General features: G+C 34.5%; 7 protein-coding genes across 8 annotated transcripts in view; 2 read left to right on the forward strand and 5 right to left on the reverse strand.

Moving 5' to 3' along the window:
• Positions 1-5,298: 5,298 nt before the first annotated feature.
• LOC111472901 (zinc finger protein ZAT4-like) lies at positions 5,299-6,926 on the reverse strand. Its single transcript, XM_023118493.1, has 2 exons — positions 5,477-6,926; positions 5,299-5,324 (listed from the first exon to the last, which is right to left on the reverse strand). Exons 1-2 carry the CDS (start codon positions 6,924-6,926, stop codon positions 5,299-5,301), a joined length of 1,476 nt encoding a protein of 491 aa, XP_022974261.1.
• A 17,877-nt stretch (positions 6,927-24,803) lies between these two features.
• Positions 24,804-27,130, reverse strand: LOC111472879 (putative expansin-B2). 2 transcript variants are annotated; one of them, XM_023118474.1, is made up of 3 exons: positions 26,919-27,130; positions 25,792-26,098; positions 24,804-25,163 (listed from the first exon to the last, which is right to left on the reverse strand). In XM_023118474.1, the coding sequence occupies exons 1-3, from the start codon at positions 27,097-27,099 to the stop codon at positions 24,830-24,832; spliced, it is 822 nt and encodes a 273-aa protein (XP_022974242.1). In that variant the 5' UTR covers positions 27,100-27,130; the 3' UTR covers positions 24,804-24,829. The 2 variants fall into 2 exon arrangements, with proteins under 2 accessions (XP_022974242.1, XP_022974239.1); XM_023118471.1 differs by lacking the exon at positions 26,919-27,130 and adding an exon at positions 26,173-26,384.
• Positions 27,131-35,146: 8,016 nt separating this feature from the next.
• Positions 35,147-36,428, reverse strand: LOC111472885. Its single transcript, XM_023118484.1, has 2 exons — positions 36,212-36,428; positions 35,147-35,644 (listed from the first exon to the last, which is right to left on the reverse strand). Exons 1-2 carry the CDS (start codon positions 36,325-36,327, stop codon positions 35,509-35,511), a joined length of 252 nt encoding a protein of 83 aa, XP_022974252.1. The 5' UTR covers positions 36,328-36,428; the 3' UTR covers positions 35,147-35,508.
• A 478-nt stretch (positions 36,429-36,906) lies between these two features.
• LOC111472888 (NADH dehydrogenase [ubiquinone] 1 beta subcomplex subunit 3-B-like) lies at positions 36,907-41,111 on the forward strand. Its single transcript, XM_023118487.1, has 2 exons — positions 36,907-37,250; positions 40,788-41,111. Exon 1 carries the CDS (start codon positions 37,017-37,019, stop codon positions 37,239-37,241), a length of 225 nt encoding a protein of 74 aa, XP_022974255.1. The 5' UTR covers positions 36,907-37,016; the 3' UTR covers positions 37,242-37,250; positions 40,788-41,111.
• Positions 41,112-41,896: 785 nt separating this feature from the next.
• Positions 41,897-54,872, reverse strand: LOC111472890 (structural maintenance of chromosomes protein 4). Its single transcript, XM_023118489.1, is given in 30 exon segments — positions 41,897-42,272; positions 42,364-42,436; positions 42,909-42,996; positions 43,163-43,297; positions 43,710-43,770; positions 44,017-44,051; positions 44,119-44,191; positions 44,274-44,426; positions 44,510-44,631; positions 44,718-44,807; positions 44,885-45,094; positions 45,171-45,254; positions 45,488-45,664; positions 45,760-46,068; positions 46,634-46,650; positions 46,653-46,725; positions 47,134-47,267; positions 47,940-48,129; positions 48,210-48,362; positions 48,736-48,866; positions 49,475-49,619; positions 49,683-49,811; positions 49,924-49,999; positions 51,323-51,480; positions 51,555-51,633; positions 52,535-52,665; positions 52,739-52,915; positions 53,032-53,133; positions 54,493-54,582; positions 54,683-54,872. Coding segments are annotated over 30 exon segments (3,666 nt in total). The 5' UTR covers positions 54,833-54,872; the 3' UTR covers positions 41,897-42,151.
• Positions 54,873-55,803: 931 nt separating this feature from the next.
• On the forward strand, positions 55,804-57,609 carry LOC111472887 (protein transport protein Sec61 subunit beta-like). Its single transcript, XM_023118486.1, has 2 exons — positions 55,804-55,929; positions 57,212-57,609. The coding sequence occupies exon 2, from the start codon at positions 57,213-57,215 to the stop codon at positions 57,459-57,461; it is 249 nt and encodes an 82-aa protein (XP_022974254.1). The 5' UTR covers positions 55,804-55,929; position 57,212; the 3' UTR covers positions 57,462-57,609.
• A 489-nt stretch (positions 57,610-58,098) lies between these two features.
• Positions 58,099-71,637, reverse strand: part of LOC111472871 (CCR4-NOT transcription complex subunit 1-like) — a 27,782-nt gene continuing 14,243 nt past the window's right edge. Inside the window, exons 28-50 of the mRNA XM_023118463.1 lie at positions 68,876-69,058; positions 68,579-68,793; positions 68,366-68,492; positions 68,150-68,275; positions 67,628-67,672; positions 67,457-67,534; positions 67,203-67,319; positions 66,621-66,747; positions 66,448-66,548; positions 66,234-66,371; positions 66,072-66,149; positions 64,023-64,169; positions 63,799-63,930; positions 63,612-63,641; positions 63,380-63,526; positions 63,239-63,300; positions 62,928-63,081; positions 62,652-62,843; positions 62,465-62,569; positions 61,987-62,121; positions 61,519-61,755; positions 58,534-58,635; positions 58,099-58,423 (exon numbers count right to left, since the gene is read on the reverse strand). Coding sequence (XP_022974231.1) covers positions 58,274-58,423; positions 58,534-58,635; positions 61,519-61,755; positions 61,987-62,121; positions 62,465-62,569; positions 62,652-62,843; positions 62,928-63,081; positions 63,239-63,300; positions 63,380-63,526; positions 63,612-63,641; positions 63,799-63,930; positions 64,023-64,169; positions 66,072-66,149; positions 66,234-66,371; positions 66,448-66,548; positions 66,621-66,747; positions 67,203-67,319; positions 67,457-67,534; positions 67,628-67,672; positions 68,150-68,275; positions 68,366-68,492; positions 68,579-68,793; positions 68,876-69,058 — 2,928 coding nt within the window. The 3' untranslated portion in view covers positions 58,099-58,273. The remainder of the gene's footprint in view (positions 58,424-58,533; positions 58,636-61,518; positions 61,756-61,986; positions 62,122-62,464; positions 62,570-62,651; positions 62,844-62,927; positions 63,082-63,238; positions 63,301-63,379; positions 63,527-63,611; positions 63,642-63,798; positions 63,931-64,022; positions 64,170-66,071; positions 66,150-66,233; positions 66,372-66,447; positions 66,549-66,620; positions 66,748-67,202; positions 67,320-67,456; positions 67,535-67,627; positions 67,673-68,149; positions 68,276-68,365; positions 68,493-68,578; positions 68,794-68,875; positions 69,059-71,637) is intronic.

The following is a 71,637-nucleotide window of genomic DNA, read 5'->3' on the forward strand; positions in this document are numbered from 1 at the left end:
TGAATCCACGTGTGAGAGGGTGAGTTGGGGAAGGGTAAGTTTAGCAAAAAACGAAAATGAAGAAGCCCTTCAAAAATGGATCTTTTGGGCTGGAAATTGAACTGGGACGTGTGGTGGGGAAGGGAGCAAGTATGCGTAATGTTAGGGGGTTGGTAGACGGAGTCACGGAGGTGGGTTAATGTTAATCGTTATCCGGGTTTAGGGTTAAGGTAATAGGCGTTTCCAAACAGGGGGTTTATGAATTGTACCAAATTGTTGAATTAGAAGTGGGCAATTAATTAAAAATTTAATAAAGAATCACGCGGTTTCCGGGACTTTCTTTACTAATTTCAGCTCCTAATTCAAAAGGGTTATCGTTAAACTGTAAAGGTACATGCACTAGCTAGCTAGCGTGTGGCATCATCGCCTTAAATTCTAATAGTTTCTTTTTCGAGATTTTGAATCATGAATCATCGTAAAAATAATTTGGATTTAATTGTCTTGTGTAACTATATGGCTCTTGCACATTCTTATCATCGACCATCTATTTATGATCTATCTCGAAAATAAAAAATAGTAAGAATGAGTATAAAAATATTCAGTAAACAACCTACTTGTACAGTCTAGTTGAATTTTATCTCTTATTAGATGTGCTTAAGACTATGTGTTCTAGTCGGCCCTAAAGTTAGCCAATTCCATGGCTCGGTCATCTAGCCTTATCAAGCTCATACTTTCATTCAACCTCATCACTTCTATTCTATGAGGTGTAAGACTTAAGACAATTAATCTCCAATCTCTTTGATCCATCTAAGTCAATACACGATTAGTGTATGAGTCAGAGGTGCCCTCATCAAGTTTTGGGGTTGAGTGTGGACCTAACAAGCATGAATCAAGTGTCCCTATTAGCTAACTCTCTGCACTCTCCTTAATAGGTTTCGTATATGTCTACTACTAAGCGCTAATCGAAATAGTGCAAGACAAACTCTCAATTAACCACAACCGGAACTCCCTCATTAGTAGTATATAATGTGTCACGGGCTTTAAATGGGTGATGTTGCATTCCTCTATAATAAGTAAACCTTCACCACTCTAAGGTAAATTCACGATCAGGAATTTTCCCTAATTAGGTAATCTAATCAATCTAATCGAGTAATTAGGGGCATAAAGGGGTATTCCAACTTCCCAACCTGCTTTATGGAGAAGCAAAATAGGAAAATTCTCCTAATAACATACACATCAACATCATAAAGTCATTCATACTTTGTCAGAGTCTCAATAGACCGAAATCATAGTAACAAATGTCCTTGAACCGAAATCATAGTCATTCATACTAGTCGAATATGCATTTTGTTGATTCAGAAAAATAAAGATTCGAAAATTCTTAGAGGTTCTTCATACTAGTCGAATATGCATTTTGTTGATTCAGAAAAATAAAGATTCGAAAATTCTTAGAGGTTCTTGGGAGAAGTATTAAAAAATTTAATTTTAATAAAACAATAATATCAAAATTTCTTTTATAATAAATTAAGTTTGCAATTTCACTTTAATTATCAAGTAATTGTAATATATATATGTGTGAAATTTCTAATCTAAAATATACTAATTTAAATTAATTTTTAATTCATCGACTCATTCGTATACTTTGGACAATGCATGAACTTAATTAAATATTAAGCATTCACTATTTAAAGTCATTAATAAAAAAGTTGGAGCTAATAAATGAATTATAATTAAATATTAAGCATTCACTATTTAAAGTCATTAATAAAAAAGTTGGAGCTAATAAATGAATTAAAATAAATATAACGCCAATTGGGCTTCTTCTTCTCTTTACTTTTGTACCCATTTACTCGATATTCATTTACGAGATTAGAGTTAGGGTCTCTTCTTCTTCTCTTTACTTTTGTACCCATTTACTCGATATTCATTTACGAGATTAGAGTTAGGGTCTGGTGGAGACACGAATGGTATGAGAAATTCTCGTTTAAATGGGACTAAGGTTAGAGACGAAGATTGTATTTTTGTCCCTGCGCAATTTTCCATTCTGTCCCCGCTTTTTTACACATAAAAATAAAAATACCTATATTTATGATAAATATTTTTTTAATATTTAATTTGTCATTATATTTTCATGATAATTCAATATTTATATTTCAATTTTTATATGTTTATTATTCCTTGTAATAACAATTATTTTTATGAGTACCTTTTAAAAAATTATATTCAATATTTTAAGGAAGGTAGTAATATTATGACAATAAATTATAATCTTTAAATTAATTTCTTTAGATTGTAATTCATTAAAAAAAATAATATTATTATTATAATTACTATTTGTATTCTAAAAATTGGATGATTTTCTAGATGAGATCTCACATGAATAAATAAAATAATAATAACACCAATAAATGTTGTTTAGAAAATAAAATTTATATAATTTGTTATCTTGTGGATGAAAAAAAAAAAGGAAAAAAAGAAAAAAAGAAGAGATTATTACCCTTTATTTAATTCAATCTAATGCCCGATTGAATTTAGAAAGCACTTTGTAATCAATCAAATATAAAATATAATTATAAGATCGTGAGATTCCACATCGTTTTAAAAATCTTGAGTGGAATTTCGAAAGGAAAATCCAAAAAAAATTATAAATTTTTAGTTTTTAGCTTATAATTTTTCAAAATATATAAATCTTAATTCAATATTTAAAAATAAGTAAATAAATAATATTATAATTTTATTAAAACAAGAAATTTAATTAAATAGCTCAAATAGATTGAAAAAAATTATAAATTAGGGTTTAGGGTTTTAAATTTTAAAATTTTTTACTCAATAAAAAAAATTATATATATATATATATATATATAAATAAAAGGGGAAGAGGTAATGAAATAATGAAGTGGGGATATGAACAATAATTAAGGTTGAATTAGAAGATGTGGTGTTTGAGAGAGTGGACTTCCAAGCAATTAAATTATTACACTATTAAAAAAGTGTATCTAAAAGTCAACAATATTGTATTGCCTATAATTTTGCTCATTAACTATACTCAATAATTATCATATTAATTTCTTTTTTCTTTTACGAGCTTCAAATTTCTATTTAATCGGTTCGCACATCTCCTGGGCTCTTTCTAATCGGGCGAGCATTTTCTGTAGCTATTGATGCCGGACACCTGTTAGAAATAGCGACTTTCACAGCAGCATTATAATAAACATAATGATCGTTCCCCTGTCTCATAGCGTACGTGTCTATACTATCGTGAAGGAGAATGGGGTATCCCCGAAGCATGAACACACAATAATGCATGAGATCTGAACATTTTTTCATTTTTATTATCATTTAATTCAACCCTACTAGCGTCTTCCTTCATATCGTATCATTTTTCATATCGTTTATCATATCTTTCATGCGTGTGTCGAGGTTGTATTTCATGTTAGCTCATCGTTTTGCATATCAATCATATTGCATATATATGTCATATCATAATATTTCCATGTTTCCAAACATAACAATTCTCATCATATACATATCATACTATATCATATGTCACAACTATTATATAACATAACCCGTGTATGCTTTCCACATATCACACCATAACTTATCGTATCATACGGAAAGAGTCGTCTGATGGAAAACAACTTTCACGTGCCGCTCACTAAATTCAGTGGTTAATGAGATTTGTAAATCGGTGGTTCTTGTTTGGAGAAGAATCAGCAGAATAGTTAATAGCATAAAAACGGATCCCAGTAAAGTATAAAGGAAAAACTGATATGCTGCAAACCCCATACCCTTATAATAATGGTAGAGTCAGGGGTATAGCATAAACATATTAATTTATCACATATATCGTAGCATATCATATTGATTTGGATTTTGGCTATGATTTTAAATCTTTTGAAATTTTAGCATATTTTTAATTGTTGGTTTTATTTTACTTTCCTTTTTTTTCTTTTCATGCCGTCCGCTGTCTCAAAGTCTCGAAAATCAAGTCGTGACGCTAGTAATTAAGAAGATTAATATTTCTGACGATGATCATATGCAACTTGATCTTAATTTAGAGTGAGTTATGAATTTTTGCCTAAAATAATTGTGTTCTTTAATTTTCATGGTGAGAATTGCTATAGAAGCCAATTCAATATTCCTACCTTTTTACAGAGAATTTGCAAATATAATTTCATGAGATAAAATTTACCATTTTACATAAGGTAAAGAGAGGAGTAATTTTATTAAGGGCTATAAATTCATACGATTGTCTTGCTAGCTCATAATAATACTAAAATGATTGATTTAATTGATTTTTTAAAAAAATATTTCAATTAATATTAAATATAAAAGAAGAAAACATATATTTAATTTAAAGTTTCAAATTAATATTATATATATAACATACAAAAGAAAAAAATATATATTAATATTTACATGTGTCATGATATTTAAATTTAACTTAAATAAAGTATTATTTCTTAAATAAGTGTGTATTGTTGGTGGTCTACCAACCATAAATTATTTAAGTTACTATTTGAACATGATCCATTCGTATATCAATTATATGCCATGCCCTTCAAGTTTACCATAAGTGGTTCCACCCAATATTAATAAGTTTGAAGTCCACTAAAAAATGCATAACATAGCCGAATTGGATTGAATTAGACTGGTTTGCTCGAGCAACATTGCCTCGCTCCACATGCGTGCACTTACCCAACATTCTTTCCCTTTTGTGTTTTTTTCCTCCAACGACAAACTTCATCCTCTAATGATCACGACTCTTTGATCAATACTCTGCAAACAATGAGTCGACCTCAAGGTAAAGAAAACGGTGACTAATCCACGACTGATTCGGAAGTCTTTGGCCGAAAAAGGTAACAAAATAAAACCCTAATAAAAACTTTCAATTTCTTTACCTTCTCCAGATGTAAAACCCCAACTTAATTAATCAAAACCCTCTCAATTACTCAAAAGTTCAAGAACCCTAACAACTTCGTTTCCATTCTCATAATAAGTTCTTCAACCCTTCCCCCCATTTCAATTTGGAACTAACCAGCTATTATTTCAAGTTTAATTGGTTAAAATATATATATACTCAGATAAAAGAAACACAAAAAAAATTAGAATTTCCACTACAAATATAGTGCATGCAGAATCAAACAAAACTGACCACAGCAATATGAAAGTGTTTTAATTTATGTCCTCTCGTTGTAATTAATTTCGTATGATTTTGTTACAAAAATGCACATAATGAAAGAATGTGAAGGAGAAAAAAAAAAAGAAAAAAAAAAAATTAATTACTGGGTTTGCTTCACAAAAACTGATCAAGGGTCAGGCGTTGTTGAACCAAGTCCCACCTGCAACCATGGCGATGAATTCCCTCCAATCATGCTCGTATCATTTAGCTCACTTAATTTCGCTAATTTCACCTTACTGTCCGCCTCATCCTCCACATTATTATTATTATTGTGGTTGTTCTTCTTCTTATTATTATTATTATGAATAATACTATTATTCTTGACGCAATTGTTTTCTTCTTCATTTTTTACGACGACTTTGTTTTCATTGTCGCTCTGGTGGTGGTGGTGTTGTTGTTGTCGCCGTCGTCCTTGTTCTCGTGGGTCATTTTCATCCACCTTATTGTTTTTACAAATCCACGATTGTAAGTAAATCTCCGTTGAAACCTCGAACGCTGGTCGGCGAACCTCGTCGGCCAGAGCTGGTAGGTTGAGATCAAGCTTAAGGTCGAGCGGGAGGACAACAGTTGAATTTGAATCAAAGGGAGGAGGAGGCACCCTGTGTTCATGAAATTGATGAATCTTTGCAATAGAAGGTGGAGGTGGGGCTTCCGCGGCTGCATTAGAGGTAATCCAATGGCATCGCTTGTGGCCACCCAATGCCTGACCGGAAGAAAAAATCCTATGACAAATTGAACATTCATGTACTTTGGTTTTCCTCTTAGAACTGGAAGCCATGGTGGAACTCCCCAATTCGTATGAATTATTGTTGGGTTTAGTAGGAAAAAATGAATCCTCGAATAAGTCATCGTTTTCACGTGGGTCGAGCTCCATATGGTCAAGGCGTGCGGCAAAGCAGCCCTTGACCTTCTTGTGGCTAGCCCGATGGCCTCCGAGGGCTTGGTGCGAGTTGAATACTTTCTTACACGCTTTGCATTCGAACATACCCTTAGGCGCAGCTGCTTTTGGCTTGTCTTGATCCGGAAGTCTATAGGAGAGTGGCGGTATGACATTTATGGGTTTTCTAATATTATTGTGGTGGAGAATAAGATGATGATCTTCCTTACTAGCGGAAGCGCAGGATTCCTCGGCCTCGGCCTCTACCTCTACCTCCGCCTCGTCCTCCTCAAACATGGGCTCCACCGCGCCATTCGACAACATAATAAGACAATTAGCCAGGTCCTCATCTTCATTAGAAGCCGGAGACCCAACTTTCACTCTCAACGATCGTTTCCTCTTCAACCAATTATTATTACTATGATTACCCGAACCTCTCCGCACGGCACCGCTACATTCATCATCATCATCATCATCGTCGTCATCATCGTCATCGGAGCAAGGCGGGGAAGAAAGAAGAGAGTCAAGGTCATCAGAGGTGGTGGTGCATTTGCCATGTTCAAGAAAGGATTTCCAAGAGAAGAATTCCTTGCCACAATTCTCGCACACGCGGCAAGTTTTAAGACGATTTGGGTTGGTTCGTAGGGCGTACATACGACGATTGGTGGGACCCAGATTGGATTTATTATGATGAGTGTCGTCCCAATCGGTAGAGACAGGATCATCGTCGTCAATAGTAGGGGGAGAGGTGGAATCATCGGCTATGCCGTGAGCCCTCATGTGACCGCCCAAGGCTCTCCCACACCCAAATCCTTTTTTGCAGATTTTACAGAAATGCTTCAAGTTGGGCTTTTGAAGGTCGTGGTCCACGATGAAAGCTGCCATGTACACTCTAAAAGAAAATGTGTGTGTGTGTGTGTGTATATATATATATATATATATATATATCTATATGTACGAAATTAAAAAAAAAAGAAAAAGAAAAAGAAAAAGAAAAGAAGAATATATATAGAGAGGGGGGGGGGGGAATGATGGAGTGGTAAATGAGGGGGGTAAAAAGGAAGGAAATAGGGAGAGGCTGGGAAGAGTTGGGTTAGGTTAGTTGTGCTGTTGCAGTGAAAAACTAAAAAGGGGTTTGGGGTATGGTTAAAACAAAACGAAGGGTGGGAGTGAAATTAGTAATCCTAGTTTTTAGTTGAGAGGGAAATTAGTTTTATTTATTTCTTTATTTATTTTAATTTTGGAGATAAAATTAATTTGTGGATTAGAGAGAGAGGGGAGGGGGTGAGCTTTGGATGAGTGAAAGCTGACAAGTGGGGGGTGGAGGAGAGAGAATAGACTTTTTCTTCCATACCAACGGTGGCGCCGCCGCCACTCGTACACAACCACCACCGGACGCCTCCCTCACTTTTTTTTTAAAAAAAAAAAAAAATAAAAATAAAAAAGGAAAATAGGAGAGTGAGGCAGTGAGTGAAAGCAGCTCAGACCAGTGGTTTTAACTGCCACACCTATTCATGTCGTATCCCTTCAATTACAAGCCAAGTAATACAATTACCCCTTCTCTCTTCTTGCACACGTTTTCCATGTTTTTCTCTAATCTTCACCCTTTTTATTTTTAACTTAATATAAGCTCTTTTAACTCGTCCTTCAACCTCATTAACTTAATTAAATGGATAAACATAAATTTAGAACTATGGATTAGAGTGATATAAATATCGAAGGTATGCGTCCGTACTAACATAATATATGGGGAAGCATCCAGATGCATATGATATACATACATGCTTGAGGTCTCACAAATTTTCGTTCATAGAAGAGCATTAACATCATTCTCTTTTTCCCTTCATCCATGACATAGTACATATATGCATCATTCACATAACTTTACATGGAAAGACATGACATGATACACATAGTATTTCATTTCATTCACAACATGTTGACGTAATAGATATCACATGTGTAACAACTCAAGCACACCGCTAGTAGATATTGTCCTTTTTGGACTTTCCCTTCTAACCTTCCCCTCAAGGTTTTAAAATGAGTCTGGAGAGGTTTCCACGCCCTTACAAATAATGTTTTATTCTCCTCCCCAACCGATGTGAGATCTCACAATCCACCTCTCTTCGGGGCCCAGCGTCCTCGTTGGCTCTCGTTCCCTCTCCAATCGATGTGGGAGCCCCCCAATTGTGATAATGGGCCCGTATCATAACTCTAGACGAGTGAATAAGATTTAAATTTTTGTTAAAGCATACTTAATAGAAAAAATTATCATACTTCTTACAAACCATTACAACTAATATTTAACCTAACATCAAGGTCACTCCGATCTATTCACTTGGAAATGAATTTCGGCCAAAATTTCTTAACAAAAATTAATCAAAAGCTTGAGGAGACTTAGGGTCGGTTGGGTTGAGAAATTTTTTTGGACCAACACAAAAGTTTGGGTTGTTGGATTGGTAACGAGACCCAATCCAAAAATTTTCATAACTCAATCCTCTATTTTCATGTTGATAGTATGGATAGTAACTTTCAATTTTTGTTAGGTCATTCTTAATCATCTTATTTTCAAAATCACTTTATTCGAACTAGTTTCAATTCATCCATGTACCATTCTTTTGATATACTTTAATAAATTATTACACAATAAACCGTTTATGGTCCTTCAAATTTCTTTTTAATTTCTTAAAAACCTCAATTTACTCCATTTTCGTGACTCAAAATTTCTACTTGGCTACCATTTTTCATAGAATCTAATTCATCGTCTATAATATAATATAAATGTTGAAAATATTTAAAATATATTCTATGTCTGAAAAATATAGTCATGGTTTTATGTATTGATCTTTGGGTTTAATACGAAATACTGAAAATTTAAAGAAAATAAATACAAATACAAAATGATTTAAATCAATGAAATGCAAGAAAACTATTCTGACCTAAGACTAGGAATTTAAATATGAGTAAATCTCATGCACGAGTCACAGTCTCTGCTTGCGATGTCGTCGTCATCAGCACATGCGCACCTTGCCTTTACCTGAAAAATAATGTGACACACGACTTGAATATTTCGAAAAATACTTAGTGACCTCACTATAGGGGTCATGCTAAATACAATCACATGCAAATATGCTCGCTCTAGGGACCTATCTCTTTTTCATCTCATACTAGGGATGACCTCTAGTCCAGACTACTGTGGATGTGTAGTACTTCCCTACACACGACCCACATGTGCGAGTGTGAATCCCCAGGTGGCTCGCACACCCCCTGGACAATCTCTGGTCAAGCTAGTTGTCTGTAGCGACATCCGGAGGTTAGCGGAACCTCTAGTGTCATGCTTCCCATGAATACCCTCATTATCATACTGTGCACGTCCACACTTATCATCTAAAAGGGAAGTATCCCTATGATAAGGCAACTCTAATCCTCAACCCAACGATCCAAGCTTTTGTTTTAGCAAGAACCCTTGAATCAAAGTAATTAACATCTTCTTATACGAAATTTGGATCAACCAAGAGATAAAGCTAGAATTAGATTATCTCTTACGATCAAAGATCTAGAAGCAAGATTTGGGACCTTGTTCTAAATTGAGTCACTCCACAATCTAACTTGATCAAGGCTTGATTGAATGACTCGGGTGCAATTCTACCACAAGAATTGCTTTAAACTTAGAAATGGCAAATATGATGCTCGGATTTCTAAGGGAAACGTCTCAATTTGAGATCTGAATTACATTCATCCACGAATCTGATTTTTACATAACATATTGTGGGTATTTATAGTCTTCTGACAAAAGACGCTTGTGGTCGGGATTCAATCCCAATCCCCTTTAATCTTCACAAATGACTAAGTCAATTTTGACCAATTGACCATTGCAAAATGAAAACAAAAAAACAATAAAATTTTTCAATAAATGTTGATATGTTTGAGTGACTAAAGAAATAAAAGCTTCACTCGTGCAAGTTCAAACCCTGTTGTTGACATTTTTAATGTTTTCCAACTTCAGCAGTAAAAATATTCAATTGTCCTTCGTCAATTGTATCAGCTTCTAATCTTCTTCGCCTTGGATCGTGTAATAGGTCCAGTTGAAACATTTGGAACACATTCTTATCATCTTCCCCCTCTTCATAAGGACTCGTCCTCGAATCATTAAGTCAACAACATTGAATCAGAAAAATCATCATTTCCCCCTCTTCATAAGGATTCTCCTCGAATCATTAAGTCAGCAACACTGAAAGTAGAATGTACTGAAAAGTCTCCGGGAAGATCAATTTTATATGCATTGTTATTAATTCTTATTAATTCTTTCAAGGACTTGATAAGGGACATCCCCTCATGGATGTAACTTTGTCTTCCGTTGAGATGAGAATCGCTCCTTGCAAAAATGTATCCAAACCCAGTCACCAGGTTTAAAAATGATTTTCTTCCATCCTTTGTTAATCCTTGAAGCAACTTTGAATTTTTTTGTCTCAATTCTCTCCTTCACCTCTTTGTGCAATGTTTTGATCAAGTCTGCCTTATTTGTGACTGCGTCACTCACAAACATATTAGAAGGAATAGGAAGCAAATCAAGAGGCGTAAGTGGATTAAATCCATAAACAACTTCAAAAGGAGAACAATGAGTTGTACTATGAATTGCTCTATTATATGCAAACTCTACAAATGGAAAACATTCATCCAAAGACTTAATATCCTTAGAAATAATAGCCCTAAGCAATGCTCCTAATGTTCTATTAACCACCTCAGTTTGTCCATCCGTCTAAGGATGACATGTAGTTGAAAACAACAATTTAGTACCTAATTTACCCCACAATACTTTCCAAAAGTGACTTAGAAATTTAGCATCCCTATCACTAACAATTATTCTAGGGATTCCATGTAATCTTACTACTTCCCTAAAAAAATAAGTCAGCAACATGTCTGGTTACATGCAATAAAATGAGTCATCTTACTAAATCTGTCTACCACAACAAAAATACTATCTTTACCCTTTTTAGTGTGCGGTAAACCAAGAACAAAATCCATAGATATATTAGTCCAAGGTTCATTAGGTACATTCAAAGGAGTGTACAATCCATTTGGTTGTGATCTAGATTTAGCTTCTTTGCATTTAAAGCATTGACTACAAAATTTATGAACATCATGCTTCATTTTCGGCCAAAAGAAGTGTTCATGCAACAAATTATAAGTTTTATTAATCCCAAAATGTCCCATTAAGCCACCACCATCTGCTTCTTTAACAAGCAAATCTCGGATAGAGCATTTAGGAATACAAAGCTTACTTTTCTTAAATAAAAATTCATGAAACACATAATAATCATCTACAGCTGTTTTTGTAAGACAAGATACATAAATAATTCCAAAGTCGTGGTCATCTCGATATAATTCTTTAATATGCTCAAATCCAAGAATTTTTGCACGGAGAGAAGTAAAAAGATTGTATCTTCTAGATAATGCATCAACTACCACATTATCCTTACCTTGCTTATATTTGATGACATACGGAAATGTTTCAATAAACTCCACCCACTTTGTTTGTCATCTTGCATCAAAACAGCACCTATGCCCAAACCACTTGCATCACACTCAATTTCAAAAGTGTTATCAAAGATAGGCAAAACAAGTAATGGTGCATTGGTTAATTTATTCTTAAGCTCATTAAATGCATTCTCTTGCATATCTCCCCATTTAAAAACAACATTCTTTTTCACCAAGTCATTCAATGGTGCAGTTATGGTGCTAAAATCTTTTATAAATCTCCTATAGAAGCTAGCTAACCCATAAAAACTATGAACGTCACTTGCATTTTGTGGTGTTGGCCAATCCCTGATTGCTTTAACTTTCTCTTCATCTACTTCTACTCCATTTTTACCAACTATGAAGCCAAGAAAGTTAACTTTTTCGATACAAAAACTACACTTATTAAAATTAGCATAAAGTTTCTCTTTTCTAAGTGTAATCAAAACTAACTTAACATGTTCCACATGCTCATGCAAGGTCTTTGAATAAATTAAAATATCATCAAAATACACAACAACATGCTTTCCTAAATATTCTCTCAAAACATGATTCATTAAGTGCATAAATGTACTAGGAGCATTAGTTAACCCAAAAGGCATAACAAGTCATTCATACAATCCAAACTTAGTTTTGAACGCAGTTTTCCATTCGTCTCCTACATGCATTCTAATTTGATGATATCCAGATTTCAAGTCAATATTTATAAATAAACATGAACCATGCAATTCATCAAGCATATCGTCTAGCCTAGGAATAGGATGTCGATACTTTACCGTGATTTTGTTGATGGCTCTACAATCCACGCACATGCGCCACGTTCCATCTTTCTTCGGCACTAATAAGATTGGTACAGAACATGAACTTAAACTCTCTCGTATATAGCCCTTCTCCATAAGTTCCTCTATTTGCCTTCGAATTTCTTTAGTCTCAATTGGGTTGGCTCTATAAGTTGGCTTATTAGAAATTATCGCCCATGGAATGAAGTCTATTTTATGTTCAATACCTCTAATTAGAGGTAGTCCTTTAGGGACTTCATCTTGGAATACGTCGTCAAATTCCTGTAAAAGAGATTGAAACATACTAGGCAAAGACAAATTATTATCGTTAGAGATCAAGCATCCTTCCTTGTACACAAGTACAAAGATGGTTTTTTATGAGAACATTGCCAAAACCTCTCCAACTCTAGCCAAACAACTCACATTCTTTCCTTTTTCTCCAATTTCATTCTTTTTTTCACTATGGTTTTCTCGTTGACTTTTCTCTATTTTTTCACTCAACTCTTTTTCCTCAAACTCTTTCTTTTTTTCTTCAAACTTTAATTGATCACCAAATACATTTGCAGAACTCAAAGGCACAAGAGTGGTTTTTCTACCATCTTTTACAACAGAATACTGATTCAAATAGCCATCATACATAACCCTCCTGTCAAATTGTCATGATCGGCCAAACAATATGTCTCCAGCATGCATTGGTAAAACGTCACAAAGAACTTCATCTTTATATTTTCCTAAAGTAAAAGATATTAAAGCTTGAGAAGTTACCTTCATTGTTCCACTGTCATTGAGCCATTGAAGCTTGTAAGGTTTAGAATGGTGTTGGGTTGGAATTAGCAACCTTTTGATCAGCATTGTACTTACGACATTGGTGCAGCTTCCACTATCAATTACAAGACTACAAGGAGTCCCCTTAACTAAACACCTTGTGTGAAATAAGTTGTCTCTTTGATCATCAACATCATTCTCTGTAACTTGAGTTTTAAGAAGTCTTCTGGTTACAAGTACCAAATGACTCCCATCTTCTAGTTCCTCCTCATGCTCCTGGATTTCCTCTTCAACTAGCTCATCATGGTCACTTTCCTCACTATCTGTGCAACTTGTCCATTCTTGATGATCATGACTCTCTTGTTAGGACAATCACGACTAAAATGACCAATTCCTTGACATTTCCAACATTTGATGTCTTTATTTCTTTCTCGAATCTCCTTATATTCCTCCGCTTTCTCTTTACCCTTGGAGGTCTCAGCTTTGTTCTTTTTGTCAAGATCATACTTGCCTTCAACTTTGAAATCTATCTTTTCAATATTTGAATTCTTTTTCCAAGTGTTGAAAGTAGTAGACTTTGAAATACCATACCTCTAGGAGTTCTTCTCCCAAGCTAGTTGCCCTTCGATTTTGACAGCAAGATGTAACAATTCTTGCATATCAAAGTACGCTTGCCTATCCACTTGATGAGCAAGTTGTCGGTTTAACCTACCAAGAAATCTAGTCATTTTATCTTCCTCATCTTCATCAATACATGCTCTATTCATAAAGGTCTCCATTTCTTTATAATATTCTTCAACACTTTTGGATCCCTGTCGTAAAGTATAGAGTTTTTGCTTGAGTACTCGAGAATAATGCTTAGAAATGTACGTTTTTCTCATTAATGTCTTCAATTGCTCCCACGTTTCAATTGGTTCTTCATAATTTCTCCTCCACTCTGATTTCAAAGATGTCCACCATATAATGGCGTAATCACAAAATTCAGCTACAGTAAGCTTTAATCTTCTTTCTTCACTGAAATTGTTGCAATGGAAGACATGTTCAATTTTGCTCTCATATTGCAAATACTCCTCTGGATCAGATTTCTCATAGAAAGTTGGAATTTTTAGCTTTACTCCCCCGACTTCTTTTTCTTTTTCTTTTTCTCTCTCATACTGGTACTCCCTCTCAATTCTTTTTGGTGCTAAAATTTTTCTACCCCTTCTTCTGCCTCTTCCTTTCCCTCGACCGACATCTCTCCCTCCCCTAGGACTATGTCCCGCTAAAAGGGTGATATTGTCATCTTCTTCATTTTCAACTCCTTCATTCAAGAGTACTTCTCTCCCTTGAAGATTACCTAAGGCTATTTCAATTCGCTCCATCCGGTCTGTCAATGTACTAATAACTTGATTCAAACGAGTAATTGTTCCGATCTGTGCTTCTCTCCACCTTGCTTCATTGATCTCCCCTCCATTTCCTCCATCTTGGTTCATGATTGTACAAACAGTAGTGGAATATGTTTAGGACCTCACACACTCAACTCACTGATTTTACACTCAGGGACACTCGTGTTCATATACACAAAGGTAGGCTGTTTGGGAAATTGACTAAATTATGATCAAGGTAGGCTAATATATCGGTAAAGCAATTCTGATAGTAGAAAGCTATTCAAGGCAATCAAGATAAGTTAATTATGAAATAGCAACAAAATAAAACAAGACGTGAACAAAAAATAAAAAAAAAATCAAGATAAGTTAATTATGAAATAGCAACAAAATAAAACAAGACGTGAACAAAAAATAAAAAAAAAAAGGATACGAAGATATTTTTGGATATAATTGCACACTGAAAAAAAAATTTCAAAAAGAAAGGACGTGAAGATTTTAAGAATGGTCTAACTCTTCTTTTTACAGAATTCGGGAAATTTAGAAAAGAAAGGACGTGAAGATTTTAAGAATGGTCTAACTCTTCTTTTTACAGAATTCGGGAAATTTAGAAGTTATCTTCAAGCGCAGATTATGAGGAAAAGAAAAAAAAAAAATATAATATATATATATATATATATATATATATATATATCAAACACAACGATTCTAGATTTTGATGGATGAAGAAAAAGATGTGACTCGAAGTTTATTTGATCTTCAAATAAACATGCAAATGATCTAAAAAAAAATGATAAATATCGTTTATAATCACAATCGTAAAAACAAATGTGATAAGATTTTTTTTTTTTTTTCGATCTCAATGTGATCTTTAGGAAGAAAATGAGAAAAAAGTGAAAAGTTAAAGAATAATGGCTGAAATATTGCGGGTATTTATAGTCTCTCGACAAAAGACGTTTGTGGTCGGGATTCAATCCCGATCCCCTTTAATCTCCACAAATGACGAAGTCAATTTTGACCAATTGACCATTGCAAAATGAAAACAAAAAAACAATAAAAAATTTTAACAAATGTTGATGGGTATGAGTGGCTAAAGAAATAAACTTGGAAATTTATTAGGCTTCACTGAGTTCAAACCCCATACTCTTAGGGTTGTGTTCTAGGTCGATTTATTGACTTGATGCAATATGACATTCATAACGCACATACCTTGTCATACATCATCATAGTGAAGGGAATGAACTTTTCATCCACATAGCGGAACCATTGGGAACCGTATTGATTTTATTAAGAATTAAAAGAAAAACAATAAATTTGAGAGAAAAAACTCTAGTTTGTAGAAACCCTAGCTTGCAACACTTCTTAATCCAAGCATGCAAATTCTTTCACATTCCACAAGATCTTTTTGCTATGATTCGAACACAAGATCAAATCTTGTGGGAGTCTCTTGAAAGAAAATCCCAAAAGGATTGAAGAATAAGAGTTTCTAGAATTATTGGTAGATTGTAATTTTATTCTCTAGAGGAGCTGGAGAGATTTGTATATATTTGGCTCAACTCGAGCGTCCTATTTATAGGGGTTTTTGGAAAATCTTTGCGAAATAATATATTTGCATATTTAATATATTAAGACATAATACCTTATATAAATCATATTTAAATATTATAAGATATCCTAATATATATTTAACTAATTTTACTCTCATTCAAATTTTATATATATTTTTATTTAAGGTATCAAAATACATTAATTCATTTAATAGTTAAATGGTATCAAATATAATAAATATTTTTTTTCTTTAATATATTAAATATTAACTTGAACCCTTTCAATTAATATATTTTTCCCTATTAACCTTAAACATATCTCATTTCAACCCTTTCAATTAAATATATTTTTCTATTTATTTAATATATTTAATATATTAAATATTTATTTGAGATTTCAAATTAAATTTATTATCTTTAATATATTTGATATTTTAAACATCAATTTGAGTACTTCAAATTTTCTTTCAAATAAATGGAACTTTTTAGTGTTATTATGAACTAGCAAGGGACCTTATGGACTTACCGATTATAAACTCAAATGATATAAAATTAATTAATTAAACTCTTTAATTAATCAATTTCCATTCATTAATTATAGATCACTTCACTATAAACCTGGATTTGCATTCTTATGCACGGTAGGACATGTTATGTCCATTGATTTAACCATTACAAGCAAGTCGACCATTCATGAGTTGTTCATAATTACAGCTAGGTCAAAAGTTCGTTTTACCCCTGTAATTACATCTTTCACCTTAAGTACTACTGATTCTCTAAAGAACAATTTGTTTATGATCCAATCATAAATCAAGTCCAACCAATGAGAGTGTGGGGCCCCATTGTTCAAGTCCCAAAATCAATACTTAAGACAACAACTCATCTACTTTCCTTCTATGGAAAGGAGTGAATTCATCCCATGATACTATGTTCCCAACTCTTGTTTGGTCAAGTCCCCAAAATAGTAGGTATATTGAATCAGCTAAGAGTTATTCTCACGTATGTAAATTAAAGGACAAGCCCTTACAGGCAGGAGTTCATAACTCACTCAGGATTAAGATCGAGTCGCATATGATCTTCATGTGAAATATTAATCTTCTTAATTAACGAATTTATGAAGATAGATAAAATATTTTTTGGTTCAGTCTTATACAAACTCATTGTATAGGATACCCCCACTTACATGTCTACATATGAATGATTTGGATCAAATCATTTGTAACGATTACAAAGTGGGCCGTATCAATAGTATTACTAGGATAAGACACCCAAACTTCATATACTATAGACTTTTTAGATTATTACTTGAACACGATCCTCTTGTATGTTAACCACATATTGTTCAAGATTGCATTAATAACCTTGGATTTTCATACAAGACTAGGTAGCATTTGGTAAAGATACTTATATATTGAATAATCATCCATCAATATTAGAAAATTACTTTTTATTTATCTTCATAAATTACTTTTTACTCGTCTTTTCATTATATTCAATTTGGCATTAATCAAATGAACGGCCAGAGACAAATATCATCTTTTTGGAAAAAACAATTTGTCTTTTTTTTTTTTTCTTGGTTCTCTAATCGTGTTCATTTTAACACATAGTAATTGTATTTGATTTAAGCGGAACATATTTTCAAGCAATTTCAAAAATATAAACTTTAATTGTTCACAGGAATTCAAGTTTGAGAAATTGAATTTCTCTTACGGTTACTAAAAACCTATCATTTAGTAACAATTTTTACTTAACATTTTAATGTCTCCCACTGCTTAAGTTGAAATTGATTTCCTAGTCTCAACTAGTAGAATCTATTCTAACTCATCAAGTATTTTCCAAGAATTACATGTAAATGTAATCAAGAAAAAATCTTGAGACGAGATCTTATATCAACTATCCATGTGGTGTCACTCAGTCTCCACCAAATATCTAGTAAATCAAATTTACTCTCATTTAGATTTTTATTTCCATAGAGTAATTTCGAAAATTTCTCTCAGTCACTGTCTAATTAGAAAATATTTCCTACCATAGCTTCAGTCGTAAGATTTTTCTTGGATTTGATACTACTTAATTTCGAGATCATTTAGATAATTATCTAAATTTAACTTCTATCGGTTTAAACATCTCATATGTTTTTGTCATTTTCTTATCTTTTTATCATGACATCAACATGTCAACTAGAAGATAGGAACAAAACTTTCTCATCACATTTGATTCACCAATCATGTGCTCTTCGAATAATTCGATTTACTTTGACAATACGTTTTGAAAACATTTCTCAATAAAGACAAAAAAAAAAAAAAAAAAAAAATTACATACTAATATCATAGTGTTAATATTATTTTTCCAAGTATTAAATTTTTTTATCAATAGTAAAAATTAAACAATGGAGAGATTTTACCATAATATATGAAATATATAAAATATTATTTAATTACAAACAATCAACTATCCATTCAATTTCAGCATACAGAACAAACAATTTTATAAAATGAACCCTATAAATCATTTCTAATGCTATGGTACTTCAGCGATTTAGACAAGTGTGGCGGTAGGGTAGGTAAGTGTTCCTTCCCTCATTTGAGACAATCTCAACCAAACATTATACCAGAATAACTCTTATTCTTATAATATTTAGTTACCATTAGTTCGATCAACAACATTATTAACAACCTTAATGATCTCTTGGTAAATCTAACCCATCATTTTAAATCTTGTAATTTTATACCAACAAGTGATGTCGTAGGGTAGGTAAGTATTGGAAATAAAATTACTATATCTTATCTTTCTCAAGAGTTCACCCTGATATTAACCCATGCAAACACTTTCCGTAGGGGGACGAGTCAAAAGCTGCCACGAAGCCTTACACACATCTCACGTTATGAACCAATGAGGGAGACCATAAGATATGTACACATTTCCTTCACCCATTTACTATAAATACTTTCTCAAGAGATTCATCTTGACTCATGCAAACACCTTCGGTAGGGAGACGATCCAAAAGTCGCCACGATGCCCCACATGAATCTCAATCAATAATAAAGAACGTAGGATATCCTGACATATATCCTTAATATCTTGATATCTTCACAGATGTCCTTCTCCCACTAAGTATTTTGAAATAGGGTTTTTTATTACTTAGACAACTTAGGCTAAATTTATCTAAGTTTCCAATCTACCTTTCATAACCCTTGTGTTGGTTGGATTATTTTTAAGGTGAATTACTAAGTTTTTAAACTATTAAACTAACCACATTATGAGCATGATTAATGAAATTAAATAAAATTTGACTAATTCAACTTTCAGTTCCTACGTACAGATGTTCCATTTCTGTTAGCTTAAATACCTTAGCCTAAATAGAGTTCCCTTACCGTCAGTTTTTATTTAAAATTCATTAATCTTTAATTAACTATTAATTACTAGATTAATAGGATGAGTCAATTTTAGATTATTTCAATAAAGACCTTAAAAGGTCAATTTCTGTTAGCTATTTATTGTTATTAGTGGAGCTAGTCGTGTCCTCTATTCCATTTTTCGGTAGTTGAACCTATGAATAAAAAAAGATCATTCTCGTGCATTTCCCAAGTCTCTGAAACTTACCGTTATGATTTGATATCAGAGCGAAAGCAAAACAAAAGGATCTTAAGAGAAAAAAGAAAGAATGAGCTACGGCAAAACACTCACCAAGATTCCACAGTTTGATGGTCATTATGACCATTGGAGTGAACTAATGGAAAACTTCTTGCGTGCCAAGGGTTTGTGGAGTCTAGTGGAAGAGGGTTACACCAACCGACAGAGGGAACGAAGTGACTGCAACACAAAAAAGGAATCTTGAGGAGCTCAAGATGAAGGACCATCAAGTGAAGCACTACCTGTTCCAGGCAATTGATCGGGTTGTGTTTGAACAGATCTTGAATCGCAAAACATCCAAGATCATTTGGAAATCGATGAAGAAAAATTTTGGAGGCAACGAAAGGGTGAAGCAGTCTAACCTTAAGAAGAGATTTTGAGGTTCTTGAAATGGAGAAAGAAGAAAACATCGATGATTATTTTGGAAGAGTACTGGCTGTCTTCAACAAGATGAGAAGCAATGGAGAAGACATGTCGAAGATTGTTGAGAAAATACTTCAAACTCTGACTGACAAATTCACATATGTGGTGGTGTCCATCGAGGCGTCAAAAGACACAGGAAAGATGACGATTGACGAACTGCAAAGCTCTCTGTCTGTACATGAAAAGAAATTTAAGAAGATCAGTCATGAAGAAGGTGATCAAGCTCTCAATGTCAGAGGCAGTCTCAATGTCAAAGGCAAAGGCAAAGGATCATACAGAGGTCGAGGCAGAGGCAGAGGACGCTCATTCAACAAAGCAACAATCGAGTGTTACAACTGCCACCAACTTGGACATTTCCAATAAGAATGTCCAAATGAGAACAATGAAGCACATTTTGTAGAGATCGAAGAAAAGGATAAAGTTCTTCTCATGACGTATGTGGAACTTCAAGGCACTAAAAGAGGAGATGTGTGGTCCATAGATTCTGGATGTTCAAACTATATGTGTGAAGAAAGAGGTATGTTCGCAAGCTTGGACACTAGCTTCACACATAATGTCAAGCTTGGGAACAATCACAAACTGATGGTTGGTGAGAAAGGAGTAGTGAAAATAATGCTCAAGGGAATAAGCTATGTGATCAACGATGTGTATTATATTTCGAAATTGAAGAACAACCTGCTTAGTGTTAGACAACTTCAAGAAAGGGGTTTAGACGTGCTATTCAAAGGAGGAGATCGAAACACATGCAGCATCTTTCATCACTCAAAAGGAAAGATAGCAGAATCTGTTATGAGTGCTAATAGGATGTTTATTCTACTGGGTGAATCAAATGAAAAAATAGAGGAGAGATGTTTGCAGGTTGATATCTTAGACAAGGCAGAGTTGTGGCACCATCGATATGGGCATCTTAGCTACAAGGAACTTCACACATTATGCAGTAAAGAGATGGTTGTGGGTTTACCTTAAATTGAAGATGTGAAAACCACTTGTGAGGCGTGTGTCAAAGGGAAACACCACCATGTTCCATTTCCAAAGCAGAGCAAGTGGAGAGCCATTAAAAGATTGCAGCTTATCCACTCTAATCTCTGTGGTCCGATCAATCCACCATCAAACAGTCAATAAGGTACTTTATAAGCTTTATTGATGATTTATCTAGAAAAACATGGATATATTTTGTGCTAGAAAAATCAGAAGCATTTCATCAGTTCAAGGCATTCAAAGTGTTTGTAAAGAAGCAAACTGGATTGTTCATCAAATGTCTAAGAACAGATAGAGGAGGAGAAACAACTCAATTGCGTCCAAGGAATTCTGTAAAGCGCATGGAATCAAAAGACAGTTGACCACCACCTTCACGCCTCAGCAAAATGGCGTTGTTGAACACAAAAATCCTACAATTATGAACATGGTGAGAGCAACGTTATTGAAGAAGGAGGTACCAAAAGCTTTCTGGCTAGATGCTGTGCAATGGGTAAATCACATTCTTAACTGATCTCCTACCCTCATTGTAAAAGATATGACTCTAAAAGAGGCATGAAGTGAAAGAAAGCCATCAGTCGAACACTTTAGGATTCTTTGATGTATCAGATATGCTCATATCCCTGATGTTAAAAGAAGCAAGCTCGATGATAAAAGCGTGAAGTGTGTTCTGTTAGGTTTCAACAGTGAATCCAAGGCCTTTAAGATGTTCGATCTAGTGGAGAAAAAGGTTCACATCAGCCGAGATGTGATATTTGAGGAAGATAAGAAGTGGAATTGGGAAGATGTTGGTTATTCTGGTGAAGAAAGCATTGAACTTGAGTGGGAAAATGATTATGAAAATGTTAAGAATGTAGAGGAAGCGGAAGAATACACTAATGACGTTCCTTCACCAAACGATCCACCAACGGGAGAAACAATAGCAATAATGGGCAGGGTGAGAAAACCACCAATCTAGTCTGCAGATTATATCACAGGAAAGGGGCTATTAGATACAAAGGAAGAAGCAAACATGGCTAGAGTCGAGATTGAAACTCTAGCTTTTATGGCCATATCAGATTCGACCAGTTTTCAAGAAGTCGCAGGACATCAGAAATGGAAACAAGCAATGGATACTAAGATACAGTCCATCAAACAGAATCACACATGGTCGTTGACTGCACTTCCCGTTGGAGTCAAGGCTATTGGGGTTAAGTGGATTTACAAAACCAAATTAAATGAACTTGGAGAGGTAGACAAGTTCAAAGTTCGGCTGGTTGTAAAAGGGTATGCTCGAGAGTACGGAGTAGATAACACAAAGGTATTCGCACCAGTGGCTCGAATGGATACAGTGAGAATGATCATTGTTGTAGCAGCACAAAAAGGATGGGGAATCTATCAGCTTGATGTCAAATCTACTTTTCTACATGGTGAGCTAAAGGAAGATGTATTTGTTGAACAACCACAAGGTTATGAAGTAGCAGGGAAGAAGGGACATGGTTTATATGTTGCATAAGGCTCTTTACGGACTAAAACAAGCGCCTAGAGCTTGGTTTAGTCGCATTGAAGCTTATATCGTCAAGGAAGGTTTTGTAAGCAGCTCTAGTGAACAAACATTATTCATCAAACAAAAGGGAGGTAAAATTCTAATTGTGAGCATTTATGTTGATGATCTATTGTTCACTAGTAATGATGAGAAGTTGTTGAATGAGTTTAAGCGCTCCATGATGGATGAATTCATGACCGATTTGGGGAAGATGAGATATTTTCTTGGCATTGAAGTGATACAGATGGTTGATGGCATCTTTATATGTCAAAGAAAATATGTTGCTGAGTTGATCGGAAGGTTTGGGTTGCAAAATTACAACTTCGTTTGCAATCCGATAGTCCTTGGATAGCAGGTTGGCCGAGATGAAGTTGGTGTGAAGGTCGATTTAACGCTATATAAGCAAATGGTGGGCAGTTTAATGTATCTCACAGCCACACGACCCGACTTGATGTTTATGGTAAGTCTTATTAGTCGTTTTATGGCAAATCCTATCGAGTTGCACTTTGCTACTGCAAAAAGAATCATGAGGTACTTGAAGGAAACTCTGGAATTTGGGACATGGTATCAACGTGAAGGGAAGAGTGAACTCTCAAGATACACCGACACTAACTATGTGGGAGATGTGGGTGACAGTAGGAGCACTTCAGGCTATGTTTTCTTAATGAGTGGAGGAGTTGTGGCATGGTCCTCAAGGAAGCAATCAATCGTCACTTTGTCAACTACTAAAGCAGAGTATATAGGAGCAACTACATGTGTCTGTCAAGCCATTTGGATGAAAATGATATTGAAAGAAATCGGAAATGAACAAGATGAAGAGATGGTTCTGTTTTGTGACAACACGTCCACTATCAATTTGTCAAAAAATGAAGTCATGCACGAAAAGTCAAAGCACATAAGGGTTCGATACCATTTTCTCAGAGAATTGACAAAGGAAGGTGTAGTTAAATTAGTCTATTTTCAGCACTGTGGAGCAACTGGCCGACATAATGGCAAAGCCTTTGAAGATGTCATGCATTCAATTTAAAAAATAAATATCTTAATTTAATTTTTCAATTTATTTACCAGCACAACAATTATGTATATAGAAAATACATGCTAATTAAGAAATATCTTAATTCTATTAGGAAATAACCTAGGGTGGGATTTTAAACTAAATAACATATCTTATACATTCGACCAATTAATTTAAATCACACATCATGTGCATAATTAAACTAAAAAAACAATACCGACATATCTGACATATCCTAAAAATTGTAAGTTTCAAAACATAGATATTTTCCCTTTTGAAAGTCCGTAGATCTTTTCCCTTTTGGAACCATTCCAAATAATACATATTTTACTTTTGGTTTTGGAACAATTCCAATAATACAAAATTAATTAATTAAACTCTTCAATTAATCAATTTTCATTCATTAACTATAGTCACTTCAGATCTATAGTTGCACTCTTATACAAGCAGGACAAGTTATATCCATTGATATAACCATTACAAGCAAGTCGATCATTTACGAGTTGTTCATAATTACAATTGGGTCAAAAGTCCGTCTTACACCTGTAATTAAATCTTCCACCATAAGTACCACTAATTCTCTAATGAACAATTTGTTTATGATCTAATCATAAACCAAGTTCCTTTCGGGCCAATGAGAGGGTGGGGACCCATTGTTCAAGTCTCGAAATCAGTACCTTAAGAAAACAAATCATCTACTTTCCTTATAAGGAAAAGAGTGAATTCTATCTCATGATATTATGTTCCCAACTTCCTCTTTGGTCAAGTCCCCAAAATTGTAGGCATATTGAATTGGCTACTATTCTCATCCATGTAAATTAAAGGACAAGCCCTCCGCAGGAGTTTATAACTCACTCAAGATTAAGATCGAGTCACATATGATCATCATGTGAAATATTAATCTTTTTAATTAACGGATTTATAAAGAGATATTAAATATTTTTTGGTCAAGTCTTATATAAACTCATTGTATAAGATACCCCACTTACATGTCTCCACATGAACGATTTGAATCAAATCATTTGTAACAATTACAAGGTGGGTCGTATCACTTACATGTCTCCACATGAACGATTTGAATCAAATCATTTGTAACAATTACAAGGTGGGTCGTATCAATAGTGTTACCAGGATAAGACACACAAATGGGAATAACCCAAAGGTGTATTATAAGGTCAATAACCCAAATGGGAATATATTATATAAATATAAAGTTTACTAATTATCATTACTTTTAAACTCCGTTGACTAACCCTTGAAGTTGACCACTGATCTATAAGTCTTCCCCGGCTGCCACCCTGCCGGAATCACGTTGTTAGCCACCACGGCTTTCCTGGATTCCAGGGCAGTGAGCCTGAAAGAGAAGGGAGCCTTAAGGGCGGAGCCATAGTCCAGCTTCCAAACTGCACCCCATGACTGCTTCATGGGAATCCATGAACCCGAGCCCTGCGCTTGTTTCAACTCCACTGAACCAAGAACTCCATCTCCATTTTGGTATTCGATCAAAGCTGCAAAATAGTTTGGGTTCGACCCTGCATCCACCACGAACTGGATCGACGTTCCACCATATTTGCATTCCACCCTGCATGTCGATGTCACAGTTGTACTTGTCTAAAGCATATTCACAGTGACTCAATGTGCTTGTCTAACAGTATTCTATAAAGTGTCTTGTAATCTTTTCTCGATTGGTTTAAATAAAAAAATGTGAGTATTTCTCATAGAGAGTTGTGTTCAGCAATCCCAAGAAATAATTTACAAGGAAGGAATATATCTCCATTGTTGTGTTGTGAGGCCTCTGGAGGAAGCCCACAACCAAACCATGATAGCTTATACTCAAATATGAGTATTTCCCATCAAGAGTTGTGGTCCACCAGAATAATTTAGAAGTAAGAAATATACCTCCATTGATACGAGACATTCTAGGAAACCCACCGTCAAGCCATGATAATTTATGCTCAAAGTGGAGAATATCATATAATTGTGGAGAGTCGTGATTTCTAACACGATTTGTTTCAAAATCTCGACAAATTATTGGTCGTGTTTTAATAAATCATAAATTTAAATGGTCGGAGGAATATTTTGGTTGAATATTAGAATGTATATGCTATTTATGTTTCTTTATTATTATTATTATTATTATTATTATTATTTTAAAATTAAACCCGTCGTTAACTCAAGTTAAATCATCATTAACTAGAGTTAATGCATACCTTTTATATTGAACCTGTAGTACGCCAAGATTGCGGAGCTCATCGCCACGACGAGAAGCAGCCATAGCACCAAAAGCAGTGCCGCTGAGGTCGAAATGGACAGCGTCGGAAGCACAGGAACCGCCAGGACAACTGTCAGTTATAACCACCGTCACCGGATTCCGGGAGCACGCGCCCTTTACCGAGCACTTCACTTGATAACAAGCTCCACAGCCCTTGCCGGATTTGAACAAGGAAGGGCCTCCCGCCGCAATCAACGACGAGAATGGCGGTTCCCCCACCGCGTTTCCGTACCCACACGCACCTCCTAAAACACAGTCATATTATAAATAAATCTAAAAACAATATTCAATGGAATTGGAGTGGAGGGTGGAGAAGTACCGTCGCTCCCGGCGCCGACAGGGCTGCCGTACCAGGTGGCGACGCCCGGGGACCAGCCGGAATTAGAATCGTAGGAGTCATAGTTGGAGAGATTAAGGGATTTGGGATTGAAGCAAAAACAAGGGGTAAGTGAAAGAGAAAGAAGGGCAGCAAAGAAAAGGGAATGCTTGAAATTCATCATATTGAATGAAGAATTAAGCACAAAAATGGGATTGAATCGCTGCTTTGTGCTGTGAAAATGGTGGAGTTTGGCCTATTTATAGATGGGGAGTGAAGAAAAGGAGGCGTGGCTCAAACAATTAGTTCACATTTTCTTAGTATACTCTTTAGATGGGGAGTGAAGAAAAGGAGGCGTGGCTCAAACAATTAGTTCACATTTTCTTAGTATACTCTTTGTTAAGGATATTTAGTAATAAATTATAGTTTACGATATATATTATATTTGATATTTTATTATAAGATAAATATTAGATATTTGCCTTATTATCGTATCTTTTTATTTATTGTTATTTCCATTTATTACTATTTCCATATCCTTGTAATTCATTTGATTATAAATAAGATAACTTTCACACCATTTAGGTGTGGTGGATTAATCAAACATTCACATGGTATCAGAGCCCTCTCGGTTTAACAACCCCGATCCTTTCTTTTCAATGGCTTTTGAATCCTCTAATCTTCTTCTCCACCACCCCTGCTGGTTTTGACGCCGCAGGGGCAGTCTTCATGGCTGCCGNGAGAAGTACCGTCGCTCCCGGCGCCGACAGGGCTGCCGTACCAGGTGGCGACGCCCGGGGACCAGCCGGAATTAGAATCGTAGGAGTCATAGTTGGAGAGATTAAGGGATTTGGGATTGAAGCAAAAACAAGGGGTAAGTGAAAGAGAAAGAAGGGCAGCAAAGAAAAGGGAATGCTTGAAATTCATCATATTGAATGAAGAATTAAGCACAAAAATGGGATTGAATCGCTGCTTTGTGCTGTGAAAATGGTGGAGTTTGGCCTATTTATAGATGGGGAGTGAAGAAAAGGAGGCGTGGCTCAAACAATTAGTTCACATTTTCTTAGTATACTCTTTTTGGGATTTTCTTAGTATATTCTTTTTGATATTCACTTCAAGATAACATGAGTTAATGGGTATGAAATGATTTATATCGATTGTCTCGGATGCGTCGTGTGGACAATTATTACAATCTATATCTACAAGTTGCATGTTTCTATTTGTGGTTAAATTGCAAGAACTACAGGAAAAATGTCGGTTTGTGATAGTTTGGGAGGATAATTTTCACACTCGTAAGGAGTTCAAGACTGGTACAGTGACAAAGTAGGGTTACAGAAAAATGTCAATAGCTCGATATAACAAAAAAAAACAAGACTGGTACAGTGACAAAGTAGGGTTACAGAAAAATGTCAATAGCTCGATATAACAAAAAAAAATGTCGGTCTTCATATTGGAACCGCCTTGTAATCACAAATTTTGTCACAAAAGGGCACCATAAAAACTTTGAAGGTTAGCCATGCCGGCCATGAATTCTCAAAAGGGTTTGTTTTTTGTTTTGTGTATTTAGGGTTTCATGCAACCGAAAGCATTTTTGGAATTCTCAAAAGGGTTTGTTTTTTGTTTTGTGTATTTAGGGTTTCATGCAACCGAAAGCATTTTTGGTTTTATTGATTGGGTTGCATGAGGTTATTCCAAAATTCAAAGCATATATCGAGTTGGGTTAGAGAAATCTTTTGGACCAACTCGAAATTTCAAGTTAGTTGAGTTGGTTACTCAAGCAATTAGAATAGAGTTCTCAACTCAATCCTCTGTTTACGTGTTACGTTAAATTGAGTTGTCACGTTATTTTAAAAAAAAAATAATTCTTATCCACCTCTGTTTACGTGTTACGTTAAATTGAGTTGTCACGTTATTTTAAAAAAAAAATAATTCTTATCCACAATATATATTATATTAATAATTAAAATCTCAAACATTTACAAGCCACTCTATATCATTAACATCGATTACAAATGTCAAATATTATTACTTTTTATAATATCTTAAAAGTAAGGTAGGGTAGGTTTTCATCGATTACAAATGTCAAATATTATTACTTTTTATAATATCTTAAAAGTAAGGTAGGGTAGGTTTTAGTTGTAACTCTATTTTCAGGTTGGTTCAGAATCTTTGCTTTTTCAAAAATTCAACCCAATCAAAACTATATCTAAACCATCCCAAACTTTTAACACAAGGCTAAAATTTTACATTCTTATAATTTTTTTTTAAAAAAACATTAGAAATAAAATATTTTTAAAATCCAATTTTTTTTAAAAATAATTATAAAAAAAATACACGATAAAAATAATAATAATAATAATCAATAAATAAATAATTAAAAGATCATTTAAAAAATAAAAAATAAAACTTACCCATCTCTCTCAAGTAACCTCTCATCCCAACCATATCCTCTCTCCTCAATTCACTGCAGAATATAACAGTTCGTCCAAAAATAAACAGAAGAAATGTAATTTGAGAAAAAGTAAAATCCCTTTCAACGCAGATTTAATTTGGTATGTTATTACAGTAAATTTTATTTAGATTTTCGAAATTAAGTTAGTTAAATCATGTTCCTTTATCAAATATTTTACAAGATCGTAGGAAATTCTATAAATGTAAGATAGTAACCAAAAAACAATGGATTAAAAATAATATAAAATAAAAGAAGAAATACTGTTGGGAAGTAAGGAAATGCAGATTGAATAAGAAAACTGAAATTTTGGAGGTAAGAATTGATTAACAAAATTGGCCAATAATATAGGTTTACAAAAATAAATGAGGAGGAAGAGTAATATCTGTTTAGAAAATGAAAATCTAATTTGTTCGAAGAATAAAAGTAATTACAGAGATGAGGAGGGAAGATTGAGGAAAGATTTGGTGAACATAATTTAAAAATAAACCTGAAAATATCGGAGGACAAGAAACACAATAATTACGGTACGATGCGTTCAATATATATTGATATGTGTGAATTGTTTGTGAATCGATATGTTTATGATATGTTATGTATATGTTATGATATGTGAATTGTATGATAATAATTACGGTACGCTGTGTTGAATGATATGTTTGAGATAGGATACGAGAAGGATGCACAAAACGAAATGTAACGATATGAGTAAGATACGTTCATGAATCGTTAAAGTTATGTTACATACTAAAGTGTTATGGATATGAGAGATTGATAAAAAAAAAAATACAGTTAGGTTATGGGTAGAAATGGATAGGTTTGGAATAAATTGATAGAACGATAGCGTTAGAATACGTTCCTGTGATGATATGACTAAGGTACATTCATGTAACGATATGACTGTGATAGGTATAAGAACGATAAGGCTATGATAAGTTAGAGAACGATATGACTATGAAGTGTTTATGACATGATATGATTATGATACGACATGTGAATGACAAAAATATATATATATATTGTCATGTGATATGAAATATGTTATGGTACGAGATATGTGATAAATTAACATGTTTATGATATGTGATACATTGTGATGTAATATGTTATGGTTTGATATGTATATCATGAAATGTTATGTTAAAAGCATGAAGCGTTATGATATGTCTCTTAAATTGTGTGTATACAACATGATATTAATGACATAAAATCATGATAAATGGGATGAAATATAACTCCGTTCGAATTATGTATGATATGAGAACTGAAGAATGAGAAACAATATAATATGAATGATGATTGATATCTAAAACAATATGATATGTACAAAATGCTAGCGAGGTTGTATTAAATGATAATGAAAATGAAAAAATATTGGGACCTCATGCATTATGTGTGCTCATGCATTAGGGGTACCCCTATTCCATCACGAGGGTACAGATTCGTACATCCGTTAGGCAAACGAAATATCATTATGCTTTATATAATGTTGCCGTGATGGTTACTAATTCTAATGAGTGTTTGGCAAAAGTTGAACTACCAGAGAAGGCTCGCCCGACAAGAAAAGGAGTCAGCGGTGTGCGAACTGGGTGAGCCCATACTTGCATGCATGGGCTGTGTGTAGATTATATGGTACACATCCAAATATCCACTTAGAATAGTGTAGTAGGAAAAAAAAATAGAATCTCGTTATTGCATTCGCATGTTATTGCATTATACCCAATAGTGAGGACACTTATGGAGTATTTCTTAAAATACTCAAGTCACATGTTACGTTTATTTCAGGTTAAAGCAAGACATTTCTGTACGGCTGACGACGACATCGCAACTCGAAACCATGTCACATGCATAGGTTAGGTATATTATTTTTTTAGACTTAGGCTACAATATGATGTTTTTTATTTAAACGTTTATTTATTTTATTGTCTTTTGTTTTGTCAGTGTTCTAAGTTGAAGATTATGTTTTATGAAAATTTAAATAAAGTATTTCTGCATAAAGGGTAGAAAATTTTGAGTCGTTACAATATCTACCTGATGTATTTGAGAGAAGAGCCAAACTAAAAATTAATATTAATAGCAAAAATCCAAATAAGTTTTAATAAATTAAAAAAATAAAATAAGAAAATGAGGCGTTCGTTAATGAAGCCGTTAATGGAGGTTATTTAGGCGTTGAATAACTGATTCCCGATGTCCCATCGTACGCCCCAAAACAGTCCACCATTTTCGCACGTGCCACTCCTTTATTATATTTTTTTTTAATTTTCTTCACGTAATATTTGCCGTAATTTTGGTTTTCTCTTCCCGACATTTATATTAAATTCCTTTACGCTGTTTCTCTCTCTCCCCCATCCTTTTCTTACTCTTCAAACAACATATATTTTCCATTTTAATTTCAATTAAAATATTTACCCTTTCAATCAATCAACCATATCTTAAAATTGACTTAATTACATAATATTATCAAATATAATGTATCCCTTTCAATCAATCAACCATATCTTAAAATTGACTTAATTACATAATATTATCAAATATAATGTATTTATCTTAAAAGATTGCTTAATTATTTTAAAATTATACAAAAAATTATCAAATTCTTCCACGTCATTGTCACGTTTTTTTGTTCAACATTTTACCATACGTACCTACTAAAATTCTACGTGGTAATGACTTGATGGGTACGAGACACATTGACTTTTCGTTCAATATTCTAATGATTTTTTTACTTTAACCAGGTAAGTTTCAAATCAATATAATTACCTTTTAATTTTAAATAAGAGGTAATAAATATTTTTTATAATTTACCAAAAAAAAATAATATAAATGGAGGTTCAAATCTCTGACTTCTAAATAGGGTCGGTTAAATATATATAAATATATATATATATATGAATGAATGAAATAAGGGATTGATAATGGAGTTTTGTATCTTTGTTGGCGGCATACCCATCCCCATGGCCTTCTTAATATAAATATATAGAAATTGAAATTTCTACAACCCACATGGTTATTAGCGTCATGTTAAGGGACACATAGTAATCAAATTTGTTGATAAGGTTAAATAAAAATTATACAAACAACCAAATTCACGTGCCAATCACTTTCACTTTCATTCATCAAATCGAAAAACTATCATATTTTATTTTCATACGATATTTTTGTCGATTCAAGCATAATTAAATAAAATATATTTTAAATATGAATAACTCAATCTCCACTTTCGTAATTGAACTAAGAAAGGATAGAAATTATGATTTGTTTCACAAACGCTCTCTCTCTAATCAAGTGTTTTAATTAACTAGATGGATTCGCCTGATCTCAAATCATATTTTTTGCCTGATCTCATCACATATATTTTTTTTTCATTTAAATTTGAAAGCATAGTTTATAATATTTTTATTTTGTTGAAAAATTAATTATGTTAAATTTAAGTGAATAAGGAAAGTGAAATCTCAACCATAAACTATATTATTTTTTTCAAAAAGGTTACCAACTAAATAATTTTTGTTTTTTTTTTCATAAGGGAGACAAAAAATGTATTTGGGTGATAGCTCCATTAGTGATTAAGTTGTGTACCAACGTGGGGGCGTTTATTAAAAAGTCGTACTTTTAAATATATGCCAAGAAAGATAATGCCCAAATTTTTGGACCTTTTGAGATTAGGTAAAATGTAATTCATATTCTTTCGATAATTATATTTTAGGTTTTTGATCGTCTTAATCTTTAACTTATATGTATAAAAGCAATTTTATTATAGGTGTATACGAGTTGGTGAAAAGTAAACAATTTTAAATACTAAGTTGTATTAAAAGTTACCCAAAATATTTTGACCATTCTAGTATCTACATGGTTTTTGAATTAACATTTAGTACGAGAAGGATGATTATCTACCATATCTTCTTAAGGTGGACGATTCTTAATTATTTTAGAATTGGGTTTCATAGAACATTTTTTGTTCTAATTAATTCCAAGTTCTAATTTATTTATTATCTTTGGTCTAACTCCTATCTTTATTTATTTAGATAATTTAGAACCCCCTAGCTTCAGAGGTGATGTATAATAGTTTTTATTTTTTTACTCATAATTTCTTTTACAAATTATATTTACCGTCTTTTAATTTTACTATTTATTTTTGTATTTCCTTACTTTATGAAGTAATAAACATTGCTTTTAATTATATAATGTTGAACTATATTAAAATATTTTGATGAAAAATTTATTTATTTGAATAGTTATAAATTGATTTGTGTTTGTTTATGAACTTTTTAATACATTTTCATCTAAGATTATATTGAATAATTACGGACCGTAGATAAAAAAAAGTTATAAAAAAAAACAACCCAATAATAAAAAATAAAAAAAACTACATAATTCAGCCCAAATAAAAAAATATCAAAAAGGAAAATAACCTTCACTTGCAAATTTAAGTGAAGAGAGATCTCGTCAATTTGTTAAAGTAGTATATATTAAATCAATTAAATTAAAAACCAAGAATATAATTAACAGAATTAAAAGAAAGATAAAAGGAAATATAGATACAAGGCTAACAGAATCGAATGAAAGAAAACATAATCCAAAGAAAGAAAGATGAAATACAGATAGAAACCAAGAATATGACTAATATAATAGAGAAAAAAAATGAAAGAAACAGTAAGAAAAAAGAAAATATCTGAACAAAACAGTAAAAGAAAATTCTAGAATGTCAGAAAATGTTGAGGTATTAAATGATTTGTATGAAAATAATACAATATCAAACATAAATAAATATTTATAAGACTTAACTCAGGCAAAAACTATAAAGTTGGCATGAAGTATAACACTTGGTTCACATGGGCTCAAACGTAAAATTTATGTCATGACCTCACATAGGTTGAATGGACAAAATCGAACTTTTGTTAAGGATAACTTCGTATCACCAACCTAAGTTAATCAAGTAAGTGGTCTTACTATCGACATGATTCTACACGTGTCATATATATTAATATGTGTGAATTGTTTATGAATCGATATCCTTATGACATGATATATATATATATATATATATATATATATATATGTTATAATATATGAATTGTATTATAATACTTACGGTACAATGTGTTCAATGATATGTTTGAGATAAGATACGAAAATGATGCACTAGACGTAATGTAATTACATGAGTAAGATATGTTTATGAAACATTGAAGTTAGGTAACATATCAAAGTGCTATGGATATAAGAGATTGATAGAAATGATATGGTAACGATCAATTGACAAAAGAATATGTTTAAGTTACGAGTAAAAAGGGATAAGATTATGATAGATTGATAAGACGATAGCATTATGATTCATTTCTATAACGATATGACTAAAGTACATTCATGTAACAATATAACTATGATAGGTAAAAGAATGTTAAGGCTATGATAAGTTGGGGAACAATATGACCGCAAAATGTTTATGATATGATTATGATACAACATGTGAATGTGATATGATATTAAAATGGTATGAGATATGTTATGGTACAAGATATGTGATAAATTGACATGTTTATGATATGATATATTGGAATGCGATATGTTATGATATGGTTTGTATATGATGAAAATTGTTATGACTGGAAGCATGGAATGTTATGATATGATATATTTATGGAATTTGAATGATATGATATGTTTGACATGCAAAACAACAAACTAGCATGAAATACAACTCCGATATGCATGAAAGATATGATAAACAAAATGTGAAATGACATGTTGAAACCTCATGCATTATTGTGTACTCATGCATTGAGGGATACCCCTTACCCTTCACAATAGTACGGACACGTACGTTACAAGGTAAGAAAACGATCATTATGGTTATCATAATGCTGCGATGACCAAGCAAGAGAACAATCATTATGTTTATCATAATTCTGCGACAGTCAAGCACAAAAACGATCATTATGTTAACCTAATATTGTCGTGACGATTACTAGTTCTAACAGGTGTCTGGTCTAAGAAGCTCCCATAGTATGCTTGCCCGACAAAGAAAGTGGCCCAGCAGTGTGCGAACTAACTGATGAGTCCATACTCGCACATATAGGTTGTGTGTAGAGTATATGGTACACATCCAAATTACCCGTTTCGACAGTGTCATAGGAAAATAGATTGAAATAAGAGGTCCAGCCATTGCATTCTCATGTTCGCTTTTAACCCCAGTAGAGTCACTTAGTATTTCTTTAAATATTCAACCCACCGACAGTAATATAGATCATTTATCAACAAACAACATTGACCATTATAAAAGTGGTTTATCCACACCACCATAGCTGAGAAAAAATCTTAAAAGGGAAAAGGTTTCAAAAAAGCATCAAATCTTGAAACTGATAAAGCCAATCCTCACATGAACAGCCCTTGGAAACGGACAGGTTTGTTCAACCTTCTCTCTACTCTGCCCTAAAACGTATGAAACAATTTAAAATTTCAAGTCCAAATCAAAAACTTAAAATCGAGTAAGTCCCATGATCGAATAGCAATTTGATGAAATAATTGAGCTGCAAATCAAGTCCAGAAATGTTTTTATCAAAGAAATTCTCGCCACAAATCAGAAATACTGGAATGGAAAGAAGATGAGAGTTTATCCCTACTCATCGTCCTGCTCCTATAGAATCTATCCCCTATAGAATCTATCACTAAAATACCTCTACAAGGGATCGGGCGAAGGGAAGCAAAAATGATTTTTCATTAGATGGAAAATTCAAATTATTAACTCCATGCTTGTGAACAAGTGATTGCCCGATAATGAGCAGGTAACGAGCTGTTCATCTGTCTGCTCTAAATTGGTCAACAAATCAGTAATTCAATTCTATAAATTATAATCAATGAAAGTGGCATACCAGAACAAAGGGATGGGCTTATCAATCATCTTTTAATCTCCTCAATAGCTTGGAAACCCATCGATTCACGCATCGCTTTAACGAGTAACCAACCAACACCCCGGCGACAAAGCAAATACCACATAGCTTTGAACAAGTCAATATCGATACTACTTGCCTGCCCCCATACACACACACACACACCAGTCAAATTTATCATATTACAACAAATGAGGAAGACTGAACTTTTGTAGTTTCTGTTCAGTATAGATCAAAAGAAACAATCATATAAGTCCCCAAAACTTAAAAAATAAATGAAATTCGATCTACCATATAAATTACTCCAATCCAAAAGAGTTAAGAAAAAGTGAACCATCAAAATGAAGATGGAATCGAACCATTAAAAAGGAAAAGGGAAAAAGATTCCCAATGATTAAGGAAAAGGGAAAGTAATCCAACGGAATTGGCAGAGAAGACACAATGTTGTTAGAAATTTGAAGAGTGCCTTCAATATTCCAATTGTGGAAAAGAACAAAAATCAAACAAAAACAAGCAACAAATTGAGAAACGGGTGATTCCACCAATGGCAACAAAAAAATATTAATAATAAACCCACTGGCGGAGGAAAACCCCGTAATCAACCGCACGAGTAAGGACCGATTAGAGCCCCAAGAAAGTGGACGGAAATCAAGGCGAATTGAAAGACAACGAAGACAGATCGAAAGAGAGAGGGATGGAGAAGTACCTGGGAGGTCTAGTGGCAAGCAATAGACGAGACTGATCAGAAGAAGATAGGGCGGAGGCGATTCCTTCTCCACTTCTCAAAGCTTCCACTGAAGAAGGTAACGCCGCCGATTTCATTTCTGCCGTCAACAATCGCCGTCGGATTTGAAAAAGAGAGAGAGAAACAAAGTAGGGTTTAGGAGCCGTTTGAATTGTGGAAGAAGGGGGTGGGAATGGCATTAATTGTAATATTCTAATTTGTTTTTAGGCTTTTTTTTTTTTTTTTAATTTTTTATCAGTTATTATTTACTCCCTGTGCATTATATTTAATTTTTGTGTTATAAAACTTTTTGAATCATTTTATTAAAATTATTTTTTTTAATAATTATTAATATTCATGATTCAACCCAACTCAAAAATTTAAAATTTATCGAGTACAAAATAAACAATAAAAGTATATTATTGTTTTATTAATAAATTATTACAACCGTATAAGATTTATAAATATATCTGATTAATGTAACATTTTGATTTTTTTAGATATAAGTTCGACTAAATATTTACCATTAAAGGTTTATATAATTTTATTAAAATTATTTAATTAAGCGTTATTTAAAGGATATTTTAAATGTTTGCTAGAGCATAATATTAGAAATTATAAAATAACAGATTAATTATAAATCCAGAAACAAAATTGAAGGGTAATATAGTAATTTGGATTAGTGGCTGGGAAGGCTGAAAAGCGAGGACAGGAGGAAGTGGCGATCTGCACCCATCCAGGACGAGGTGAAGGAGCGCAAGGAAGCGGAAATCAGAGCTGTTTTGCAATGGCGAATAAGCCTTTGGGATCGACTGGAGAGTTCTTCAGGAGGACAGACGAGTGGAGGAAGCATCCGATGCTCACCAATCAGTTCCGACATGCCACTCCTGGCCTCGGCATCGCCCTCGTTGCTTTCGGCATCTACCTTGTCGGCGAGCAAGTATATAACAGGATCCATTCTCCTTCTTCCTCTCACCATCACCATGCTGATGCTTCCTCCGCCACCCATTAACTGTTACCGGTGATTTCCCTAACTCTTCACTCCGGTTTTCATTCTAATACTTTCTTCCCTCCGCCGTCGGGGTGAATTCTGTCGTGTTTGAATCTTATGTATTCATTTTCCCCTAGTTTTCTGTTTTAAATGAATTTTTATCCCGCTTTCATCTGAAGAGAACGAATGTGTTTCTTTTTTTTTTAAATCATTCTAGGTCAAGGTTGCCCGTAATTTCAATGGGGTTTCTTTTTTATGTTCTAGAATTTCGCAGTGCTTCCTATTTTTCGATGTGCTATTTCTTTTTAAATGTATTCTGCGGCAATCTGTGGCGTGTTATTGTCTATAATCGTTCGATGCTATAGATCTGTCTTTTATGTATACTTCGAAATAAATTAAGGGAAGAACGCAAAATTTTTCCTGCTGCTGGTTATGATAATTTTGAATTTCTTGGAAGTTTAGCCTGATTAACTTTGGTAATTATGTTAGTGATTGCTGGAGTGGTAATCGTTTTTATTTTTAGTAGTCTGTATTTGATATATTAATTAAGTCATGGGATATTTACTTCGAGTTTTCGATTTCATTATTCATGTATTGCTTGCATCTTCATTCTTACCCAAGAATAGAGCTTGGTTCTTGTGTTTAACTGTTTTGGAGCTTTGTATGAAGGAATTGTGTCTTGGTGTTGTTTCTGCACCTACACGGGTATAGTCTCTGTTCTGTTCATTTGTCAAACCACTTTAAAATTATGGAACTTAGGAATAGCTATCTAGAGTACCAATTTGAATTTCCTGTTGCTTAGCTATGTGACAAAGCCTCGCTATGTCAATTCCCCCTAATGATGAGGAGAAAGGTCTTTTAATACTTTATTTCTTCTGAAGAATGCTTCTAATAGAATGTAGATAATATCTCAAGCTGTAGGCATTTATATTTTCTCTGCAGCATTTTTCATTAGAAATAAACCGCTCTCCATTAAATAACGAAGTTTCATGGCTTGACAATGCATCTGGATGCGCAAGGGCATCACTGGCATATGTGTGTCTTATCCCCAAGTCTTTTTCTGAATTTAATGCAAGGGGAATTACCGATCTAGTGTCCTATCTCTTAAAAAAGATACGGTATACAAGGTGAAATACTTTAGGCTCAATCTTGTTACAAGATTATATAAGATTATAGTTATAAACTTGGTTGATAGATTGACGAAAGTCCTTCCTTGCACTATTTCCTACTCCCAAGGGGCCTGTTCTCTGTTAATTAGAGATGCAAGTATGAATGAGCCCAATGTCTGTCTTATCTCTTTAAAAGAGATAAGATATACAAGGTGAAATACTTTAGACTCAATCTTGTTACTAGATTACATAAGATTATAGTTATGTCTTGGTTGATAGATTGAGGAAAGTCCATCTTAGCACTATTTCCAACTGCCAAGATACAAATCTAATACCAAGTGTTGATTGCTAACCAAGTCATTGAAGACTAGGAAAACTGATGACCATGTGGATTTCATACATGAAGTCATGAGGAGGAAGGGATTTGAGTTTAAGTGGAGACCTGAGTGTGGAGTTGTATAAGTTCAGTAATTTTTTCCCATATTTGTCAATGGGAAACCTAGGGGCAAGATATTTGCTTCTATAGGTCTTAGACGAGGGATCCTTTATCACCCTTTCTCTTTATCTTAGGGGTGAATGTTCTAAGTATGTTAATTTCGTTTGGAGTGCATAAAAGGGGTGGGAGAGGGGTTTAAGGTGGGAAAGTAGTTAAGGAGTTGATTCATCTATTGCATTTTCAGCTTGTTGATGACACCCTCTTTTTCTATTCGGGATTAGGAGGATCATTTGTTAATCTTAATGGTTTTTTTATCTTTCTTTGAAGTTTGTTTTTTCCCTTAACATTAATAGGGGCAAAAACTCCACTGTAGGTTTAAACTTCTACCCCTCTAAGTTGAGTTCTTTGGCTTCTTTGGTTGGGTGTGAGGTGATTCAGTTCCCTTCATCTTATCTAGAATTTCTTTTGGGTGGTATTCTGAAGAGTGAGAGTTTATAGAATCTTGTTATAGAAAAAATTCATAACCGGTTGTCTACATGGGTAAGCATCTTCTTCTTGGGAGACGTACTCTTGTTCCCTTGGTGTTGAGTGGATAAAAGGGGTGGGAGAGGAGTTTAAGGTGGGAAAGGAGTTAAAGAGTTGATTCATCTAGTGCATTTTCAGCTTGTTGATGACACCTTTTTCAATTTGGGATTGGGAGGATCATTTGTTAATATTCTTAGAAATTTGTTTTTTCCTTGAGATTAATAGGGCAAAAGCTCCATTGTAGGTTTAAACTTCTGCCCCTCTGAGTTGAGTTCTTAGGCTTCTTTGGTTGGGTGTGAGGTGATTCAGTTCTCTTCCTCTTATCTAGAATTTCTTTTGGGTGCATGTACATATTTGGGTTGGCCCAATGATATTCCATTGGGGAGGCCCTACGAGCCGATCCAAATGTGGCATAAATAGGTCGGCCCATGGGTCAGTTCGATCAGGCTGGTCAAACTTTTCTTTTGGACCAATCATGGATCAATGGGCTGAACTTGGGCCAACCTTTGGGCATGGCCCTGTTGATGAGGTTGAACCCAAGGAAAAGGGAATTCAAGATTTGAACCCTCGATCTTCAATGGGTTTCTCTCACAATTATCTTTCTCACATCTTGCTTGCCACTTTCAGGCTTCCCTTCAAGGCTTTAAAACGCGTATGCTAGGGGAAGGTTTCCACACCCTTATGAAGGGTGTCTTGTTCCTCCTCCCCAACCAATGTGGGACATCACAACTTTTTTACCCTAAAGATGTCTTGTCTTTCTCTGCTCTCTGAAATAACTTTTCAAAGGTCAAAAATTTCTTGTGACAAGTTTTACATAGGAAGTCTATACCATGGATCGTGTTCAAAAACACTCTTTGTGTTGTACTTGCTTTGGTGCATTCTTTATAGGTAGCAAGAGGGGGACCTTGATCATATGTCATGAGGTAGCCAGTTTGCACAATTGCTTTGGATTCAGAGGGATGGGCTGATTTAGATGTTTGTCATGTAGTAAGGATGGTTACTTATGGTTGAGAGCAGGAAATGTTTTATGGCATGCTAGCTTCTTTGTTGTTTTGTGGGACATTTAGCTTGAGAGGAATAGGATGAACTTTATAGAGTTCGGGAGTTCGTGTGTGGAGATTTGGGAGACCCGTGGATATATGGCCTTTGTAAATAGGAGCTATGTTGTATTATGTTGGATTGAATTAGGTTTTGAACTCTTTTTTGTTATTGTTTTTGTTTTCAGTACTATGTCCTTGTATATTATTTCATTTCTCTCCATGGAAGCTTGGTTTCTTACCAAATAACTAAATAAAACTGGTATTTCTAACGTATAATATTTTTCTCTTTGTTTTTTATGAAGTGTTGTTAATTGAATAGATTTCTATGACAATGTAAAACTTTTTCTTCCCGATGTGTTATAACCAAAACATCCTCACTGAACTATCTCCTCACTCTTAATGTGTTCGTAAATGTTGTAATCTGTGCAACTTATGTGACTTCTTGCTAATTTTGCAGATGCTTCCTGCTACTGAATCTCAGCTTGGAGTACTACAACACTCTTTCCCTTTTACCCTATTTATGTGCAATAAAAGTTCCTTACTGGACAAAGCACTTGATGAAGATTGTAAATGTATTCGATGAGTTTGGGATTGAAATTTGCATCAAGACTGAAATTTTTTAAGTTTATAATCTAGTGGTTCTAGCAATTAATTTTGCACATAGATAGTAATAAGATTTTTTGGTAATGATTTTGTTTATCATGGCTCCTTGAATGATCTCTTAACCCATATTGTTCTCCTAGCAAATGTGTAGCAAAATGATGAACATAATTGAAAATTAGACTTCCTGTAAGTAGTCTTGAATGCTTAATCTCCAGGAAACTTATTGGTAACTGCTTATTAGTTGGACCATCATTTTTTAAATGCTGAAATATTTCGTTAGCTTTGGAAATAGAAATGCTATTGATCATTCATAACCTACTTTTCTTATTAATTAGCACAAACGACTTCAAGTTTTACCCCTGTTAGATTCAATGTAGCAAGTAAAATGTTGAAACTTAGATCCTTTCGACTTCAAATACATTAAGAGTGAAGATTCTTTAACATTTTGCTTTAGTTGAGAAATGTATAAAAACGACTAGTCATATTGCTAAATGTGAATTAATTTGATGTGGTAAACACATATTTTAGAAAGTCGATTGGTTCACCATACGTCTTCCTAAACGTCTTGAACTCCGTAATATAAATCAATAATTTTCCCACATTGTCTAATTTACAAATTGTAACACAAAAACTTGTCAAATTCTTAAAATTCCTTCTATTTGATATGATTTATAAGATAAACACATCATTTCTCAATAATAGACTTAAATTATAGAGCTAAATAATCCTTTAAATGAGTTTTTAGTTACTAGTGGTAGGTTGAAGCCTAAAAATAAGCTTCTATTTTAATTCATTTGGTTTCTATTGTAATTTTTCACCAACATGAATGAGCTTTTATTTCCAATTTTGAATAACCTTTAGCAAACATGAATGAATAGCATTATCATTTCAATCATTCATTTTGATCTAACTCATTTCAATTTCAAATGTGCCAAGGGGGCCTAAAACGGAATACAAATTAAGTGGTGATAGAATACAAATTTCATATCGATGAACATACAACTGAATGTTGGGATACAACGTTTTTTACTCACTATTTGCATGTCTAACTAAGACCACTAACAAAATCAATGTTCATTACTGTTTAACATCTAAGACATACATTAAACTTCCATCATAAATACATGATGTAAAGAAGGTATACAACGAAATTGCATAAAAAGACGAATTGTCTTTTCTCTATATATAATACATATTATCAAAACCAAAAGGAAAATGTCAAGCAACTTTGTCACAAACTGAAAAGCTTCCTGGGTCGATGGTAATGCTCTTTGTGCAATTATTAGTTTTATAGATCCCCACTAATCTATCTGCTAACTCGAACATATTGTTTCTCAAGCTGTAGACATTATAAAAGACAATCAATCATAAATAGTATTGCCTGATTAAATATTAAGTCGGTAAGGATCCAGTTTGTGAGTTCATCAAACCTTATAATGATGAATTGGGCATCCTTGGTTCTGTCCTTCACATAATGGCCAACAATTGAAACGTTCTTGAAATCTACAGCCACAAGAACCATAAGTTAATGAAGTGGAAAAAATATGGTCTAAATCTCATTCTAGTTTCTGGCTATGATACTAATTTTGTTTGAGTTCCTAAATTTTTGTGTGTACTATCTTAATCTCTCAACTTTTAAATATCCTATTTTAGCTCCTAAATTTTACATAAAAGTTCATTTTGGTCATTGAAGTTAATATTTCACCTAACTGTTTCACAAAAATACCAAACTATTTTGAATCCTAACACTTGATTAACGGCTTGTGAGTTCAAACATTTGTCACTTAAAGATGTCAAAATAAAAACATAAGATAAAAGGAGGCGGTCGGGCGGCCTATAAAGTTCTTTAAAATGAAAAGTTATCGAGAATTATGGGACCACAATGGATCTTAAACCAAAAGATCTTTTTAATATTTTTATAGAATTATAAGCAGTCAGGGAGATGAAAAAAGAATTAAGTACACAGTAAAGTTACCTAAAGCAGCATCAATTTCATCCATGACATAAAGCGGCGTTGGCTTGTAGTGGTGAAGTGCAAAAACGAGAGCTAAAGAGCTCAGAGTCTGAAAGAAACAACGAGTCCATTAAAATTCGACATATGCCACATGATGAATATAAGGATCGATGAAATAAGCAGTCTGCTACTATGGTTGTTTAAAGGTACAAAAATGCATTTCAAGCGTTTGCAGAAGAAAGATAGGATTTCAAGATATTTAGAGCGCAGCCAACCTTTTCACCACCAGATAAATTAGCAATATTCTTCCAGCTCTTTTTCGGTGGTCTGACACTAAAAACAACACCTTCAGAGAAAGGATCCAAAGAATCCACCAGCTCGAGTTCTGCATCGCCTCCAAGTGTGATCATCTGTCAAAGAGCATCAAGGAAGTATATCAAAGCTTACTACTCAGAAATACAACTAGCAACAAAGGACAATGGGTGAGGGATATGGATAAGAGTGGCCATTAGAAGATAAATGCAAATCCATATGATTGAATATATAAACGACGAACATAAAATAAGTGTAGACTTGAGCAACAGTCTAAGCAAGAAAGCTGATAAACCATCAACCTTAACTAGTGGGATTGTGATGCCCAATTTAAGAAAATCAAAGAATTGATCGATCATTCAGTTTCATACAACATTATAAAAGAGTGAAAAATGAATGTAAAAGAGAATGAAACAATTGACGATCATTCAGTTTCATACAACATTATAAAAGAGTGAAAAATGAATGTAAAAGAGAATGAAACAAGACAGAATGAGTTGAGATGCAAACCTGATACATTTCTTTTAACTTCAAAGATATAGCATTAAATCCTGACATGAACTCGTCCAACCTAAAAGTATTACGAGAAAATAACTAAGAAGCAGGAACCTAGAAATCCTGACATGAACTCGTCCAACCTAAAAGTATTACGAGAAAATAACTAAGAAGCAGGAACCTAGAAAGGAATAGTGCAAAGAATTACAGCGCTCTAAAAGAGCAAAAAAAAAAAAAGAAGCAGGAACCTAGAAAGGAATAGTGCAAAGAATTACAGCGCTCTAAAAGAGCAAAAAAAAAAAATCAAGAAAATTTTATTTGCCTTTTTTTCCTTAATTCATCATATTTCTTTTTCATGTCATCGCGCTGCTGAGTGACTGTATTAAGATCCTCGACTCTTTCAGTATACACGTCCACTTTTCATGTCATCGCGCTGCTGAGTGACTGTATTAAGATCCTCGACTCTTTCAGTATACACGTCCACTTTTCTTCGATATCTGTCGAGGAATGGCATTTCAGAAAGAAAGAAAAGAAAAAAGAAAAAGAAAAAACAAGAAAACTCAAAATGAGTAGTCTTACTCGGTGATTGAATCAAGGTTCGGATTCATTTCTTTTAGTTGTGTATCCAGCAGCGTTACCATTTCAAGAGCCCTTTTCAGGTCGCAACACTCAACATTGTCTTCTTCAAGAGTTGCTTGAAGTTTCTCGGGGTCAACAAGATCTTTATGAATTCTGCCACAAGATATGCAATACTAATGCTTCATCCCAAAAAAAACGTACTGTAAAATGTTCTTTATCTTTCAAAATTTACTTACTGTTCCATATGCTTTGCTAAAGCAGCATGCAAATCATCAAGCTTTGTCCTGTAACCCTTCTCTTTCAGCTCTAATTCTTTGTATAACTTCTTCAAATCTTGTAGTTTGTAGTCAGCGTCAACCTATGTAACAAACAACCTTTCAATTTTGATTCTCATTCTACGATGATGCAAATAAAGAATACAGTCGGAGGCTTGTAAGGGCGAACCTCTGATGCCCTAAGTTCATCCATAGTCTTCTTCACTTTATTATAATTAGATTTGGATGTGTCGCAGACTTCTTCGTGCAGATGAATAAGCTGCACATAAAGGGTACAAAATTATTTAGGAAATAAGCGTACAGAATTGCATAGAATGGGATGTGTAAACAACTAACCTTTTCTATCTCTTTGAACTTCTCATGAACTGCAAATGCTTTCACTTCTATTTCTTTGAATTTACCCTGCAAATTAATTTTCTCCTCGTCAAGTCGTTCCTTCTCCTTTTTTGATTCTTCAATAGCCTTTGTCAATTTCTTAATTGTTTTTTGGCCTGTTTCTATCTGAACTTTATAGCGATTGATATCTGTTCCGGTCTTGTCAATATCCTACAAAGGGACAAAACATGAATCTCTGACAAGTAGTTTGGTTATTTGGATATTCCATAGTAATAAATGTACTTACAGATTGAATCTTATTCACTTTGGACTTTTGAGCTTTCAATCTTTCACCACCAACATTTTCTATCTGACTCTGAAGTTCTAAAGCCTAAGAATCGAGACAAAGCATGAGCAAACTGAAAACCATTACCATGAAGCCATTTTGAACAAACTGAAACAAATAGTTCATGTTACAAGCTTCACAGCACTAAAATATACATATCAACCATGAGAGTGACAGATATGCTAGATAAATCTATTGACATTAGACTTGACCCAATGGGCATCATAGTAAGATAAAAACAATCTGTAGAAGAAAATATAGGGATGCTCCTAGAATACCTTCTCTTTAAGCGTTTTGGAGCCTAGCATAAGTCTATCAATTTCTTTCTCCTCTTCCAAGATAATATTCCTTAGCTCCCGTAATCGCTTGAGCTCATCATCTTTTGGTTTCGATGCAGCCTCAAGGGAACCTAATTGTTTTTTAAGATAGCTATGTTGTGAAGTCAAACTGTCAATCTGCATTAAAAAAAAAAAAGCAGAAATAAAACATGTTAAATAACTTCTATATTTATCAAAAGACAACAAAGTGAGGAGTCTATCAGTAAAACTACCTCCTGTTGGCTTTTTGCTAATGACATCTCTAACTGTCCCACTGTTTTATCTGACACTTGGTGACGTTGCACGGCATCAGCAATTCTTTGGCGAATTTTGCTCAGTGCATCAACCATTTCTGAAAGGTCTTTCTCAGCTTTTCCAAATGTTTCTCCTGAAACACTGGCAGATCGAATTGATGTACCCATCTTACCACCCCTAGGCATACCTCCCCCACCACTCATGGTTCCAGATTTCTCCAACAAGGCACCATCAAGAGTAACAACACGTCGAAAATCTCTACTACCACCATATGCGATTCGTGTTGCCTAGGTAGAATGAAGCAACATAAAACCTCACTAAAAGGTTAGAACTCAAATAAACTTCAATGAGCAATTATTGTTAGCAAAGACTTCTATCCCAATTTTAATTCTTTGTTCCCTAGAACGGTTATATCCTTCATTTTTTTAATAAAAATAATAATAAGAATATGATGGCAAGGATACACACGTGTCACAAAGATCATTGTTTGCAGAACCATGTCTCAAGAATAACTAAATAAACAAAAATGAAGCACTTGCTATTTTCATGTAACAAATGTTGTTCCTTTATCGCTCAGTTCTAGAAAATACTTCTTGCTGGTGTCATAATATGCAAAGTTGAAGCAGAGACATTGTTGAAATTTTGAATGATTAATTGGTCATTCAAAGTCCAAACAAGTTACGAAGTTACCAGATAGAAGAGGCAGATACTTGCTCAAACTCAATTTACAGTATCAATTGTACACCTATCAACTCAAATAAGTTTTTTTCTGAACATGTGCATTATCTCTGGCAGTTTAAGCTTAAAAACGTTAAAAATTCCATAATGTAGAATAAAGTACTGAGAACAAACCTGCTCAAGATCCTTGGCTCAAAAAGGCGAGGAACCCCTTCGGGAGTGCTAACCTTGGCCTTCATCTTTAACAAATGATCGACCTGTTTTTCCTGCACAATGAAATAAAAGAAGAGCCATTATTCCCAATTTCAAATTGTATGCTTTAACTTGTTAGGATGAGTACAGTAGTATCACAGACTTAACAAACTTTTAGCATGAAAATCATCAAACAATATACTTTAAAATATATATACGTTTAAGTTTAACAAATATGCTTATGTCAGTTCATGATCTAAAATTTTAGATATTAACATGTCATCATAGATGCGTCATGTTGTATGCCATATATCGTGTCTATGTTGTGCTTAAATCTGAAAGTAGAGTTTTCTTGTATTCATCAAATTACCAAGCGCATAATTCTTAACTAAGTTCATTCCTCAAGGTGCTAAAAAGAACGAGACCAATTATTTCTTAGAAGAATAAAGTTCTACATATCACTGTGATAAGCAATGTATTACCAATATCATGAAAGTTGCAACACCAAGATTTTCCCTTCGCAACAACTCAATGCATGCTTGTGCAGCACTAGATGTTTCCACAACAATATAATCAAGTCCATGGCAAGCGGTTGATATCGCAACATCATACTTTGCTGCAAATACAACATAATTACACCAAAACTACAAATATTTTGAATGAAAAGATAAGATATAAAGTAAAGTGCTAGATGATTGTAGAAGGAGGCGCGTGAGAAAGACAGTAGGGAAAAGGAAGTTGTTACAAATTAGTTAGTACGGGCCTGTTGGCTGTTTTAGGTGAATGGGTGTTGTGTTGTGCATATGGAATGGGGGAAAGAGATGGAGGGGTATCTTTTTTAGTAGGCTATTTTGTGATAGGTTTTAGTGGGAGAGAAGGGAAGCTCTAGAGTTCTTCCCTAGAACAATGTACCGTTATTGATAAATAAAACCTAATTTTATCATAAAGTAACCATATTTTCTTCCCTAGAACAATGTACCGTTATTGATAAATAAAACCTAATTTTATCATAAAGTAACCATATTGCGATGACTTCATATACCAATACTACTAGAAAGCATAGTGATCTATGTTACACAAATTTTCAAAAGCACATACAAGAGGCTTGACAATACACCATTATATGCCAATAATTGTAATATGATATTTATAGAAAAGCACATACAAGAGGCTTGACAATACACCATTATATGCCAATAATTGTAATATGATATTTATAGCCAAGGAAAGTTTAAGATATGAAAAAAGTTGCATCAAAAGAATAATATCCCAAATATAGAAAACTCACCGTCAATAGCACCTAAATCACCCATTCGCCCATATATACCCTCAATTTGATTAGATTCCTTCGCCTTCAAAATTGCTTTAAGGACCGATCCCTGGCTTTTCTCTGAATCCATAACAAACTTAAGTTCTGCAACCTTCTGCCTAGCAGCCTGTTCTAAAGGAATAAGTGTTTCTTGTTCCTTGATGCACTCCTGAAAAGATAATGAAGCATCTTTCATCATTTACCATAGTATAAAAGAAAACAATAGAAAATTGCTCTTGAAACAAGTACTTGTTCTTCTTCTTGAGCTTTCAAGGATTCCAACTTTCTCTCTTTAAGCTCATTTTTAATTTGTTCAATGCTAGAAGACTTTTCTTCTTTGCTTTTCAGTATGTTATCCATCTGCTTGCGAGCATCATCAAAAGCTACACGATCACCTTCATGCTGAAACAATCGCCACAATTCAGACAATAAGATAGAATTCTAACTCCACATTTCTTAAAAGATATGCCCACAGTCATATTCTTTTAAAAAGAATTAATCTATCAAATAATATCTCTTTTTTATTTATAACTATTTTTGTATTTTTCTTGTTCGGCAAGTAAAAGAGATATCATCAATGATATAAGAAAAATGACTTGCAAGTTGCAGCCTTAATAATTATACAAGTGAAAACGGACATAGTCAACTTTAGTTTGAGAAGATTTCTGCAAATGTGAGGCCTCACTTTGAAGTAGAAAAAAGCTATTAAGGATAGGAGTAATGGACATTAAATCATTACTGTGTAGTCCAAGAAATGCATAAGCGATAATTTTACCTTCTCAGTCAATAGTCTACTCTCAGTACGTGCGACTTCAAGTTTTCCCTTGTGCTCAATCAGTTGCTTTTCCCAAGGTTCTAATTCAACACGAACTTTTGCCAACTCTGAGCGGTACATCTCAATTTGAACTAGAAGCAAATGAAATAAAGAATGGAACAAAATTAAAAAATGTTAATTGCAACATTAGCACGGACAAATACTCAACCTCTGCAAATTTTGTCTAGCACAGAAAAATTAGACTTTAAGGTTAAGGTTGGAAGATAAAATTTAAAAAAAAAAAAAAAAAATTTATAGACTTTCAATCTGTTGAAAAGAAATAAGGTTTGCATGGCTAACAAAACAAACACAAGATACCCCTCAAACACTATCTATCAGTTTCATGAGTTAACATGCCATGCAAAATGCCTTGCTCATTTCCTCGAACAAAACTCTATTTTTACAAAGAATGGGTAGAATAATTTAAGTTAGTTAAGTTACATTTATGAAAAGAAATAAAATGATAAAACTTCAATGTTAACGAATCAATGATGACAATGCTCTTCACAACACCCTTTTCTCCTTTAATGGGAGGAGGTTCCATTGTAGTCAAATATTCACGATTAACAAAAAGAATTATAATAGGGATAGAATCTTAGTACACAAAAACAATTCAACAATATTCGCTAGCTCTTGGTAACGCTACGGAATCAATTTAAATTTCATAGGATCTAAAATATTTACTGAAAAATATAACTACCTTTTGAATTTTCTTGAATCTCCTCCAATATATTCTCCTCCTTTGAAAGAAGTTTTTGCAATTGTGGAATACTTTCTTCAAGCTTCGGAATCAAGCTTGTTGATTCTTCACACTCCTTTCTTAAGTCGTCAATTTTTGTAGAATCCTGTAATAAATGGCAAGATCAGATATATGAACATACACAATACAAATTGGACATTTCCCACACCTTTTCAAACTTATCATTAAGTTTCTTAATCTTCTGCTTTATGTGCTTCAAATCCTCATGGTATTTAACATCCTGACGTTCAAAGTCCTTAAACATTTCCTTGGTTCTTCGCAAGTCATCATCCAATTCCTAGATGCACAATTACAAGGTATAAATTGGTCATATAACAAAATCCCATCTTAAAATCAGGTCAAACAAAAAGAACTTGAGTCTGAAAAAATTGGAAGAAATTAAAACAAACCTCTTTTCTCTTCATATTTTTTTCATGCACAGCTTCAAGTTCCTTCAGTTCCTTGCTAGTTTCACGAATCTTTTCCCTGCAACAAGACAATTAGCATACACTATGGACATTTCCAATCTAAACTAGTTTCACGAATCTTTTCCCTGCAACAAGACAATTAGCATACACTATGGACATTTCCAATCTAAAATAATATGGTTTCATTTGTTGGGCCAGAAAAATCAGTTATTACAAAATATTGAGCTTAATGAATCAATTTTATGCTAAAATTTTCAATTTCATTCCACTCAACTCTAACTAGAGTAAGTGGTAAAATTAATACCTCATAAAAATCAAATTTCAATTTCATTCCACTCAACTCTAACTAGAGTAAGTGGTAAAATTAATACCTCATAAAAATCAAATTAGAAAATTGCTCAGAACCCAACCAATAAACACGTAGATTCAAATAAGAAATTCACCTTAAATCAAGCTAAGAAATGCCCAAGCCCAACCATACAAACATTTGAACCTAATTACAAAGTCAACAAGTAAACGGGTAGCTAAAATCAACATCAAAATGCCCGACCCACACTAAAAAAAAAACAAAGTCAACAAGTAAACGGGTAGCTAAAATCAACATCAAAATGCCCGACCCACACTAAAAAAAAACGAAAGCAGTAGGTATTTTGAAAAGTGCACCTAGGCGCACTCCTAGGCGCAGTTCCCACAAAATTCCCCAAGGGCACTTCAATTCTTCAAACAAATAAGAAAGTTCAAATTTCGTAGAGTTCCCACAAAATTCCCCAAGGGCACTTCAATTCTTCAAACAAATAAGAAAGTTCAAATTTCGTAGATTAATATTATTTACATATTTTACAAAGGTGTATCTCACAAAATAAAGCCTTTTGCAATTCCACTTTTACTTCTCTTTAAAGTCTTACCAAAAATTAAGAAATATTCTCAATTCACTCTCTGTTTCTTAAAAATGAAAAAAGATTATTACAATGCTCTTGTTTCATTAATTTTTCATTATCTATATAAACAAATTTATATACCTTTTTCTACTATTTGCCTCACCAAGACAAAACAAACGCATTTAAGCTTCAAAAGGCTACTGCAGTTCTTCTCATGTTTCAAAGGAAAACACAACCAAAATAATTCATACCTATAAAAAGAAATCTCATCTAGCTAAAAGAAACTAATAACTACCCATAAATCTTTGAAAGAAAGCATAAAAGCTCAACTAATAGATATCATTAATTATACAATTTTTTCAAGCTCAAGATTCAATTTGATGAAATTAAAACTAATTTTTTCTTATTCAACTAAGTAGACGGGTATAATCTAGATTTTATCGCAAATATAATAGAGTCCAACAGAAATGAGGAGCTAAAGTAGATAGAGATAAAAAAAGAACCGCTCAGTTTTCTGATTTGCTTCTAAGGTGAACACTTCATCTTGAAGTTCAGTCACTCTCTTTATAGTATCTTCATGAGCTAGTTTAGAGGCTTTCTCTCGCCACTTTAAATGTGATAATTCTTTCAGCATGTAGGCTTCTGCTTCATTCTTGACATCCTGATATGTGTACATGTAAAAATTGTTTTGTTTTTATATTCGAAAATTGTTTTCAGTATGTAAGGGTACTCTACCTCCAAGCCATCTCTTTCCTTCTCAGCTAACTTAACCATTTGCACCACTCCAGTACGTTTTTCATTGAGGAACTCAAGCCTATAAGACCAATTACAAACAATGTATACAATGGTCAAAGTCCAAAAAAATTAAAAAAATGAAATATTAATGTGGATCTCTATAATGGAAGATATAAATATATGGATAATATCAATCCTTCAATCCTGAGTTTTTAAAATAACAGACTTTGATTAAAAAAAATTGTCCAACATTATGGAAATAGTTAATATAAACACGAACTATTTCCTCGCTTTAACTCTATCCCTAAGGATTCAACATTATGGAAATAGTTAATATAAACACGAACTATTTCCTCGCTTTAACTCTATCCCTAAGGATTGAAGAATTTTCTTTGAAATTAAATTGTGAGTAAACTTTTTTATTCTCTATGTAGTTTTGAAAGAAGCTTGATGAAGTAAATAAACTAAATACTCATCAGGTGGAATAGATATTGAGTGACCTTTGTTCTCCCGTGTCTTACTTTTTATATTCCTAACATTCATCAGGTGGAATAGATATTGAGTGACCTTTGTTCTCCCGTGTCTTACTTTTTATATTCCTAACATTTAGAGCTTACAAATTCACAACTTCTAGCAACAAATTTGAGCCTTGTAAGGTATTTTATCCCTTCAACTTCCAATTCTTTTTTTTACCCAAAGCTGCTCTAAGTAGTATTCTATACGTGAGATGAGCTGAAAATTATGAAAAATATATATAATCTAATCAAATTTTACATGTAAACGCTCTTTGTTCGTGCAAGATTTTTTATGCCCCAAGAGCAGGAACAGCAACACTCACAGAATAATGGCATACAGTGCAAGTGCAAGATTTTTTATGCCCCAAGAGCAGGAACAGCAACACTCACAGAATAATGGCATACAGTGCAAGATTTTTTATAGACTTATATCCACCAAATAAACTTGAAGAAAAAGACACTCACTGCTTGTTTGACTCATCAATCATTTCAACATATTTGATGGTTCCAATTATATCCTCCAAATATTCAAGGAATCCCTCATCATGAGGTCCTTGAGCTTTTGGCTTCATCAGTGAAATCTGCTCGACTTCACCCTGATAAAACCAAAGATATATCACATTTTATAGAAATATACCACAAGAATAAAAACAATGAAATTGGACTAACCTGAAGAATTAAAAAGCGATTGTTGTCCAAATCAACTCCTTTACCCTTCAATTTTTTGGTAACTTCAGTGAAGTTACTTGCACGATTATTAATATAGTATTTAGAAGAGTTATCACGAAAGGCAGCCCGGGTTATAACAAAGTCACTTCCAGGAACAACTTCATATTCCTCATTATCCTGCAAAGTTAGTCAACAACATAAATCGAATGAGTTATTAATTCTATAAAAACAACAGATTTTAAGAACATGCAAGCCCTAAAATAGTTAAGAAGGAATTGTCAATCAATAGTTACCGAATCAACTATTTCTTCGAAGTGAACTGAAACACTTGCACTCTCTAGATTTTGGTGATCGGTAGAATTATGAATTAGCTCTGAGACTTTGTTGAGTCGCATCTGCACATCAATTTGCTATTAGAAAAAACTAGGGGAATTTAATAACTCAATTTCCATTGCAATGAATGCACCATTATTATGTTGTGGAGTCTGTATACATGTAAGAATGATAGTCATATGTGACTATTCCGTCCCTCCTCTATATATACTCTATTTATAGCAATAAGAATCAAGTTTATTAGCAACAACTCGCAATATTTCCCCAAAATTCAGGAATATATTTTGAGGAAACATTAGACCTCAAGGCTGAATCCTTGAAGATATGAGCTATCCTCATTGTGACAGTACTTGACGAATGGAACAATGGAAATTAGACAAAAGCGATGTCACTTTGAACGGAAATCTAGAAGAAAAATGCATCTATTGGAGCCCAAGGATTTCACATAATCAAACACTCATTTTTCAAACAAATTGGATACGGACTCGCTCACGTGCATGCATTGAAAGAAGCCCAAGGAGCATGTTATTATAAGTACAACAGCTGGTTCAGGATTTGTGACATTAAAAGATGACGATTCATTTTTCATCGAAATATGACTGTTTTCCTTCCAATCTATGCAAACAGCATGCTTGTGCCTCAAAATAACTAAATGCAAATAGACTGATCCATATATGAGTGCACTTAAAAACTTAGGTGACTTTATATATTAGGTATTGAAACTTTAACATACAAAAAGAGGATGCACCACACCCAAAGAAAATATGACATTATCTACTACAAATGTTGAAGCTTCAACACCTTGAGCCATATTGTACTTCAGCCACTCTTCAGAAGGTTCTATCTATAAACATTGTTGAGTTCCTGGCCTCCAAGACAGAACTACAGTGTACAGAAGGCTTGAGTGCACTTCACTATTTTACCAACACCTATATTCCCATTCATAATTAACAAATTGAATCATTCGTTTCTTGTTCAAACAAAAAATAACGAATCGAATCAACTTTTACAAATCCCGAACACTCACGGTATCAAGCTTCTATTACTGAGATATTAAAAAATAAATAAATAAAATAAAAGAAAGGACAAATCAGACCCCAGTTGGATGCTAATCGCACTTGTTGCCTGTAGGAAGTTAGTCAATTGCTACAAACAAAGAATTTAATGAGCGACACCTGATATATTTCTGAGCTACACCTGAGTTAGTCAATTGCTACAAACAAAGAATTTAATGAGCGACACCTGATATATTTCTGAGCTACACCTGATATATTTCCTCTTAGTACATGATTTATTTAGATAACAACGAAAATTGGCTCAATTCATTGTGCTTCCCCGTTCCAACTACGTGAAATCTTATCTGAAATTTTAAGGGAAAAATATTCCTTAGTCATAAACAAACTTCAGATCGTCTGACCTACCTGTTTCGCTCGCTTGCCAAAGACAAATAACATAGCATCGATTACATTACTTTTTCCACTGCCATTGGGTCCAACCACCGCAGAAAAACTCTGAAACCAGAAAAATCAGAGGAAGAGAAGATGAATTCAGTCATCCATTTCAACAATTCTAAGCACCAAAACAAAAACCCTATCTCTAGTGCTGACAAACCTTATGGAAGGGTCCAACGCGCTGCTCACCGGCGTACGATTTGAAGTTTCTCAAAACCATTTCCTTAATGAAGAGCCTCGGACCTCTGGATCTTCCAGCGGAAGAATCAGCACTTCCCGCCATGATCTCATCCGCCACTTCGCAAACCATAGTCTGAGCTTCCCTCCCCTTTCCAAATGAGAAAAAAGCTGAGCTCCTAGGCGGGAAACTTAAGAACACTCCCATTTTCAAAAGAAAGTATGGGCCGTTGAATTGAAAGCGGTCCGACCCAGAATGATGGTGGCCTGTTAAATATAAATATAATTTAATATAATATAATATAATATAATATAATATAATATGCAACAAGTTCAACCAATTGGGGATGTAGTTTGATTCCCCGCATCTCCAAAATTTTGCTAGATTCAAGTTGATTTTGGAAAGATGCTCCCTATAATTCGAGTATCTAGAGCCCTTGAATTCGTGAAAACAAAACTTGAGTTGGAAGCTCTTGGTGTGGCAGGCAAGGCACGTATAGTGCTCACGGGTTTGTTCCAAATTCGTGAGTTATATAATCCACCAAATTGATTCCTACACCTTTTCAATCAATACCCACAAGTTTAACGAAGATAAAACGAGGGCTAAAAGTGGCTAGAACCAATAATACTCACTCCCAATTAGAGTTTCTATAACCAACTAAGGGAGGAACACAGGAATAAACGGAAGAATTTCAAATTCAGGAACCAAGCTCTAAAATGATAAATTGGTTGCCAATTTTGAAAAATAAAAAGGTTTGACCATTAAAAGAAGAAAACACGACCGACCTACAATGAAGAGTCAAAGTCAATCGACTTGTTTTTACTCTAAAATTGTTTAGATCAAAAGGATGTTTTGATTTTTTTATTTTTTATTCCATTTGTAGCCCAAAAAAAATTTGAGTAGGTGGAAGACCGAACCGAATCAAACCAGTCCAAACCAACTGATTTGGTTCGGTTTAGGCATGAGATCAGATCAAAGTGAGTAGTGATAAACCCATAGGTTTTCGGCTTAGGAAAAAAAAACCGAGAACCGAACCCGTGGTAGAAAATGACACGTGGTTGACAACGATTGGTTGAAAATACGTCAATTACAATCTGCGCCTCAAAATCTATAAAATAAAAATAAGAGGAAAGATGTTTGAATTGGCATTTGTTCTCTTCGTCGTCTCAAACATTAAACCGATCATTTGGAGGCTCTGTCGATCCCAACTCGAACTTGACTCAGGCAAGGTCTCCTCTGATTCAATCTCTTTCTTCCTCTGTAATGTTAAGATCTCCTCCTTCGACTTTTATCAACCAGATCTTGATCTTGTTTCGGATTCCTTTTCATAAAATTAATTTGATTAGGGTTTGACTTCGTTTCGTTTCACGCCAGATTTTTAGCTTTTTCTTCTTTTTCTGTACGAACTGCAATTTCCTGCCTGCCTTTTGTGTCTCACAGATTTTGGATGGTTTGCAGATCTTGCTTCATATTAATATCTAAGACACAAATTAATTTAGCCTAGTTTATTGGAAATTAATTTAGCCGATCTATGAATATTAATATCTAAGACACAAATTAATTTAGCCTAGTTTATTGGAAATTAATTTAGCCGATCTATGAATTTTCTGCAAAGATTTATTGAACTGAAAACGCTCTTATCTTATAAGGTTCGTTTCGCTCCTCCATCTGGGTTTTCTGCTGCAAAACAACAGATCTCCCTCTTCTCCCTCCCCACCCCCCTCTTTCAATTTGTTTCTTCCTCTTTTTGGTTCTGTTTGGTGAGAGTTTATGGCGTCTGTCACCCCCCTCTTTCAATTTGTTTCTTCCTCTTTTTGGTTCTGTTTGGTGAGAGTTTATGGCGTCTGTTATGAAAAATTAAGACTTGAAGTTGTTTGTTGGCTTCTGAAACTTATGGATTGCTATAGGTTGCAATTTACGGAAATTGTCTGAACTTCTGTTGAAGGGTTTGTTTTTCCTTCAATTTGCACGTTCCAGGTTTTTATGCCTTGCTGATCCAGAATTGCGTAGATTTTTAGATCCTCAAGCCAATATTGGTCAAATAAACTTCTGATTTCATGCATAATTTGGTATATTTGTTAGTCACGATCTCTGATTTTTCTTTCCAATTGTTGCAAGCAAATGAGTTAGTCGCAAATTAATCAATATTTAATCTCAAATCATGGTCTCTATTAGTTTGTTTCATTACATAGTGCCTCTATTTGAGGTTTCAAATTATATTGTTTGGTAAGTTTTAAACCCACTTTCATGCTAGGATTTTAAGAGGCTGGGACTGTGATCTCCCCTCCATTATGTATTTGGTATGATTTCGGCTAGGGCTTTGTTAGATTTGGACATCCATATCTTGTGATTTGAGGAAAGAATTTACAGGTCAATATTCCTTCGAGGCTGCATTGTTCTTATTTGATTGAGAAATGTTAAATAGAGGATCCGATCAGATTTATTAATCGTTGTCATTTAATCAATAGTCATCTTGGGAGTTCCAACATTGTTTACTCCTTGTCAATACAGAATGGCACTAGGTGGAGGAGCTCCCCAGAGAGGAAGTGCGGCAGCTACTGCCAGCATGCGCAGGAGAAGGACGACAAGTTCAGGTACATCTGGAGGGGCAGCTGGAACAATGCTGCAATTTTACACGGATGATGCTCCTGGCCTCAAGATATCCCCCAACGTTGTACTCGTCATGAGCATTGGTTTCATTGCGTTTGTTGCCATTCTCCATGTTATGGGAAAGCTGTACTTCGTGCGAAGAGAAGCCTAGTGGGTTTTGCCCTTGATTAAGTATTGAATATTTAAATGCAATGAGACAAAAGTTTAATTTTGATCTGAATTCTCCTTTCATTACTGTAAAACAAATTTCCATTTTTGTTACTAGTTTTTTAGCATGAAAGATTCTGTTCTGGTTGTGATCTTACTTATTGCAGCGTTTGGTAATAGGCTAACTTGACGTTTTAGAAATTGGGAGCGTTGCATACTGCAACCTATTTCTAGTTTGCAACATGATGTCCAGGAAGACACTTTCTGGTTGATTCTTGAATTTAGAATCAGATTTGTTTAAAGTGGTTTCCAGACAGCAGGCTTTTCAATTACACATATTATCCTTTTTTTCCTATTTTTTTTATTCTTGTTTATCAAGAAAGTCTAAAATGGCTTCCACATTTTTTCCACATTAGTATTGGCTTTAAAATGGCTTTCACACCAGTATGGCCTGAAAATGGCTTTCACATTAGTATGGCCATAAAAATGGCTTTCACATCAGAATAGCTCGAGTTTGAAAATAGGGTCAAAAGGAAACAATAAATAAATAAAAAGGTGAGGGCGAAGATTAAGGAATCCATTAACACATCTCAAGAAAGAAGAAAATGACGGTGCAAAAGTAGGCACCTTGGTGCCAGGCATCAAAGAAATTCCAAATCATATTTAACTTTTAATGAGAAAAGTATTATTTACAAGTTAAATAACCACAATCGTTAGATGGGAACTACAATTGCTCAATGAGAACTACAATTGTTAGATGGGAGTAAATAAATACAGTGTACAAAGACAGGCAAATCATATACACAAACAGATGAATTAGTGAGCGGTATCAGGTACCCAATTTTGAATCATGTTTTCGTCCGCAGACTTTGGGCCACCGCAGGATCTAGACACAGACTCGAATAGTCTTTCGATATCTGGTGCACATCTTATGAAGGACCGGTTCCAAAAGTTATATCTTGGATTCTGCAAACATATCACATGCTTCTCGCTCAGGAAACAATTTTTATCATGTAAAAACTGAAACATGAACGACGAAAAATATCAAACATGGATAGACTATGGTGGGATTTTACCTTGATAAGTTCAATGAATGTTATCAGTAGACCCCATGGATGAGGTCGATTAACAATGAGGCGCTCCAACAACACTCTTGTTATCTGCTCCTGGATAATTTCCTGCCCATGTTCCAAAGCAAACTTAAATTATAACTGATGTCCTATATTACTAACAGTTGCAACTGTTTGCGACAGTGAAGTATATTGTCATATATATATATTTAAAAATATTTAGAAGTATTAGACCTTTTCTAATATAAAAACACCTAACAACTCTCTAGAGAATAGGAAACAGTCCAGAAAATGAAACAGAAAAGTTGACTTATTACATCAATTACTCCTCAAATTAAGAATATTCCTACGACACCCCTTCCTAACCGGAGGGATAGATATCATCCATTTCTAGCTTAGATACTAACCCATGAAACAATAAATTGTGAAGTCCTTTTGCTGGCTCATCTGTCCGTTGAATCCGGAGAGTGCCATTATTGGCGAGACCTAATCTATTATAATAGCTTGACAATCCCCACCCCTTCAAGCTAAAGTAAACACAACTCAAGCATATTATCCCCTTCTCTACCCTTTCCTTAATAAAATGTCAATCAATTTCAATATTCTTCGACCTATCATGTTAGATAGGATTATCAGCAATCGTGGTGATTGATTTGCTATCGCAATACAACTTTATCAAGCATTCTCCCCTAATTGGTAAGTCATCAAAGATTATCCTCAACCATGAGAGCTCACATAGTCTTAGTGCAATATCTCATAATTCTAATCCGATAGATGATCTAGCTACCACACTTTGTTTTTTACTCCTCCACGTCACCAAGTTACCTTCAAGAAAAGTACAATGTAGAAGATCTATAAACTATTGGTCTGGCACAAGGAAATTATTCTGTTCGAACAAATTTTCTTATTCCTAAAGTTCCTTTCAAGTAATGTAATACTTTATATGTTGTCTGACAGTGAGGCTCTCAGGGGTCATGCATAAATTGACTAATTGCGCTCACTAAGTATGCTATGTAGGTCGATTGTGAGCTAGCTATAATTTCTTAAAGATGAGACTGTCATGGGTCATGCATAAATTGACTTGGTCGATTGTGAGCTAGCTATAATTTCTTAAAGATGAGACTGTCATGGGTCATGCATAAATTGACTTGTATACATCAGCTAGATCTACATATGCATCACAATGAAAATCAAAAACTTTGAATCCTCGAAACAAATCTAAAAACATTCAAAATTCTAAATGAGGGATAAACCATGCAAAGGTGAAATAACCAAAAGAACAAATCTAAAAACATTCAAAATTCTAAATGAGGGATAAACCATGCAAAGGTGAAATAACCAAAAGTACATATATATTGGATGAACTAAGAAATGACACAAAGTGCGAGATTTGTTATTCTCTTAGGTAATTGTTAGTAGAGTTGGTCATTCAATTCCTTAACAAGTCCAATGAGTATACATCATATATTTTTGCAACGGAACTAGTCCCATTTTCCACAATAATTTTTCTATTACTTGGGCATGGCTATATGCTTTGAAAAACTGAGTGAAAGGTTCATGCGATCAGTAGCTTTGAAGGATGTATACAAAAGGTAAATTAAGGCTTACCTAAGATTGTCAAGGTAATAGTATTATTACCTTGACGACTTATTAAGTCAAAGAGCACAATCCAATCTCTTCATTATTGAATGTACTAGCGTCCATGATTTGTGGCTTCTGCTCTGATTTGGACTCCATTGCGATGTGAGCTTGTGTTTTTAACATTTTTCTCGTGTTTTCCCAAACACAATTCTATGAGCCTCCACGATTTTCTCATCCACGTCTAGGAGGTTTTCCATTCAACTTCCAACAACTCTCCATTGTGTGTCACGATTACTTGGAGTGAGTATACCGTAAATTGTATTTGTTACACTTCCATTGGTTGTCTTTTATGTTGTTTTTTTCTTCTCTACAACAAAGGTCGATGCATCTACACCGTGTTGTTAGTCAAGCATAAGACATAATCTACACTTTTCTACTCAAAAGGAAAATTATTTCGTCTAGGAATGATGTTTCTTTTGAAGGATGATTTGTACTTGGACTTGGTTGTTGAGACTTGTCAAAATTCAAACATGATTTGCTTCAATAATAAGTCTCATATGGCTTGAGTTCTCTATGAAAACATACATGTACCGTTGATGGATGAAGTCTCATATGGCTTGAGTGCTCTGTAAAAATATACATGTATGTTGATGGATGGCTCCATAAAATTTCAGAACTATTGACATTATGTAGTGTTCTTCTCTATGCAGTAAATTATGGATCCATCTTCGCTAGTCATATTCCAACAAAATTTCCCTTTCCTCTTATGGTTCGTCCACATGACCTGCGCTAGTCATATTCCAACAAAATTTCCCTTTCCTCTTATGGTTCGTCCACACGACCTGCGCTAGTCATATTCCAACAAAATTTCCCTTTCCTCTTATGGTTCGTCCACACGACCTGATACCATTTGAAGAAGTTTTTTCCATTGAGCCAATATGACAATCATACGTGTTGAAATCCACCTTTTTTCTTGGCTATAGGGACTTACTCAACTGATGATGGAATCTTTTTTATTCTTCTAACATGATGGAGGAACAAATAGAAGGCAATCACACTAGGCAGGTCTTGGTCATGGTGAATGATTGGTAGCAATGGAAGCTTCACCGATTAGAGTAGAATTTAGGTATAATCAGATTTTCAGAATAGGAATGCTCTAATACTATGTGGTAAGTGTAAGGAATACGACTCAATTGTCTTATTATTCAGTACATAAACCTTTTATAATACAAAATCTTTAACTATTCTCTATAGAATAAGAAGTAGAAAAGGAAACAACAAAAAATAGGAGAGGTGACTAACTAATTACACCAATTAGAACTCAAATTAAAGCTATTCGTTCGACACTAACCAATGACAGTTCTAGCAGGCAAAAATGTATAAAATGAACTGCGAACAGAATTATCTAACCTGAGTTGATTCCGCAAACAAGTACAGGAGGACAAAAGAAAAGTAATGAGTGTGCGTATTAGGATAACGAAGTTGGTTTGCAACGGCATTGAGGAAGAGGTAGCGCCCTTCAGTATCCAACTCCACAATCAGAGTCTGGAAAATATCGAGAGCAGCTCCCACCAAGAATACTGCTAAGGTAACAGTATTGGCAGTTGACTGCGCATGAGGACTTCTTGCCTGAAGTTGCTGTATGGCCTGAACAACAATGGTAAAAGTAAGCGTGCAAATTCAAGCTTTAGCAACCAATAAACAAAAAGATTGGAATCTTTAAAGTTCAAAACGGAATATGAACCAAAGCCACAAGAGAAGGGATACCCTATAAATTGATTTAAGCCCTCAAATGGCTAGCCTAGTACAAAGAATACCAGTAATTGCCAGAGATGATCACAAGTTAAAGAACAGTTCGAAAGGTAGAGAACCAAGTACCTGCATCCCAACGTAAAGTACAAGGGAGTTGATCAAAGGCACATTATAACGGGTCCCAGCAGAAGCAGCTTCACTGGGAGGAAGAAGCAATTTCTGCTTCAGACCGGCCAGAAACGAGGATCCCTGTTGTCTCGTCTGCAGAGAGCAGGAAAAAAAAAAGGGAGGAACTATGAGAAAGGTAATGGAGATGTAGATGAGAAAAAACATAGTATACCGGAGATAGAGGATAGACAGCAGAGCAAAATAATGTCCAAAATAGATAATCACAATTTTACTAAGAATAATTATAATATATCACTTACAGAAGAAGAGAATTATTGCTAGTTCTTTCTCCAACTACAAACAAAAACTAAAAGGTTTGTATCTTGTACAGAAATGAAAAAAGAATCGACAACAGTGTTGCTGTTTTATCTGAATTCAGAAATGTGAAACCAACCAATCATTCTCGCAAGAACAGTGAAGAGCAAAAACAAATTACCTTCAGATACTCATCCACATCGGCCTTCATCTGCTTTGATTTAAGAGCTCCATCCACCTCTGATAGAATACGTGGGGATTGATTGATTTCCGCAAGCAAGTCAATCTGCATATGTGGAACATTCTTTTTACTAACGCATAATTTAATTTCTATGGACAAAATGCTTGCAAAAATATGAAGACAAGACCTTCAAGTTGGGAGTAGAAGGATCTGGAAGTCTCATGTTTCGAGGAAACGCACTAAGGATGATATTCCGCATCTGAATGCAGCTAGGAGGAATCATATCACAGAAAGTAAAATGATAGTCACATAGGAACTCAGGGAAATCATGAAGTAACACTAGCAACACCCTAAGAGTGCCTTTATAAAGAAAATGAACCTGCAAAGTAGATGAAAAAATAAATAAATAACACAGTACATCCTGCAAGTAATGAAACTGAAGACTGAAAAAAGTAATGCAAACCGGTGGTCCAAGTTCAGCATTCCGCAAAAATGGCTCCATGAATTGAAACATGTCTACTAGCAAACGCTGGATATAAGGCCAACCCTTCTGACTATTCCCGGTAAGCATCTTTGGCATAAAACTTCTATGACTAACCAACTCAAGCCAAGCATAGCTGATGGAAGTATGAACCAGCATTACATAATTGCAATAGTTGAAAATTAAAGGGAAGAACAAAGCGTATCCGTGCAACCACAAACACGCATCTATACATATTAGAGGAGTTTTCTCAGCCAAAAATCAAGTGGGGCAAGGGAAAGAACAGACACTACCTGAACGCTGGAATCTTAAGAGGGTGCAACGCATGAAATGCATTAGCGAAAGCTGTCAATATCTGCAACATGGTAACCATACAATCTAGATTATTCATGAAGAAAAGAGATGAGAAATTATTAGAGCCAAATGATTCACACCTGAAAGTTGGCACCATCAACAATAGGTTCTAGAGATCCAAGGTCAGGAAGCCAGTTAATAAACAATCTAAAATATGGTCTTGGATTAAATGATGCTTTCTTCTCCTCGGCATCTCTCTGAATGAATCTTACGGTCACAGCCAGAATCTGAAGCATGCAGCATAGAATTACTAAGTTATGAACAAGCATGCAAAATATAGATAAAGCACAAAGCATTTATTAAGCTCATTACCCTTGATAAAAGAGCAGTTTTACCAGATCCCTGAAAATAAAATAATGAAACACGTCAGATGAAAATTAGCATCATGGAAGAAGTGAAGGGGAAAAAAAAACAAGAAAAAAAAAATCAAAGATAGGAGCAATGAAAGAGCCAAAGAAGCAGATGGGGCAACATTTTATCAAGGCATTATTAAGCTCACCTTCAAGATCGAAAATACAAGCTTGGCATAAATATCAATTGCAAGGAAAGATAGATTCTGTGTTTGTTGTGGAGATTGTAATGCACCCGAGTTAATTACTTCTGATGATAAGCAATGTGCCACAGAAATTTCCTACATTAACCAGCATGCAGTGAGTTGGCAAAAAACAATTTATGATTCAATGTGGAATAGACATTTCTTCCAAAATAAGAATTCAAGCATACCGTGAGCAGACGGAAAAACCGGTCAGCCACATCATCCCCTTTCAGAAGTCCATTCTGATGTAATTGTAGTATGAAATGGTTAAATGCTGCTTCATTACCACCAGGAAGCTCACATATTCGATACCATTCAGCAAATAATATTGACACCTACAGGTACAATGAAATTCCAAAATCAATAGGAGCACGACTTTCTCATCTGAAAAGAAGTCTCTTATCTTTAATTATAGATTAAAAAAAAAAAAGATCTCTCATTTTAAAAAAATTGTACACAGTTCAGAACTTAAAACATCCTCGGTTGCTTCATACTTCAACCTCTAGCATACCAATGAATTAGCAGTATCTACATCTGGCAGTATGATTACAACCTATGTAAAATTACAAAAAAAATTCAGATAAAATACACCCAGAGAATAATGAAATTTGACCAAATCATCGACGTCATCCTAATTAGCTTCATCCCACTAAAGACTTGGCCGCAGGAAGCTGGCGAACTATAGAATCTGCATTTTTAATAACCTATGCAAATTTATGGATAGTAAAAATTAATGATAAATAAAAAAAATAAAAAACTCCTTTTCTCCTTTTCCGCTAAGGTGTGGAATGAGGTTAAAAAATAATACGACGTCAATGACTGTTGACTGCTGGTCCCTCATGCTAATGAGATCATCCTTCTCTTATCTTTTGAGGACAAGCCGTCTTCTTTTGAGCTTTTTTGTAGAAGAGTACAACTCACTGCTTCCAGTTGGAGGTACAGTCACAGGTATAGTCACAGGAAATTCTTTTGTAATTACAATCTTACTACGATCTTTAAAAACTGGAAAGTGTTCATAAAGTTCATTTTGGGTGGGACCTCCCTCAACCCCTACGTTGTTCCTTCGTTTTCTCCTTTAAATACATTTCCCGTTTATTATTATTAAAAATAATATTTAACAAAAAAAGAAACCAATCACTTCCAATTAGTCTTGAAATCCCTGAATTTCTTCTCATTCAAAACTTGAAAGCTGCCAAGATGACACTTGAGGAATTCTTCCTAGTACTTATCCTTGCTAAGGAATCCACTCTTGTTGCCACCCCGCCTTGTCATTGTCTTTCGAGGACCACTTACAGTTACAGATTTACGCATATTCCCATTGGGAAGGCAAAAATAACTTAAGACCCAGAAAGCAAGAGTCAACTTTCCTAGAAAAGAATCAAATGAAACATTCCCACGCTAGGTTTTATAAAACAAAACTTTGTTATCAAAAGAACATCTAAAACAAAACTTTGTTATCAAAAGAACATCAATCACACTCATCACGAACATTAATTCAAAAAACCAAAAAAAATATTTAAAAATTTAAATTGAGAAGCAGTTTGCGCAAATGTAACTTTGACATAGTAAAGCAAAACCACATCCATTCTTTTTTTCTTCAATGAGTGACCTCCACAGACCTCCACAACTACTCAAAAGGAGGATATAAACTACCTTCCTCCAGTATATCCCAACTTTGGACAAACACTAACCAATCATCAGCATGAACCTCAACCAGACCTTCGCAGAGTTACATTTTGCTTACGGCAGATTACTTAGAAAAAAAAAAGGGAGCTTTTCTTAAACCCTAAGATGCACAAACAGAAAAAAGACACGAATATAATAACACAAAAATCTAAACATCTGTAGTGGATCCAGCAAGGACACACTTGCAAAAATATGTGTATAATTTCAAAGAAAATTTAAGTCAATAAGCTTAAGAGAACTGAGTAATGTATTTCACCCTTAAAATTGTTAATTTTTGTTTTATGTTTATTTATAATGTCTAAGAAGCATCTGATTGCATTCCGTGTTACTTTTATGTTTATTTAAAAAAAGCAGACACTGATGCATGCCAAACAAGCATTTGATTGCGTTTTGTGGACAAGTGTCTAGTGCTAACAAGTATTTGATGTGTCCAACAAGTGTCGAAATGTAAAGTATTTGAAGCGTGTTGGACATGAACACACTCTTAGCATGAACTGATGATATAAAAGGCCGTCATGAAGTGGGATAGATGATTTAAATAATCAAGTTACCTGATCACGAAAACCAGATGGATCTTCAGATTCAAGAATACTAGAATCTTCTTTGTTTGCAATGGCGTGTCCAGGAGCCTGTTAAATAAAAATGACACAAAAGTGATGAATCAGAAAGAGGTTCATCAATGTATAGTAACAATAGTGTTCTCCTAAAGAAACCTTTTTGTCTCTGGAAAGTCTAGCCTTGTCCTCTCTCCCAACATTAACCCCAGACATAGAAGCTATACTAGCAGCAGGATTCTTGATTATCTCAACAAGCTGTTGCAAAGGCTCCGGCGATCCAGGTTTTGCAGCAACCTGCAAATTAAACAAGAAAGAAGCTTTATAAAAATGCCATGGGTGAGTACCCTCGTGAAACTGATAGAACACAAACCTTCGCTAATGCATCAACAAGATTGTGAAGTTCTGAAATAACACTTGATTCTTCGACAACCAAAGTTTGGAGGAGGGATATTGCAAACTCAGTTGCAGCCTCTGAAAAATTGCATAAATGGTTGGTTCTACTGACAAAAAAAGAAGATGAATGAAATAAATTAATCAACTTACTATTCCTGCCTCCATCAATTAGTTTGGCCATATGAACATTATACTCAGCAAGATTTATTAGTTCACTGCGAATGAGGCCAAGAGTAATGTCCTTGTTGTACTTCCGTTCTTCCTCAGAGTAAATGACCTGTAAACAATAAAGTTGGGGAGACAATGACTTGTCAAAGGCTCAGCTTTAGAAAGGGAACATCGTATATGAGGAGTAAAACGTAATTCCACAGGGAAAACATTAATGCATTAAGAATTAGGAAGTTAAATCCAAATTTGACTAAGGGATTTAATTAGTCATGAGTTTACCATAGGTACTCTGCAAATATAAATAAATAAATAATTAACTATATTTCATGTCTAAAGATGCGTACTCAGTTACAAATTTTAAAATGAGGCATCCATTCTGTGACAATCTAATCAATTTATCCACTACTTTTGTGCCTTTAGTGGGAATATATATGTATGTATGTATTCTATGTATGTCAAAGAAGAGGACAAGGACGAGGAAGAATTTGAAGAAGAAGTAAAAAATATAAATGGATTCCAAAATGCAATCCCATTTGGAACAAATAGCTTTAAACTAGACCATACCCAGCTAGTAAGCTCCTTTACAACTAGCTTACAAACATCACGAATGGCAATCAGAATGGCAAGATGGGCACCAACATGGAAACTGTTTGATGCATTGTCATATAAAACTTTGAACACCTGTATCATAAATGTAGATCAAGAATAAGGGAGAAGAGATAAAACAGCATAGAGACGATTGGAAGCATCAACAGAGGAAAAAATGGAGGAGAAAAGAAAATGACAACATCCTCTAAGTTCAAGACAAATTAAACAACCTTTTGAGCCACAGCAAGAGCAGCTTCATCCCGACTTATACATCTTAGTATGATTTCAGGAACCTCGGCAATGACGCCCTAGACAGAAATCATTTCCATTTAAGGTTTAATTTTTGAGTGCAGACCTGAAGAGTCAATCGTTTAAAAGTAGAAACAAACAAGATAATATACCTGAAATTCAGTTTCCCGAGCCTCATTACTAACCAAAGCTTCCAACTGACACAAAGCAATATGGTAATTTCTTAAGTACATAATCCAAGAAAGCAGAACAGCCATATTAAAAAAACATGAAGGGTGATTGTTCTATTCCCATATCAAAGGACACCTGGATGCCCAGTTTCTGTTGCATGCAGGCCCTTATCTAAATACCACTACAGGCTACATATAACACTCAAGAAAATGAAGAAAAAAAATGAAAAAATAAAATAAAATAAGAGGGGTAAACTACACAAATGACCCTTTTCCACATATCTAGAACCCCCTAAACAATCTCCTCCATGCCACAGGGCCACTTTTCGAGCAAAGAAACCCAATCAAAAGGAATGGTAAAATGCATTTATATAAAAAGATCCAAGCTCTTAGTTCTCCCATATTCAAATGAAAATACAATATGATATAGACATGCATTATTCATAGAACTAGGCTAACTAGAAATGGGCATTTAAGCAACAATAACTTTAGAGTAGCAACAACCTTTTGCGAAATAACTTGGAACTTATCCAATGCATCTCTTGTAGTAAGCGAAGGTTCTGACATAGTGGTTGCATGACGCTCAGTAGTAATAGGCGAGGGCGATGGTTGGGAAGAGGATCCAAGTTCCTAAAACATATGGATGCATATCAAATTAGAAAGAGGTTCACAACTGTACCACAAATTCTTGAAAAATAAAGGTAGTTGCCCAACATTTACAGTGTCAGAGGTATCTACTGCATGCAGCTCAGGGGTTGAAGCAGCAGAAGGGAAAGAACCATCATCCAAATCATTTTCTGGACAACGTACACCAACACCATCAGCAGCAATATGACCTGGAGTTGCACTGAAATATGCAAAGAGGGAATGATTAAAGCAGCTAGATGTGGCTACCATTGGAACAATACAAGAGTATTAGCTGATCTACAAGACCTTAATTGGGGCACAGAAGTAGGTTCCCCAGATTCTTCAAGTGCCCGAGAAACTCCCTCAAGTCCAGTAACAAGTCCAGATGTGTATCCCGAGTTCAGTTGTCCCGATGACAAACCAAATTGACTACTCAAGCCAGTACCACTAGCTGTAATTGAAGAACCAGCAGACTGTGCAGCATGGCTATTTTGATTTTGCAAAGGAAGCCTAACAAAGTCCTGAAGGATATGCAAAAATATAAGATCTTATACCATTTTTTCCTTAATATCAAAGTTCACAAGCAATGAGAAGGTTGCTCACCTCATAAACGCGCTGTTGAGAAACAGATAGATGCCCTGGTTTGGGACGAAGAGCCTCAGGCACAACACCAAGAGGTCCTTGTGCATACATGCCAGTGTCATAAAAGGTTGGATTAACACCCTCTCGATGCTTCCTTCTTAAAGACAGTTGTTGAGAGATTTCACCGTCAATGGTCTGTATTGCCTGAAGGACCACAACAAAAACTTGTAAATCACATGTTATAAAATGCCAGGAACAGAACTAAAGAAAAATATGATTTCTTCCAAGAAATTGTATGAAAACCTCTGATGGTTCGCAATTCAAACTGATAGAGGTTAGGGATTCTACAGAGGTAAGAACTAGAAAGAAAACAATTAAACAACAAGAACAAATATTTAAAAGCTGAAGTTTAAATAAATGGTAATAGAAAAGCATTAAAATGAATAACAATCAAATATACATGTGGGTATATTTTGTTTTACTTCTCCACCGTGTCTAACCTCTCTCCCCTCTCTCCTCCCTTCCTTCTCTCCCACCCCTCCACCTCACCCAAAACTGCAACCTTGTCTCCACCCCTTAATCTATCCTCCCTTTTCCATGCATCTCCACCATGTATGGGCCACAACAGTTAGATCAATCTCCATAGAAAGGAAAACATTTTCGATTGAAGTAGACCCAACCTCTCGAGGCTCCCATGTTCGTATCTCCGAATCTTCTGAAAACAACGCATTCTCCTTATTGATTCATTGGAGTATTATACAATGGATCAATGGTACTCTTAAGCCTCTTCTCACCTTGCCTTTGAACCAGAAATTCTTCAAAAAGACAAGGATTGACGATCAAATAGTTTGGCATTGAGAAAAAATCCAGTAAGAAAAGACACTGTGGGGTTGGTGCTTCTGGACTACAATGGGAAAAAAACCGTCTAAATGATCCCTGAGGGAGAACAAAGGAAATGATAGATTGCTTTTATAGGCCTTACGAACATCTCAGAAACTTAAGCAACCATTAATGAGAGCCACATCTCCTTATTCAGCATTAAAACCAAGGAAGCATTGAATGCGAAGAAATCTGATAAGAAAAATATTGACAAAAGCTAAAAGCTCATTAAAATGATCCTACAGCCACCAATATTACTGAACTAGCAAAAAAAAACAATTACTTCCTTGCATCCTTCGACACAGAAAACACCCATGTTCAGAAGAGGAGAAAACTCCATACAACATCCTTCAAGCTATTCAATTCAATGTCACTGCATACTGCTCCCTTGCCCCTTTCCAACCAAACAAAGCCATTATGTGTTGCAAAGGCCAAGAACAAGCAAAAATTATGGATTCCTATAAAGGTCGGCAAAAAGTGAGCCCCCCATCAACTTTTTTATTCCCGATGGAATCAAGAGGAATACTTCAAGGAACAAGTTGTACCTTCTTATGGGCTTGGATCAAAGTTCGTGGCTTACCTGTTGACAAATGGGACAAGGAACTTTCAATTTCATTACTAGACTCTGCAAAGGTCTAGTTGAACTTGCACAGAAGGCCTAAACTAGGATGGACCTTATGGAAATCAGCTTCAGAGTCCATGCTAAAGAAAAGGGGTTTCTTCTAACAAAAATCCATCTCCTTTCGGTTACTTCCACTAACAGTGTGGCTTGATAGACCCTTCTATTAATGAAGATATCCATATCAGAATCATAGGCGGAGTCCATGGCAAACCAGTGAAACCATTGACGTAGTCAAAAGGCTGGAGTATCGAGGATACTCAACTTCCATACCATCAAGACTTTCCCTTGACAAAAAAGCAAGTCAAAATGCTCTTCTCAGGCATACATACACCCCTCCACCATCCCCAATAAGCCTGGCCCTCCATCAATGCTAGTGCACTTCAACTGCACAACCATTAAAATTCTGAACCAAGATAGTTCCTGTCTATCCATTTCACACTAAATGAAGTTCAAAAGAATCACAAAATAACTAGATGTGCCCGCCAATGAAGTAAAACTACTTACACCAACAAGGCGCACCTTCCTTTTCTGTGGCTCAATTATAAGGACTCTATGGTTAAGTGTGTTTTGCTGGGAGTAATTATATGTTGGGTGACCTGAGAATTTTTCCTAGGTGCATGTGAGTGAGGACAAAACATGTTGGAAGAACTTGTGTTGGTCAGTGAGGATAGTTTTCACTTATTACAATTAGGAGTAAGAACATGACCATATCAGAGGGGATACAGATTCCAAATCCCGATCAAAATCTTCGGCATGGCATTGCACACAGCCCATTTTCTTTTGTCCATGACGCCTTGTTTCCTAACAATATCTTGTTGACATTATCGAAAGTATGTTGTTTGCAAATCCAATTTCTAATATTGTTGAAAGATGACTCATTTGTTACATAGTAGACCAGAAAAATGCTAACGGCTTCGACAAAGTAAGTTGTGGTGAACGTATGGAACTACTCTTGACCAGTCGTGTCCGAGCGAGCTTGATCTGTTTTCCATCAAGCTCAATGGTTCTAATTTTAAAATCAATACTAGTTGTAGTAATAAAACTAGTGGTGAATGAACCATCTGAGAAACGTAAGAGAAGTCAACTCTTACTAACACTGCCATCGTCTACTCAAAAAAGCTTTATGAGATAATCACAATCCGGTTGAGCTCTTTCAGGTGAAGCAGCAAGAATAATTGCAATCAAATCGATTCAAAAGAAACCTCCCAAGCAATAACCCCTTTCGAGACAGAAAACGAAAGAACAGTCATCAACCGAGTCTCCAGCAAGGTGCATTAGTGGA

Source organism: Cucurbita maxima, unplaced genomic scaffold (assembly GCF_002738345.1).
Source record: "Cucurbita maxima cultivar Rimu unplaced genomic scaffold, Cmax_1.0 Cma_Scf00091, whole genome shotgun sequence".
NCBI classification, from domain to species: Eukaryota; Viridiplantae; Streptophyta; class Magnoliopsida; order Cucurbitales; family Cucurbitaceae; genus Cucurbita; species Cucurbita maxima.

What these genes read in the sequence shown, in the direction of transcription:
- LOC111472888 (XM_023118487.1), top strand. Translation starts at nt 37,017, where the DNA reads ATGGCGAATAAGCCTTTGGGATCGACTGGAGAGTTCTTCAGGAGGACA.
- LOC111472879 (XM_023118474.1), bottom strand. Translation starts at nt 27,099, where the DNA reads ATGATGAATTTCAAGCATTCCCTTTTCTTTGCTGCCCTTCTTTCTCTT. An exon ending in CTACAGGTTCAATATAAAAG is followed by an intron (nt 25,164 to 25,791) that starts GTATGCATTAAC and finishes ATCGACATGCAG; the next exon opens with GGTGGAATGCAAATATGGTG.
- LOC111472901 (XM_023118493.1), bottom strand. Translation starts at nt 6,926, where the DNA reads ATGGCAGCTTTCATCGTGGACCACGACCTTCAAAAGCCCAACTTGAAG. An exon ending in CAATTGCGTCAAGAATAATA is followed by an intron (nt 5,325 to 5,476) that starts GTATTATTCATA and finishes CCATGGTTGCAG; the next exon opens with GTGGGACTTGGTTCAACAAC.
- LOC111472887 (XM_023118486.1), top strand. Translation starts at nt 57,213, where the DNA reads ATGGCACTAGGTGGAGGAGCTCCCCAGAGAGGAAGTGCGGCAGCTACT.
- LOC111472885 (XM_023118484.1), bottom strand. Translation starts at nt 36,327, where the DNA reads ATGAAATCGGCGGCGTTACCTTCTTCAGTGGAAGCTTTGAGAAGTGGA. An exon ending in CTTGCCACTAGACCTCCCAG is followed by an intron (nt 35,645 to 36,211) that starts GTACTTCTCCAT and finishes GTATGGGGGCAG; the next exon opens with GCAAGTAGTATCGATATTGA.